Below are 68719 nucleotides of genomic sequence, written 5' to 3' on the forward strand. Positions count from 1 at the left end.
AGTGGACCAACACCAGCCGATGACATGGCTCCCCAAACCAACACAGACTGTGGAAACTTCACACTGGACTTCAAGCATCTTGGATTGTGTGCCTCTCCATTCTTCCTCTAGACTCTGGGACCTTGGTTTCCAAATGAGATGCAAAATTTGCTCTCATCGGAAAAGAGGACTTTGGTCCACTGTGCTTTATTAAATCCAACGCAGCCGTCTACCAAGACATTTTCAGAGCACTTCATGCTTCCTTCATTTTCCAGCAGGATTTGCACCTGCCCACACTGCCAAAATAACCAAAACCTGGTTCAATGACCATGGTATCACTGTGTAATTACTGTGTGATTTCATGTAATATTCTAATTTTTTTAAATCCTGTTTTCGTGGGTTTTATGAGCTTGAAGCCCAAATTATGTACAAATAAACAACTAAATACTTGAAATCGTTCAAGTTGTGGGCCCTGAATCTATAATCTATGGAAGTTTAACGTTTTGAATGGAATTATGGAAATAAATAAACTTTTCCATGATATTCAATTTTTTTGGAAAGGGTCTGTGTATATTAAAGGTGCATTGCGCAAGTCTCTGAGTTTTTGCAGAACTATGCCCCCTTCTGGCGACACGCGAAACTGCAACCAGAGTTGTGCACGCGGTTACGTGGAGTTTGCGTTGGGATTTGGGATGAACTAGAAGCCGGTCTCTTTGAATCCATCTTCTACTTTTGCAAAAGTCGCTTGAGTTGTCTTCGCTGATGCGGATAATGGCGGCGAATACACAAACCTGCCAGACATAGCCAGGTAAGCGTGAACGCGCATGACGTCACGCCCAGTCGATTCCGTCCCGAATCCCTCTTATTTATTTTACTGTACAGGATTATAGAGGCAATCGCAGTGATCATAGAAGGGCTCATTCAGCCCATCAGGCAATTGTTTAAGCATGTATGGGTTAGAAAAACGGGTATTTTTAACATGAAAAGTTGCTTAATGCACCTTTAATGAACTAAATTAATACCTTTTTACAACAAAATGAACCATCACCGAACTTACTTAAGCTGGACTATGACGTTATTTTCTTCTACAGTAGATCTTCTGTACAGCAGAAACAAACTCTGTTGCATTACTTTCCTATACTGTAAAGTTGCTTTGAAACAATCTGCATTGTAAAAAGCGCTGTATAAATAAAGGTGACTTAACAGACATTGAAAAAATGTGCAAGTCTTGCAGTACCTGTGTAGAACATCAAGATGCACAACCAAAAATAACCTCTCATTCCACAAAACCATGGCAGTTCCTAGCATCTGATCTATTTGAGATTCATGGACATCAGAACCTACATACAGTGGACAGGTATTCTACCCATTGGTTGATAAAATGCCCATTCCAGTAAGCGGCCACTCAGTTGCACAAAAACATGCAGAGTTTCATGTCTTTATTTGGTCGACCAGATGAAAAAATGACAGATAACAGACCATAGTACACGGGACAACCATTCAGGAAATTCATTAACGCTTGAGTCATGGTTGCACAACGTCTAAACACCCTCTGGCTCCGCCTGTTACAGTTGCCACACCTCAAACTCTCACTATAGGTTGAGCTGGAAACAGATTGATGGATTTGAGTGGACCACTGTCACGGGAACACACACGGGAAACAGTAGATCCAAATGCAGTGGGTTTTATTAAGGATAATCCAAATCGTAGTCATCCAGGCAAGTAGTGATGTGACATTTGAACCGAGGCGTCGGAGCTTGTGTCGAGAAAAAATGGGCGTGCCAGATGAAGCCGCGATTCGTGGCTTGTGTCGTTAACGTGAAAATCACGTGACTAATGACAAACGAGGCCTCGGTTTGTGTGGATACGTCATCGGTTCGGTCCGAGTGTCGCTTCCGGATAAAAGGTGATTCGAAACTCGTGCCACCTTGTGGGTGAAAAAGATCCTTTCACAGGAACAGAGGATGCAGGGGAACATAAAAATGCCAGTGCCAGCAAGAAAGAGGGAATCCACCCCTGTCTGGGCTCAACAGAAGCATCAGTGTCCTCATTTATACCAGCTGGCACTGGCATTTTTATGTTCCACTGCATCCTCTGTTCCTGTGAAAGGATCTTTTCCAAGGCTGGAGAGATTTTGTCCGAGAAGAGACATCGTCGAAACCCCAACACACTTGAAATAATTCTGTTTCTCAATAAAAATCTATTGTAATCTTTCCTTCCAGACTATTCTGTTGCAGTTTACTTTATTACACTCCCTCCAACATAAGCACTGCACTCAACACAGTGTCACTGCTGTTGTTCATACTGTCACTATCCAAAAAATGTATGAATAATTAACTGTGTGTGTGACTCTGCACAAGTAAATTCAGACAGAGAAAGATACATATTTTATATTATACACAGGTAATGGAAAAATGTTTGCTCATTTCTTTTTATTATTGCAAATGAAAGGTTACAGACATTAACACTGAGTACAAAATAAACAAATATTTTTATTTATAAATGGTTCAGAGTGAATTAATTTGTCTGATATTTCTTTGCACAGTAGCTAGGTGTCACTAGTGAGCAATGCTGAATGAAGCTTCGAGTAATGAACCTTTGGTTGAAGCAATGGGCTGCGAGGTCTCAGTGGTTCAGGAAGCCTCATTTTGCCATCACTAGTAAAAGTCCATATAATCAATCCAAAATACAAAACGACAATAAACAAAACAATAAACAGACTAGAAAGACAGACCTCAGAAGTGTGGTGACAACATGTGACGACTCCGTGATAAGGACTAAAACAGACAGGGTATTTATACACAGAAACTAAACAATGTAATGAGAAACAGCTGCGTGCAATGATGAGTGATGAGAACAGACAAAGGATCGTGGGAAATGCAGTTCCAGAATGAATAGTGACAGTAAGGGAGAGAGACCTCTAGTGGACACCCGGGGAAACACAAACCAGACACTGTGACATAACCCCCCCTCTACGGAGCGGCTACCAGACGCTCCACGACACGAAACAAAACCCAACAAAAGTCCAGGAGGGAGGTGGAACGGTGGAGGATCGGGGGAGGGATGGAGGGGCAGGACCATGGAGGGGAACAGAGACAGGGGGTGCTGGATTAGCCGGTGGGCAGGGCGAAGTAGACAGTCCATCTGGCGGCCAGGGCGGAGATGACCCTTCAGGCGGCCAGGGCGAAGCAGACAGTCCATCTGGCGTCCAGGGCGGAGATGACCCTTCAGGCAGCTAGGGCGGAGACCTTCCCTCAGGCGGCCAGGGACAAGCAGACAGTCCATCTGGCGTCCAGGGCGGAGATGACCCTTCAGGCAGCTAGGGCGGAGACCTTCCCTCAGGCGGCCAGGGACAAGCAGACAGTCCATCTGGCGTCCAGGGCGGAGACGACCCTTCAGGCAGCCAGGGCGGAGACCTTCCCTCAGGCGGCCAGGGACAAGCAGACAGTCCATCTGGCATCCAGGGCGGAGACGACCCTTCAGGCAGCTAGGGCGGAGACCTTCCCTCAGGCGGCCAGGGAGAAGCAGACAGTCCATCTGGCGTCCAGGGCGGAGACGACCCTTCAGGCAGCCAGGGCGGAGACCTTCCCTCAGGCGGCCAGGGACAAGCAGACAGTCCATCTGGCATCCAGGGCGGAGACGACCCTTCAGGCAGCTAGGGCGGAGACCTTCCCTCAGGCGGCCAGGGAGAAGCAGACAGTCCATCTGGCGGCCAGGGTGGAGACCTTCCCTCAGGCGGCCAGGGCGGAGCAGACAGTCCACCAGGGACATTTGAGTTGTGCAGTGTTGTTTCTCTTTTAATTTTTTAGTCAGAAGGCACTGCAAAGCAAATTACATCTCTAACTTCTACCGTCACTGTAATGTACATGGTCATGCTGGAGACATTTGGCAACTGCTAAATAAAAAAATAAAATAAAAATAAGCCACTGCTGACTGTTCTGGTCCAGTTAAAATATTCTTTGAACTTAAAATGTAATTATAGGACAAATTTATTTTTCCACCTATTTGCCAATAGTTTTAATTTCCCCTTTCCATAATATACAAATATTTTGCGACACTAACTAAAAATAATTTAAAAGCAAGCTGATGTCCACACTTTTTCATCTTTAACTTTTTGCAGTACGATCAGAGGTTTTTGCATCATACTGAAACCGCACACCCAACCAGGAACACCACAGATGTCTCCTTTATTAACATGTTCTCTTATTCTCCTGTCTTCTTCCATAGTCTACTTGTGAGTGATCCTTTAATACAACACAGCCAAACTCAAAGAGGAGAAATATATCGTTGTGCTGTCACTGAAGGAAACTGCATTCCACTGCCCATTACCGGTACTTTGTTTGTAAATTATGCTTTCATGTATGTAATAAAATATACTTGTTTTATTATCCATGATATTATTTCTATTCTATAAAAACTTTTTATTCAACAGTCACCAATGAGGCTGTCAACATGTCCCTTGGACTTTCAATGTCTTTACTTGACTTCCTGCTCAGCTACTGTTCGGACGCTCTTGCTTACTGCTCCGCGCTTTGCTCTATCGCTTTTACATTTTATCTCCTATATTTTTATATTTTATTTCCTTTTATCACCTAATTTTAACTTCAGCAAACAGCACAGTGCTCAGACAACAAAGTTTGGATTACTACAAAAACGCAGAATTCTTTTACCCGACCAGCTTACATTCCGGGAAAGGAAAACACAACTGCCTACATTCATACGGATAAGAGAAAATGCCTCTTCAGGTTCAAGAATCTACTTGCTGCACTAACTGCCACAGACTTTTACAAAGGATTGCAGTTCTCGAAACAAAGTTACTTACGGGACCATCAAACCAGACGGAGCACACAACAGAGCTTCGTCATGAACACCCTCAGCATACCGGTGAGTCCCATGAAACTAGTGCTCCTCGACAGGTAGAGAAACAAGCCGATCGACTTACTAATCGATGGCACAAACAGGGAGCGAGACCCAAAGGCACTCGAGACATCAGATTGTCACGAGCATCACATATTGCCGCAGTAGCATCCTCTACCCCAGATACAGCTCTGACAAGGATTGCAAACACCGGTCTTCTACCACCGCCTATACATCTTGAGAACAGATTTGAAGTACTAATGAATGTAAATGAGGAATCCCCAAATGTGATGAATGTGATCGAACACAGACTGAATGGGCCAGTAGCTAACACTGATGCTAACTGGCGCTCAAGATCAAGCAGACAGCGGCACTCAGCTCAGAGCGCAGCCGAGCCCAGGACTCTGATAGTGGGGGACTCGATAATCAGAAACATTAGCGGCAGGGATACAACTATGTGCTGCCTTCCACAAGCAACAACTTCTGATATAAACAGGGAACTTCAGAACATTCTGATGAAACATAAGACTGCAAATCGACTCATCATTCATGTGGGGAAGAATGATATTCATAAAGAGCAGTCAGAACTCCTTAAGAAGGATTTCAATGAACTTTTTGAAACACTTAAAAGACTGAAAGTTCAAACATTCATCAGTGGACCTCTCCCAGCAAGAGGAACAAACAGGTTTTCACGGTTGCTTGGGCTAAATACATGGCTGCAAAAAACCTGCAATATAAAAGGAGTAAACTTCATTGACAATTTCAATCTTTTCTGGAGTCAGAGACAACTTTTTCATCGGGATGGCCATCACCCAAACAAACTTGGTTCAAGAGTGTTAAAGGACAATTTCTACTTCTCCCTCAATCATCCTTCTGCAGTGTGTGCCAATCCACTCAATCTGAACGGCACACACACACCTGGACACAGTATGAATGACCACAGGACTTCACTTCAGCAGCAAAATGGACATGCGGTTGACATATCACACAAGGACAATGATAACACCACTCCGCCACAACAACCTCTGCTCACGGACACAATCTCAGCTGAGCCCTGCCCACAGAGAGACTTATCAGAACTGCTTGAAGATTCAGCACCCAAGGACGACTTCCTGGAAAACAGCCAGGGAAGCCAGGACAGCATATCACAACCTCCTATAACACCAGAGCAACAGCCCCTTTCACCAGATACGCTATCCCTCTCTCCAGCATCGCCACTTCTGTGTTTCTCACAGAAAATGGAAGAACTGGTGTATGCTGGAACCAAACTATCCCACTCTTTTGCTGCAAGCCCCCAGATACCAACCAAAAAACGGCAGGCACCATTACCACCCGCACCAAAGCCTGCAGGCCCAGCTCGCCCTCCCCCTCCTGTGAGAGCTCTTCGGCCTCTGCCACAACGCCAGGGCCCACACCCTCCTCCATCTGCTCGAGGTGAACCAAAAACAACTGATACCAGCTCTCAGTGATGTGTTTTGGGTCCCCGCTCTGATAACAGTAACTTTCTCAAATGTTTACAGAACAAGCGGGAACCCAGTGTGCCGGTATCTTTCTCTATTGCTGTTTTATTACAAGATAGAAAATCTAAGGCCTTCAATAGCCGTACAGCAAACCTAACTAATCTGGTGCCTATTACACGTCAAAGTAAGATTGATGTGGGGACAAAAAGTAAGACTGTTAAGTTAGCACTTTTAAACATTCGTTCACTTAAAAATAAATCACTTCTAGTCAACGACTTAATAACCACAAACAACCTGGATTTTATGCTTCTAAATGAAACCTGGCTAGAAGACAGCTTTAGTGCAACAATCCTCAATGAAGCAGCCCCTCCTAACTTTACTTTTATGAGTGTCTGCAGAGCTGTTAAGAGAGGTGGGGGTCTAGCTGCTCTTTTTAATGATATCTATCAATGTAAGCAAATATCATTTGGGAATTACCCTTCTTTTGAATATCTGGGTATTGTGTTAAAAGGTGCTCCACGCATTTTACTTATCATTATTTACAGGCCTCCAAAATTCTCTCTAGCCTTTGCTGAGGACTTTACAGAACTGTTATCAGCAATTACCTCAGAGTTTGACTGTTTTGCCATTGCTGGAGATTTTAACATCCACATAGATAGTGCAGAGAACAACATGGCTAAAGAAATCAAAACTGTTTTAAAAACTTTTGATCTGACTCAGCATGTACACGGACCCACACACAATCATGGACACACTCTAGATTTACTTATCAGTAAGGGTCTAAACATTTCATCGATTGTTATTAAGGATGTAGCACTGTCTGATCATTTCTGTATTTTCTTTGATATATTGATCTCTCCTGCCACTGAAGCTAGATCTGTGTCTGTCAAGAAGAGATGCTTAAATGAGAACACTAGTGTACTATTTATGAAGGCTATATCCTTAACACCAAGCATATCTGCTGACTCTGTTGATTTTCTCCTTGATTCTTTTAACTCAAAAGTTAAAAGTGTGATTGATGATATTGCTCCTGTTAAAGTCAGGAAGAAGAGTGGCAGACAAAAAGCACCTTGGAGAAACTCAACAGCAGTGCAAAATATGAAAAGACAATGCAGAAAAGCAGAGCGCATGTGGCGGAAGACAAAACTTGTAGTCCATTATAACATCTACAAAGACAGCCTTCATGCTTTCAATATGGAACTAGGCAAAGCTAGACAGACTTTCTTCTCAAATATTATAAACAGTAATTTAAACAACACACGCACTCTTTTTGCTACTGTAGAGAGACTGACAAACCCCCCAAGCCAGATTCCCAGTGAAATGATCTCAGACAACAAGTGCAGTGAGTTTGCTTCTTTCTTCTCTGAGAAAATCAGTAATATCAGAAAGGTGATCAGCACATCCTTGAGTTGCACTGAGGTCAGACAGATCAAACCACCTGAGAAAGTAGTTACTATGTCTGACTTCAAAGAAATTGATGGCAAAATTTTGGAAGAAACCGTACGACACCTTAAAACATCAACCTGTGCTCTTGACACACTTCCCACATCTTTTTTCAAAAGTGTGTTAAACAGTTTAGAAGCAGATCTTCTAGAAGTGGTAAATGTCTCACTTCTCTCTGGGAGTTTTCCAAACTCCCTGAAAACTGCAGTTGTCAAGCCCCTCCTGAAAAAGAGCAATCTGGATAAGACCATATTAAGCAACTATAGGCCGATCTCAAATCTTCCTTTCATAGGCAAGATCATTGAAAAAGTTGTCTTCAATCAGCTGAACAAATTCTTAAGCTCGAATGGATCCTTTGACAATTTTCAATCTGGTTTCCGACCGCACCACAGCACAGAGACAGCGCTCATAAAGATAATAAACGATATTCGCTTAAATACTGATTCAGGCAAACTATCAGTGCTGGTGCTACTCGACCTCAGTGCTGCATTTGACACTGTCGATCATAACATACTTATTGACAGGCTGGAAAACTGGGTGGGGCTTTCTGGGATAGTCCTAAAATGGTTCAGGTCATACTTAGATGGGAGAGGTTATTATGTGAGTATAGGAGACCATAAGTCTGAGTGGACATCCATGACATGCGGAGTCCCTCAAGGCTCAATTCTTGCGCCACTCCTGTTCAACCTGTATATGCTCCCAATGAGCCAAATAATGAGAAAGAACCAAATTGCTTACCACAGCTATGCAGACGACACACAGCTCTACTTAGCCCTATCGTCTAACGATTACAGCCCCATTGACTCCCTGTGCCAATGCATTGATGAAGTCAAAAGTTGGATGTGTCAAAACTTTCTTCAGTTAAACATAGACAAAACTGAAGTCATTGCATTTGGAAACAAAGATGAAGTTCTCAAGGTGAATGCATACCTTCACTCTAGGGGTCAAACAACTAAAAATCAAGTCAGGAATCTTGGTGTGACACTAGAGTCAGACCTTAGTTTCAGTAGTCATGTCAAAGCAATAACAAAATCAGCATACTATCATCTGAAAAATATTGCAAGAATTAGATGCTTTGTTTCCAGACAAGACTTAGAGAAACTTGTGCATGCTTTCATCACCAGCAGGGTGGATTATTGTAATGGACTCCTCACTGGCCTTCCCAAAAAGACCATAAGACAGTTGCAGCTCATACAGAACGCTGCCGCCAGGATTCTGAGCAGAACTAGAAAATATGAACATATCACACCAGTCCTCAGGTCTTTACACTGGCTCCCAGTTAAATTTAGGATTGATTTTAAAGTATTATTACTGGTATATAAATCATTCAATGGCCTAGGACCTCAATACATTGCAGATATGCTCACTGAATATAAACCCAACAGATCACTCAGATCACTAGGATCATATCAGCTAGAAATACCAAGGGTTCACTCTAAGCATGGCGAGTCTGCTTTTAGCTATTATGCCAGCCGCAGCTGGAACCAGCTTCCAGAGGAGATCAGACGTGCTCCTACAGTAGTCACTTTCAAATCTAGACTCAAAACACATCTGTTTAGCTATGCATTTACTGAATGAGCACTGTGCCAATGTTCGTCCGACTGTTTGTACTGTACTGTATTTTATTTTTTTTATTTTTCTTAACTGTTTTAATTAGTCTTATCTCTTTTTATTATTTTAATTTCTTTTATGTAAAGCACTTTGAATTGCCATTGTGTATGAAATGTGCTATATAAATAAACTTGCCTTGCCTTGCCTTGCCTTTAGATCCTCAGTCTTCAAGAGCAGTGGTAAGTGTCATATTTTAAAGGGGTCATGAACTTTTTATTATTATTTGATGTTTCCTGAGGTGCACTTATAGTTATAGGGCCCTATCTTGCACCCAGCGCAATTGACTTAGTACACCGACGCATGTATCATTCCTATTTTGCACCCGCGCAAAGCGCGTTTTTTCCTCCACAGAAGCACGTCGCTAAACTAGGGAATGAACTTGCGCTCCCTGGGCGGTTCAGCGCAAAAAAGGAGGCGTGTTCCAGCGCAAACGTTCCTTCATGCTATTTTGCAGGTTTAGAAAACAGTTGCGCCACTAACCAGGAAAAAATGGTTTAAAGTCAGTGGCGCGTTGCGCATGTTATTCATATGCTATTTTAAGGGCGTATGCTTGGCCATAATCAATGTATCGTGTGCACAACGCGCATACACTTTGATTCTCTCATCTACACAGAAGCAGCAGTTTTCATTTTTGCAAATCATACATTATTACGATAGATAGATAGATAGATAGATAGATAGATAGACAATTTATTATAAAAGCATACATCTAGCTTACACAGTTACCCAAATTATCATACGCCTTTTTAACCGAATGGGTGGGTTTCTCCATCCCCAACGTCCCTGACGAGAGCGTTGCTCTCCTCGGCTGTGAACCGCTCCTCGCGTGCGTCTGGCAAATCCGCCGTTATAATAGGAATCCGCTTTAGAACAAGCGCGCCTGCTCTTAAAGGGAATGTGAGATGACGCTCTGATTGGTTTATTTCACGTTACGCCCAAACCACACCTATGAATAATGAAGCTACTTCTGACCAACCCATTTTAGATTTGCGCCTGGCGCAAGAGTCATTTATCCCGCCGGGAAAATAGCAACAGCGCCAAGACCCGCCCACAAAGTTACTTGCGCTTTGCGCGTTGACACTTGCGTTTCAGATCGTTAAAATAGGGCCCATAATGTTGGTATGATTTTTGCATAAAAAATTGACATAATTTAGAAATAAAAGGCCATTCTCTACCCTGATTTTACCTCTGATTTAAAACACTCTGTTTTAAAGGGTGTGTCTGCCGTGAGACTTATGATTGTTATGATTGGCTAACATCTTTGCATATGAAATAAGTATTACATACGGAACTCTCTCAAAATCTTTTACTACGTTTTTACGATTATAGCTGTCGAGATTAACTAATAGTGAAAAGTGTTGATTATAGTATTATATTTAGATCTACTCCCGTCACATGAAAGGTTGCAGCGATAAACACTGTAGCCGATGACAGCCGATGTCTGTTGAGCACATGAATGCAGTGATCTCATCATTACAGCACGATTTTTGTGCTCTCACGAATTATTTCATTTTAACAGTGCAAACACAATAGATTTTTCATTGTGCAGTGTAGATGGTGTCATTGATTATAACGTGAGTTTAAGAGTCCAGAACTCGTGCTGTGTGATTGACAGCCCCAGTGATTAGAAAGGGAGTGTTCTTTGATCGCTTTCTGTGTATAATTTAATCACAATTAAAATAACAGATTATTTTCATGCTATTTAGAGAAACCATGTCAAGTTGATCGTTTAGACACTGACTCGATTTACTGACACATAAACAGCAATAACCGATTTTGAGACAAAGAACATCTGATTGTACATGAAGATCAAGGAAAATTAGATTTCTCAATTCATGACCCTGAAGGGGGTGGATTGGAATCCACTGCTGCTTCAATGTATATGTAATGAGTGATTATCATCAAGGTATTAATCAATATTTTTCCTTCTAAATATCACATGAGTTGGATGACTTCTCTGGAGATTTTACTTTGTTATAGAAGTTACCAGTGTGACTATTTGAATGTAGTAACATTGCTTGCCTATTTATCTCGGCTTCCAGAAATTAAATAAGGACTTGTTTTGTGTTTGAGAAAGGTCTTCAACATGTTAAAACACATAGGGGTCATTAAAGTCTATAGTTTAAGGGACCATTTCTCAGTTAAAGCCTATATTTTCCATTTAGACTAAAGTGTCCTATATCCTTGGGAAAAAGAACTTGTTATCTTGATGTTTTGAGACGAGACTCCTGTTTATAGTTAGAGCCTGGCCAAATCCAACCTTGGAAAAGATGTGTGTCGGTGTGTGTGTTAGTCTTCTTGCTTACCCACTGGCATTATAGGAGATTGACTGAATTGATGTTCGAGACATGCTGGCACCCAGCAACCCAAATCCCCGACCTGAAAGGTCACGACGTGCCTAACTTAAGGGTCCGAGTGTCAGCGGCATAATCTATGGAGATATGCTTCTGTCTATCTGTATATGTGTGGAAAATTACTATGTTTATCAATTTCTTAGCCAATCAGAATCATTCAACCTGTAAGCAATGACGTAGCTTAGGCCTTGGAAATGGTATAACTGCTGTGATCTTTGTAACTGTAAACGGGGCGGCCTACGAACTCCTGTGTGAGTCTTGAAGCTGACTTCTGCTGATGAAACTGCAAACTATCTTAAGTAAAACTTTTCTTCAATTTTTTTATAATTCTGACTCCGGGTCTTCCTTCAACATCTGGTCCTTGGGTCCTAAACTGTTAACCCCTAACAACCCCTTAAATCCCTATTTTTGTGAGAATAAAAAATCGTAGTGCTATTTTTCTACATTGTTTAATAATGCTTGGAGAAACTGTATTTTGATATCCTAAAAATGCTATCATATCCTAAAAATATTATACTAACAATTTGACTGCAGAAGCATGGAAGACAAATGCAAGATTTGGTGCATGTATATATTTGTATAATTTGAATCAATGTTACATTTGAACCTACAATTTGCAGTCAATCTAAAAGATGTCCAAAATAATTTATTAATATTAGATTTGACAAATTTTCATAGTGTAAAGCTTCAAATGTTACACTAAAGTCCAGAATAGAGTGTCATGTTGAAAATAAAATCTTAATTTCTCTCAGGTTTGCGGTCCAACCATACCTAAGACCTGTGATGGTTTAACCACTTACAACGGCATGTGCTTTAAAATCAGTCCAGATAATGTTGTGAGCAGATCTGTTCCAAAGACTCTGAGAGGTAAATGTATGGCATTCTACCAAATCCAAGCAAGTGTTCTTCATACTGTATATACTGTATTACATGATTATCCAGATTAAATGAATATATAATGCAATTATTCATTTCTCCATCTTCAGAATGCCCAACATCACAAATTGATATTGCTTTTTTAATGGATGGATCTGGAAGTGTAAATGATCTGGATTTTAAAAAGATGAAGGCTTTTGTTATAGAAATGATCAAAAGTTTTGTAAATCGTGATACACAGGTATGATAATCCATGCATTTATTATGATTTAGCTTGTCCATGATTTTTACCCACATTTTTCAGCACCTCAGGCACTAAATCTATCTATCTATCTATCTATCTATCTATCTATCTATCTATCTATCTATCTATCTATCTTACAGTTTGCCATTGCTCAGTTTTCTTCACAATGTTTCATTCATTACAAGTTTCAAGTCAAAGACGCCATAGCATGGGAAAATGCAGTGAATGGGATATCTCAACAGAAAGGATGGACTTACACCGCAACAGCTATAAAAAAACTTGTGTGAGACATGACTGCTGATATTTTATTGGAATTCTTTTATCTATGCCATTAAAAGTAATATTACTTCTGACTGAAAGACTTAAAGTGAAGATGAATTTAACAGGATATTTAGTGAGATGTGAGGAGCACATCATAATTTTAAAAATATAACCACCCACCCCAAAAAAAGAAAAACGGATAATACAAATGAAAAACTGATAGATGTCTGAGCAATCATTCAAAAAGCACATGATATTAAATGCAGGAATAAATGGATACACATACATTACTACTACAAGTCTTTTTCTTTTTATGAGTTTTGATAAGGTTTTACAGCACTTCATAATTTTAACATGAAGCAATGTAATGTAAGACAAGCAATGTAAACTTAATAAGAAACATGTCCTATACAGTTGCATAATTGTATTGTTGATTAAATATATTGTCATATTTTATTTTATTTTCAACAGGAATAAGCTTTTTGTAAGTAATGGAGGTGCAAGACCATCAGCCAGTAAAATTTTGGTTGTTATCACGGATGGTGAATCAACTGATTCAAAGTTGACTGAAGCTGTTGAACAAGCACAAGCTAAAAATATAACACGATATGCTATTGGGGTAAGATTTGATTTTGCCTCTGCTAAATTAAAAAAGACTTAACTATATTAGTTGTGCAAAAAGTGATTATACTGATTCAGATCTAGATGGCTAGGCAAAATCAACATGCATTCTTTGCTGATGTGATTTGTCTTGGAAAAGTTTTGTGGGATTTGAAATTTTCGGTGAACAAACACAAGATCCATCAAAAAAAGAGGGTTATTTAAATATTAAATATCAAAAACCGTTATTGAAATTATTACATTCATGAAGTGTTACAATTATCATTGAATTTTTCTTAGGTTGGCAATGCTTTTGCTATTGACAAAGCAATAATAGAGCTGGCAATCATTGCATCTTTACCCACCAATAACCATGTGTTCAAAGTAACCAATTTTGACGCGCTGGAAAGTATTCGTGAAAAACTCAAAGAGAACATTATTGCCATTGAAGGTATGTTTGCAGAGGGAATGAAAAATGAATGACAGAGAAAATGTTAAGATTTTACATTTATCAGCTGTCATGTTAGTACAGTCACTTTGTTCAATGGATTGATTTTAAATAATACATTTTTAGTTAACTGTGTTGTTGCTGCTTTTATTTGCTAGGAACCCAGACCTCTGGAGATTCATCTCGAATGGAGTTTGCACAGGACGGGTTTAGTGCAGCATTTACATCAAATGTAATTCTGTGTATTTCACTTATTTGACACCAAACTATTTCTATTTGGGTTAGAAATAGTTTTACTGAAATGATTTAGGAGCCGTTGAATTGCTCTTTTTACTGTTACTGTTTACTGTACTGTCTTTGCATGCTATCCATGCTTTTCACACTTTACTATAGTCATTTTAGATTTTTACATTGAAATGTATTTTCAGTTTTAGATTTAATTGAACAAAAATTAATTAAAGGGTTAATTCACCCAAAAATTTTAATATTGTCATTATTTACTCACCCTCAAGTTGTTCCAAAACTGTATTCTTTCTTCTGTTGAACACAAAAGAAGATATTCTGAAGAATGTCTGTAATCAAACAGTTAATGGGCCCCATTGACTTCCATGGTATTTTTTCCTACTTTGGAAGTCAATTTGATTACCGACTTTCTTCAAAATATCTTCTTTTGTGTTCAACAGAAGAAAGAAATTCATACAGTTTTGGGACAAATTTTTGGGTGAACTAACTAAACCTTTAATACAGTACAATGTTACATCAGGTCAAATGAACTGCTTGAGTTGTAAGGTGCTATTTGTAAAGCTGCTTTGAAACCATAAGTATTGTGCAAAGTGCTATAAAAGTAACCTGGAAGTTCACTTGCATCAGGGCAAATCTAGCTGTTTGCATTCATGAATCAAGTTATTATTATTTTTAAAGCATTTGTTGCAAGCATAGATATCCATGACGTTTGCTGTTTTGATGTTTAACTACTCTTCCACCTCAATGAAAAACACACTGTAGATTTTGCATGATTGTAAACTTATGTGGAATTAGATTATTTCTTAAATATTTCTGTTTATTCTTATAATGTTATCTGCATTCAGACAGATATGATAATGACCGCAGTGGGAGCTTTCCAGTGGAAGGGTGGATATACGCTGTACAAACCAAATGATAAATCAGATGTCTTTCAAGCTGGAAGTGAGCATGACAGTTATTTAGGTGAGATCTCTTTTTTGATTGTGTAAATCAAAAATAAATCAGTCAAAACATCAGAATAATTCTGCTTCTAAGTATACTTCTAAGAATACTTCTAAGTCAATTTTCTTCACAGGTTATTCCTTGGCAATAGCAACAATGCCCAGAGAAAAGTATGCAGTCATGGGAGCACCAAGACACAAGCATAAGGGACAAGTAACTGTTTCAAGAATTGATGGAAGTGATTTAAAACAACTGGATCCTCCTAAGGTTGTAACACTAAAATTTATGTAAACTATTAGCACATCAAAAATTAAAGTAAGCAAGTGAAAGTACATGAGCTCAGAATAGCTGTATGGTAACTATATTGCTTCTCTTCCTCTTTTCTCAGCCTCAGATTGGCTCATATTTTGGAGCCGAGGTGTGTGTGGTGGATTTGAACAGTGACTCCAATACAGACCTACTTTTGGTATCGGCACCAACGTACATAGAGTCCGACCGGGAGGGCTTAGTGTTTGTTTACACCTTCAAGTGTTGGGTCAGTGTTTTTATGGAGATTCCATTAAGACTAACATTTTTAAAGAGTTCATCAAGTAAGAGTGAATAAATGTACATTTGTGTCTGTTTAACCCTATTTCTCCTCTCCCTGTTATATCTCCATAGGCAAACTTAATTTCTTCGGATACACTGGTGGGCATGGCAGGTCAGAGGGGTCGGTTTGGCTCTTCTCTGGCCAGTCCAGCAGATCTGGATGGTGATGGTTTCATGGATGTGCTGGTTGGAGCTCCTTTAGAGGAGGATGGAGAGGGCAGCATCTACATATTCAATGGGATAGATGGAGGGATCACTTCCAAATACTCACAGGTGAATAAGAAGAGGGTTGGTTGCAGTTTAAAGGGATGGTTCACAAAAAAATGAATTCTGTCATCATTTATTCAGTCTTGCGGTTCACCTTTCTTGCATTACTTTCCCTTGACTCACTTCATTTTCTCTAATATTTTAATATTTTCATTATGTTTCATTCCCTCTTGAATGAAACAGAGGATTGCTGGATCATCTGTGCAACCAGGTTTGCGGTTCTTTGGGATTTCATTGAGTCAGTCTTCTCTAGACCAGACTCAAGACAACCTTCCTGACATTGCTGTTGGGTCCAAGGGAGCAGTTCTGCTTCTCAGGTCTTTTATAAAGAACTAAAATACTGTATATATACAAGTACAGTGTTTCAGCCATAATCATTCATATGTGTTATATTTGGCTCTTTCAGGTCTAGACCCATCATCCAATTGGAAACCAAAGTAACTTACAACCCAACCAAAATACCAACCAGTGAATCAGACCAGTCAGTGGAAAACACCATGCGAGTGTGTTTCACCATGCGTCCATACAGACACATCATAAGAGGTTTATCCAAATTTAGCAGTATTCCTTTATGTTGTAGTTAATGTTCAAGTGTTAAAGGAGCATTTCACCCATGGGAACATTAATCTTTATTGAAAGTGGGTCATATATGTAGTCGAAATGTAACATAAATTTTGAATTTGGTGCCTTCTTGACCGAGGAAAGACAAAAAGTAACTTTAGGGCGCATTTGTATTGAAGACAACAACTCCCACAATGCACCACATTGCCCAGATCCGCAAGCCAGTCCCACTAATCCAGAAACTAGGATGGTTCACAACACAAACGTCTGTGTCCTCGTCTGATTCAGAGATTTTGTCCAGGAGAAATTGGCATCGTTGAAATTCTTTGCAGCAGACGGACTCTATCTCTGTGTCTGTAGGCGCACAGTGAGAGCACAGGCACCACCAGTCCGCCCCAGCTTGAGCCAGTCCGGGCTCCTCGTCCGCGACAGGCAGGTCTTCTGCCTCGGCTCAGCCGCCTCCAGTTCCTCCATCAGCCTCGGCTGCTCTTCGCTATATTGCGGCTCGTAAAGGTAGCCACGGACATCTGATTCGAGCATCAGACTTTCGAAATCCTCTTCTTCCATATCATATTGAGTACCTTCCGCCATTGTCGTAACTTCACATCTGGCTTCACAGCGCCTGTTAGCTTAGCTTCCAAACAAGATGGCGGATATTGCTTTTAGTTTCTGCAAGTGAAGTCCCACCTCTGTAATCGGTCTGTAACGTGAGTGAGTCCCACCCCCTGGAAAAATGAGGACCGAGTGTTTGTAGTCTCAACCATAGATATCCATATAAGGCTAAATGTCTTACGGCAGAGTCTCGAACGGCATCACCGGCAGCCATCTTGTCACAGGCAGGCTTTCTGGCGGGCTCTGTGGTACCTGATGTAAGGTGAGTGATCAGCACGAACACAAATACTCTTATCTCGCTGAAATCTTGACGGATTTACAAACGGTTTGGTTTCTTACAAACGTTATTAACGTGGCTATAATTCTGAATGCTGGTTATAATTATTCATATGTATGCAGTGTCATAACTACATCTCTGACGTTTATAACAAACCAAACCGTTTGAAAATCGGTAGAAAATTGAGCAAGTTATGGTTATTTAAAAAGTACATGCATCATTAAAACACAATGTTACGAGTGAGTGAGCTGCTCACAAAATGACGATTTTTACATCATTATAAGCAGGAACTGCAACACTGAAATCCGTATTTCTCCCGTCTCTGGGGAAAATGAGGGAATGCACGACCATTAAAACATTTGACTGGGTTTCTAATGATACAAAGCTTAATGCAAATGGGTGAAGTGTTCCTTTAAAATTTTCCAATGTGTTTCTCCAATGCCTTCAAACTGCAGAGACAACTATAAATAAGGACACTTTCTTTGTCACTGTGGTGTTCTCAAAACCTTTCAAAACAAGCCCAACTCAGCAGCTTTGGCTCAACCAATGGTGTGAGTTTGGGGGTGGAATTATTTGTTGGACCAACCAATGGCAGCCAGGGGGAGTGTTCTGGAAACCAGTCTGAAAACAGCCTTATTTTTTTAAATTCCATTTGATGTTGCTGGTAGCACAAACTACAGCTTTAAAAGCTTTTTTTCTTCTTCTCTCAATTCATGTAAATTCATTTAAATGTGCTGTAAGGTTTTTTTTTTTATTCCACATAAAAAAAGTTTTCAACATTGATAATAATAGGAAATATTTATTGAGCAGCAAATCAGCATATTAGAATAATTTCTGAAGGATCATGTGACACTGAAGACTGGAGTAATGATGCTGAAAATTCAGCTCTGCGTCACATGAATAAATTACATTTTAAAATATATTTAAATACAAAACAATTATTTTAAATTGTAATAATATTTCACAATATTTACTGTATTTTTGATCAAATAAATGCAGTCTTGATGAGCATATGGAACTTCTTTCAAAAACTTTGAATACTAATGTATTTATATAAATAAGTTATACATATATAAATATGTATCTTTGATTTACATTATCTAAACGTTTGAACTGTAAAAAAATGCCTTACATGTATTAACTTTTATATATGTATATGTAAGACTGTTTTATGTTCATTATCTAGACCTATCCGCAAATATCAATTACACCATAATGCTGGATGCCAAGCGACAGAAATATCGAGCAAACTTCTCACCCAAAACCCGGTTCCTCAGTAATGTGTTGAACATTAGATTGGAAGCAGAAACTTGCAGAAGTCATCATTTCTTTATAGATGTAAGTCTGAAACATCACCACTTTTTGACAATTATTTTTTCCTATCTCACTCTTTTGAATAATACAGTAAATCAGTTATTCTGGCTGTAAGACATAACAATTATGAATGAAATTTAAATGGGAATAATTAATAAAAGTGGCAATACATACTGAAAATCCTGATTTTAGGGTAAATGAATGTCATTGATCTATTCTTGCCCACTCAGGCTTTCTCAGAAGACGCTCTGAATCCGTTGTCCAATCAGTTAACATTCACATTTGAGGGTCTGCCACTTGCCAGACTGCAAAACATAAAGCCAATACTCCTGCCAACGATAAAGACCACCACAGACCACAGTGTAAGAGATGGCAACCGTCCCGATGTTTGTTTTAAAGTATGAATCAGTCAGATGTAACAGGGAAAGCTCATCTAAAACTGAAACCTCTGTCATCATTTAGGCCTACTGCATGTCACTTGTATGCCTTTCTTTCTTCTGTTGAACACAAAAGTAGATTTTTTTTAATATGTCTTTGCTTGTCCATTCAGTAGTCAAAAAAAAACAAAAAAAAAAGTCAAAGAGGTTCAGTGTTGTTTTGGACCTCATTGACTTTAATAAGATTTAGGTGAGTAAATGATGACTTACAGAAAGTCATTTTGAATGACACAAGGGTGAGTAAATGATGACAGAATTCTCTTCTTATTTTTTGGAGGAACTATCCAACTCAACTTTTATTTTACTATTTACTAGGCTCTTTTTCACATGTCTAAAGATATGAATTGTTATGCACTTTTATATGATTTGAGAATGTAATGTATATGTAAATATCTCACCTCATTCCACAGCTGGATTTTGAGATAAACTGTGGACATGATGATATTTGTGTTGATGACCTCAGGATGGATTTCAATTTCTCTGGGTGAGCAAATATTTACAATTAGTTATTCTGTATTACATTAAAGATCAGCACATGAATATGTGTAAAGTAAGAATTGAGGTGCAGCAATGATAAGTTATGGAATCATCCTTGTTATACTGTGAGTTTCTCTCTGTGGTTTCTGTGATTCAGATCTACAAACATAGAGGTTGGGATAATGCAGGAGCTCAACGTGACAGTGTTTGTAGAGAACAGAGGAGAAAACTCATACAACCCTCTCTTCACCCTTAAATACCCCTTTGGACTTTCCTACAGGAGAATCACATCTAAACAGGTAAGACCAGGATGATTTTATTAAAGAGACTCACAATTCATCTATGAATCAAGTACAATTTTACTGAAAGGCAGTTTTTTTAGGCAAGTGGAATGTTTATTGCCATTGAATTTTATATGGGTTGGTTATTGAATGAATATTTACACATCATTTTCTGTATGAGCAGGGCAGAGTGGAGTGTGTGTCTCTGGATGCTGAGCGAGGAGTTCCACTGGGAGAAACCACCTGCCAGATCAGTAAACCCATCCTCAAGGGAAACACTCAGGTGAGCTCACTTTTTAAACCGTCCTGTGTGTTTTTATGTTCAAGCACTCATCATTTCCTCTGTGTCCACTTCTAGGCTGTGTTTCATATTGCATACAGCATCGATAAAGAAAGCACCTTTGATGAAAGTGTGACATTCACCGCTAAGATCAACAGGTATTATAGAATTTCTGGGGGTTGTTTGAGTGCACTCAAAGTGTACAAGAGCATCACTTAACCATGAGCTGTTTAAGTAGTTGCTCACATGAGAAACTGATAACGTCTCGGTTACGTATGTAACCCTCGTAGCCTGAAGGAGGGAACAGAGACGTAGTCGGATATACCATACTGATTGGGATCACGCTTAGGAAGCCTGTCATCTTCGAGTATTGATAAAACGAGCCAATGCATATTGGCGTGTGTGCGCGCTTTGCATCTCACGCTCCGCCCCACAGCGCGGGTATAAATACGGAAGTGGATGCACGCAGCATTTGTTTTTCTGCTGAGGAGCCGAGCGGAGCCCGGAGTCAGCGGTGGTCCAGCAATAGTGGCGATGGGACTACGTTTCCGTTCCCTCCTTCAGGGAACGAGGGTTACATACGTAACTGAAACGTTCCCTTTCAGTTCGGTCACGTTCACGTTTCCGAGGAAAGGAAGATGCTGCGGAAGCTACATCCTGCCCGAAGGGAGGTAACATGTAGAGGATACACATATGGACCGGCCGTTTTACCAGGACTACAACATATTGAATGTCACTGAGGTGGCTCCAGCCTATAACAGGGGGGAGACTCACCGGACAGCGACGGCAGAGCGGGCTCTGCCAAGGGAAAGACACGGGCTCGCCGCAGGAAGAATACACATATGGGATCGCTGTAGGGATCACAACATATGGACCCAGCCTAGCACAGGTTCCACCATACGAGTGATAGGCCTGGCATCGGATGCTCCACCACGTCCGTTGCCGAAGGGTGTGGAGGAACTCAACAGGGTTTGGCTAAAAAGGAACTCTACTGGAGCAAGAATGGCGTACCTATGCTCTGCCACGGCCACCTCGGAACTCGGCCGAGAAGCCAGTGCTGAAGTGGTCTCATATGGAACAAGCCGAGCGACATTACTGCAGCTATGGCTGCCATATGCCCAGGAGCCTCTGAAAAAAGTTTCAGTGGACCACTGTTCTGCTCTGTCAAGCAGTCAGCACCGACCGGACACGTTCTCTGTGAGTTGGTCGACTGTTGGACCGAGTCCAGCTCCATACCACTGATCTATAATGACTGGATAGCTCATGACGTTCTAAACTGCCACTAGGCAGTGAAGCCACCGGAAGTGTTCGAGCGGCCATCTTACGATTCCCTACCAGCAGAGGGCTCCAACGCCCATTATACAGAGATTGGTAGCTCCGACGGCACTTTTAAGATGACCCGCTGTGCAGCATACAAGTGTAAAACGACGTTCACAAAAGGATGTAGGAAAAACTGCCCACAGGTTGTAATTCAAGCCCTATTAGTAGTAATTTATATGCAAAATTGTTGCTATGCCCGTGTTGTTTTCTCCGAGGCAAGAGCTGCTGCTTCTTCAAAAAACAACGATAAAACAGTCAACAGTAGCCTATAAGAAACCTCAGAGCAGCAATAATCACAATTAAGTGTCCAATAGCGACACCATTTGACAGCTTCAAAAGAGCTTTGTGCAGACTCCGTTTACCGTTACATTAACCAATTTGTATTATGCATTTCCTGAACATGTACTTGCTAATCAAACACTTTATATGAACAAACTACTAATCTATAAAACACAATCGGTCTACCGGCCTTTTACTATTAGGTCAATTGATGTTGATATGCGCGAGGGAGAGAGAGCATACAGTGCTCGTGTTGTTTGAAGGCGGTGAGAGTGCGCGCGTGCGGCCTGGGGCTCTCTCTCTGCTTGTTCGCCCTGTCCACTGATCTAAATAATTCGTTGTTACGACGACTTGAACGACGAACTAATTCCCTCCCTCATTTTGATTGAACGAATTACAACGTGGCTACAATATAATAAAACGAGGGAACAAATTAGTATAACGTGCTGAGGTATTATTAATTCGTGGCTACGAAACAATATTCACCTGAATATTCACCAATTCACAAAAATATAGGTCTTTAGCATTCACTATTTAATTAATAGAATCAAACTGTTTTTCTTACCTGTGAAGATAGCTTTTCAGTGAAGGCCGACTAGTGTTCTCGTACAGCTTTTTATTCCTTTTGCAAAGAAATTGCCGTTTTTTAATAAGCAGGAAAAATTTCCGACTTTAAACAAATACCCATTTAAATGCTTAGGATGTTTGCGTTGTGAGAATGTACAGGGAGACTTTAGATTTAAAAACTGTGTCTCGTTAGGCAATGTTTTTTTCAGTCAAATCATAAAATTTCCTATTGATTCAATAGAACGCATGAGCTCACTAGGGAATACCAATATGGCGGCGCGGTGGCTTCACTGTTTATGACGTCATGAGCTATCCAGTCATTCTATATAGATCAGTGCTCCATACCCAGAAAAGAGATCCTCTGCACGGGGGCGAGTCTGCTCTTTTCCCAGTTGACCTGAAGAGCCAACTGGCTGTGGAGCAATAAGTCCCTGTGTTTGCAAAAACTGCTCTCGAGACTGTGCTAGTATCAGCCAGTCGAGATAGTTGAGAACATGAACATCATGCTCTCTCCTTGGAGCAATGGCCGCTTCCGTGAGCTCCGTAACGACGCGGGGCGACAGGGCCAGTCCGAAGGGTAGGACTTTGTACTAACACGTACGACCCTCGAACGCGAAGCACAGGCATGGCCTATGTAGCGAAGGATGGAGACATGAACGTACGTGTTCTTCAGGTCGATCGCTGCCAACCAATCTTGGGGACGGATGCACTCGAAAATGTGTCTCTGCGTTAGCAACTTGAACGGAAGCTTGTGAAGGGCCCGATTCAACACTTGCAGCTCCAAGATTGGCCATAACCCACATCCTTTCTCTTGGGTACAATGAAGTACGGGCTGTGAAGCCGGTCTTCATATCGGCTGGAAGGACCGGCTCTGTCGCATCCTTCGCCAGTAGGACCCCGATGTCCATACGCATGACAGGGATACATTCGCTTAACACCAAAGTGAGTGAACAGTGCTGAACTTGGCCGGACGCCGGCTGATTCTGAATGGTATAGCTGAGTCTAACGGTACGGAGGAGCCAGCTGGACCGGCTGGGAAGCACTCTCAGGCTTCTACGAACCGGGCCAGGGGGACCAGAGGCACCATAGATGTACCCGAGGTGGGGCAGCGAGGGGGAGGACTGTCACCGGCGGCAGAGTAGTGGCAGCAGCGGGCCGCCGGGGCAGGATGCACCTGGGCGGCAGAGAAATGTTGGGCGCAGATCTCCACCGCATCGCCGAACAGCCCAACCTGGGAAATGGGGGGGTCCAGGAACTGAACCTTGTCCGCAACCCTCATATCGGCCAGGTTGAGTCAGCGATGGTGCTCCTGGACCACTAAGATGGACATCACCAGACCGATCGCGCACGCCACAACGCTTGTGCCCCAAAGGGCAAGGTCGGTCGCGGTGCGGAGCTCAATACCGTCTCGATCTCAATACCGCGATGGGAACATGAACTATCCACAAAATCTGCATCAGCGTGCTGTAAGCCCAAACACGTGATACAACTATTGTGACCATCAGAGGGGGACAGGGAATGACTGCATCTAGAAACGCACGGGTGGAATGACATCTTGAAAAAGACGCAAACGCACCCGTGTTGCTCTTTCAGGAAGTTTGGACTCTCACCAGTGCCAGAGCACACAGGGGTATCATCGCGGCAACACTGACAGGAATGGTGCAGGCTGTACCAGTGAAGCGCTCACTTTCTTCGCCCTCAACCGACCGTCAGACAAACAAACACAAAAAGGAATGCTGTTAAAACAGCAGTTGAGAGCTCAGAAGATTCGCAACCACCGCTGCACTCGCGCTGTAGAAACACCAGCACTGGGAGAGATTTCCAGAAGAAGCACCGACACACTCGCTCGTTGAAAATATCAACACTCTTCAGAGACATCAGCGTGAAGACCGATCAGCTCTGAAGCAAAAGACAAATGGTTCGTACATCCACTTCCGTATTTATACCCGTGCTGCGGAGCGGAGCGTGAGATGTAAAGCTCGCACACCAATGTGCATTGGCTCATTTTATCAATACTTGAAGATGACAGGCTCCCTAAGCGTGATCCCAATCAGTACGGTATGTCCGACTACGTCAAACGTGACCGAACTGAAACGGAACTGAAAATGCTCCTACTTACCAAAACCCTCCATTATTTACAGTGGGAATGACGAACACTCTCAAACCAGTAAACTTTCCAGACAGAAAAGCATTGGTGTCAAATTTGCCATTTACATTGCCTTAATAAGGTTAGTGCGCTTGTTTTTTAAGTCATTCTCAACTGGGTTTGCTTCAGCACCCAGATTTGACAGTGGGCATAGTTTCCACTTGATGGCCAGTGTAAAATCTGTGGTTCTGAAGCAAAACATATATATAAATTGCAATTGCTTTTGCTTTAGAAAAATCATTGTAAATGTATGTAAATATGTATCTTCTGCTCACAAGGCTGCATTTATTTGATCAAAACAACAGTAAAACTGTAATATTGTGAAATATTATTACAACTTAAAATAACTTTTCTTTGTGTGAGTACATTTTAAAATGTAATTTAAAAATATAATTTATTCCTGTGATGCAAAGCTGATTTACTGCTCAAGAAACATTGATGATAATCAGAAATGTTGAAAACAGTTGTGCTGCTTCTGTTTGTACTCTTTGAAAAGAGAAGTGAAAGTAGTGTAAGTCAGCAACTTCACACAAAAGCTATGGGGCACCGTTTGTAAAGTGGCTCACGCTGAAAATAACAGCAACATTTTGTCACATTTAGCTTCAAACAGTGTTTAAAAAACTGGTATGAATTTTTGACGGTCACTTTTTAGCACATTTACAACAATATTTGTCAACTTAGAGATATTTTAAATAGTTAAATCTAAATATTAAATGTTACACCTAATTGTTAAATGGTAAATCTAAATGCTAAATCTAAATCTAAATGTTAAATCTAAATCTAAATGTTAAATCTAAATATTAAATCTAAATCTAAATGTTAAATCTAAATCTAAATGTTAAATCTAAATATTAAATCTAAATCTAAATCTAAATGTTGAATCTAAATGTTAAATCTAAATCTATATGTTGAATCTAAATGTTAAATCTAAATCTAAATCTAAATGTTGAATCTAAATGTTTCGGGTGAAACTAAATATTTAACTAATATGCAAATTCAAAATGCCGGGAACTGGAAGTGCCAAAATAAAAGCTCGAGGAGGTCAGTGTATTTATAGCATGGTTTATAGTGTCAAATAACGAATAAAAACCATCTCATCCGAGGAAATGGACTCTTGGACATGGATTATCGTGATAATAACTACCTAAAATAATAAACGTTTGGAGAAACTGTATTTGAAGAGTAGGCTAGTGTCACTTTTATGAAAAGTGCGGGACTTATGACCTGTAGCCATAATAGCCAGCCACGAGGGGGCTCACTTTGACTGTGTCATGTCATCACTCTGTCATCACTTTCATCACGAAACTCTACAGTTTCTCCAAATGTGTTTATTATTTTAGGTAGTTATTATCACGATAATCCATGTCCAATTTCCAGAGTCAGTTTCCTCGGATGAGATGGTTTTTATTCGTTATTTGACACTATAAACCATGCTATAAACACACACTGACCTCCTCGAGCTTTTATTTTAGCACTTCCGGTTACGGGCATTTTGAATTTGCATATTAGTTAAATATTTAGTTTCACCCGAAACATTTAGATTCAACATTTAGATTTAGATTTAACATTTAGATTTAGATTTAGATTTAACATTTAGATTTAGATTTAGCATTTAGATTTAACATTTAAAATTTAGGTGTAACATTTAATATTTAGATTTAACTATTTAAAATATCTCTAAGTTGACAAATATTGTTGTAAATGTGCTAAAAAAGTGACCGTCAAAAATTCATACCAGTTTTTTAAACATTGTTTAAAGCTAAATTTGACAAAATGTTGCTGTTATTTTCAGCGTGAGCCGCTTTACAAACGGCGCCCCATAAAAGCCAGACGACATGCAGTGTTGATGAGAAAACCGGAAATATTGTTCAAACAGATCAATCTTATTAGACAACTTAAAGGGGCTATATGCAACTTTTTCCCCAAAATAAACGTAACAATAGCCTTTTTATTTGACCATGTATGACTCAAACATCTCCTGATGAGCATACTGACACCTTGTCAGCTCACAGTGGGTGCACCTATAAGCCTGTATCCTATTTTTCCTATTTTCTGTCGGGTCGGATTTTTCGCGCGCTGTCTCCGGATGTGACGTCAAGCGCGTTCATGTTAAACGTTTCAGATCACTCTGCCACCACCGCTAGTCAGCAAACAAACTTAGTTTCTCAAACAATATATGTATTTGACTGTTCTTACCTCTGTAAACATAATGTTGACTTCTTTGCAGCGGATGACTTGTGAAGTGTGCACGTACGAGAGCGAGCAGAAAGGAAGAGCAGTTCCGTTTTTTGGCCACAGGTGTCAGTCGCGAGTTTAAATTTCAGAAAAAAGCATATAGCCCCTTTAAGGAATGAATGGCTGTCCCATAGTAAAGAGGTCCAAAATGTTTTTATTTGTTTTATTTGCATCTCTATAAATCTTCTTTTAATTATATAAATTTAGCATTTATATAAATAACTTTCAGTTCTGAGAACTAAAAACATCATAAAATATTTCATAATATTACTCTTTCTTGATAAAATAAATGCAGCCTTGACCATAAGAGACTTCTTTCAAAAACATTACAAAATCTTAATGATTTCAAACTTTTGACCAGTAGTGTACACACACACATGCACACACACACACACACACACATGCACACACACACACACACACACACACACACACACACACACACACACAAGATTTAAATTGCTGTCTGACACATTTTCCCTTTATTTTAATAAGACATGAAGATTCAAGCCTTCACATTAATTTTACTGCACAGAAACCTGATCTTGAAAGACCAGTCAAACAGATACTGAAGGTACTGTAATGACATTCACACACTTCCATGAACATAAAAATTAATTAAATAAACATTATCTGACCAATTTCTTATTCTCTATATCAATGTCTTTTCATGGCAAAAATAGAATTTTAATATCCTTCTCTCTTTCAGGTTGAAAATGACTTTAGAGAATTAAATTTCACAGTTTTCATCAGAGTACCAGTGCTTTTGGGAGATAAAATCATCTGGACTGACAAAAACCTACAGGCATGTATATATGAATGTGCTGAAAAATACTACTGTAGATTGATTCACATTTATCATATTACAAAACAACCAAACACTTGTGTATGTGCTTTTAGATTCCAGACTGTGTGAAACAGAGGGATGAACAGCCACTTTTAACCGATTTTGTGGAAGTAATTAAAAAGGATCGTGTGTTGGTGAGTGTTTGAGTTTTATTCCCTGATCGAACAAAAACAAATCCATGAAATATAATTTCATATTCTTTGTGCATTGACCCCATTGCTCCATCAGAACTGCTCTGTGGCGGTGTGTGCCGTGTTCAGCTGTGACGTCACTCTCACAAAGAATGAAAGGAAACTCTATAATATATTTGGCAATGTGAGCTCTGGATGGATTGAGCAGGTATCTGACTTTTAAAGCAAATTCATATCACAGAACAGACTATATTCATAACTGTTTGATCATTTATTGTCATGATCTGTGTCTCTCTCAGACTGGACTCAAGGCTGCAGTTTTTGAGTTGGTCAGTTCAGCGTCTCTGGATTATGACAAGAGCAAATACATTTTCTTTTCCTCTGATTCTCTACACACTGCACCGTCTGTCCAGGTGATTCAGTGATCGTTCATGTCAAGTCTAATGACTGTAAAAAGAGCTCTCAAAACAGTGCTCTGTTTGAGGGAATCTATAACGGCAGTCTACTGTTTATAGTTTATGATTAGTTGATTTATGATTTATTCTTTCTTTTTTTCAGACCACATACTTTTCTCTTTTTGCTTCTTGCAAATATATAGACAATTGCACTTACAACATTCTTTCACACAGATCTACTTCCTGTGCAAATACCACAGAGTCAAAAGTGCTAACACTACTGTTCAAAAGTCTGGGGTCTGAAAGAATATGTTTTTGAAAGTCTCTTCTGCTCACCAAGACTTCATTTAATTGACCAAATATACAGTAAACAGAGTAATATTTTGAAATATTATTACAATTTTAAAGAACAGTTTTCTATTTTATTATATTTTAAAATAAAATTCATTCCTGTGACGTCAAAGCTGAATTTTCAGCATCATTACTCCAGTCTTCAGTGTCACATGATCCTTCAGAAATCATTTTAATATGCTGATTTTCTGCTCAAGATTTCTTATTATTATCAGTGTTGAAAACATTTGTGCCACTGCATATGTTTTTTCAGAAATCTTTGATGAATAGAAAGTTTAAAAGAACAGCATTTATTTGAATTAGAAATATTTTATAATATTATAAATGTCTCTCCTGTCAGTTTTGATCAATTTAATGCATCCTTGCTGAATAAAAGTATTAATAACTTTAAAAAGATATCTTACTGACCCCAAACTTTTTAATGGTAGTGCATAGCATTTTAAAACGAATTACAACAGCACAAGAGACAGGGATGTGGATCATACACACACTAAAACCGATGCATTATAACAAAAGAATGTACATAGTAAACAACCATGTCGTCAAAGTATAATGTCTCTAGTGTCTGATGGAACATCTGTGTTGGAGGAAGGAGGAGGACTTCCTGTTACACTGAGATCACTTCTTACTGCATTTTAAAATTCACTTGTTCACATTTTTCCACTTTGCAGATTGACACTCAAGTGGAGGTGTACGAGGAGGTGAACCTGACCAAAGAGATCATTGGAGGAGTAATAGGAGGACTGCTGCTACTGGCTCTCATCACAGCGGCACTCTATAAAGTATATCACCATCATAACATCAGTTTCAATCGCTGGCACTTTCACCTGTCTACACAATCTATATGTTTAAATGCTTACAGCATGTACAGTTTATTACAGCATATTTTCTCCCTTTACAAGGCTGGGTTCTTCAAAAGCCAGTACAAGCAGATGCTGCAGGAGGCGCAGGGCGATGCAGGAGGAGAGCCTGACATGACACAATAATGTGCACTCAAACAGTTAGAAGATACAAGTACTGATGTGTTTTGTGGGCTTGAGAATGAAACGTGAATTTAACACCTCAGTGTAGCTAAATATGCCGGCTTAATTTAAAACATTTTATGAGAAATGAAGAGGACAAATTTTTCATCGTAATATATGACATTAATTCATATATAATTTTACTTCATATCTACTCATCATTATCTTATCAGTGAGCTCAACAATTACAGTATTTATAGAATTTCAAATATTGAACTTCCTTCTTTGTTATGAAAACTGATAATGACAAGCAATTTTTTTTGATGTTTTATCACATTTAATCATATTCTCATAATAGAGATTAGCACTGGGTATATTTTGCAAATGTTTTATTGCTTTCTGCTTAATATAAAATATATAGTTGATTTTTTGCAAAACTTGCTTTTTATTTGCAGATTATTTCCATAATTTTAATTAAAGAAAAAAGCCAATTAATGTTGGTAAGATCCATTACACTTATTTTTGTGTCTTTATTTATATGCCCTTCATTTGTGTGTGCAATAAAAACATTTGGGTTTGAATATATATATATATATATATATATATATATATATATATATATATATATATATATATATATATATATATAAGTCTAGGTAACGACTGTAGCCCTGGTTCCCTGAGGTGGGGAAAGAGACGCTATGTGGAACGGCATCAGTCTGTTTTGTCTGAAGGAGACTCGCAGGAAAGCAAGAGGTATGGCAACAAGACGCAGGGAACCAGGGTTACAGTCATAACCTTTGGATATCAAAACGAGACATTTTTGGAGCTTTGATTAAATAAATGCTTTGCTAAGTTATAATGAGTATGTTTTAAAGTTCGGTATTTTACACTTAAAGCCCTGTTTACAGATCGTTTCTGGTGAAATAGAACGGTTAAGATTAAAATTTGGACAAATGCTGCTGTCCCGAGAATTTTAGGTTTCTTTCGCTTTCCCCAAAACCTCCAGAATGGGTGTATAGGTGCACTGGAACAGTCCTTCCTAAAAACGCATTAAACTTTTGTTTACAAAGAAGTGAAACTCACCGAGTGGTCAGGGTTGTTCACTGATATGCTCACACAAAAATCGCTGCAAAAGATGCTTTCCAACAGGTGTTTTACCATTCGTTGTAAAACTGTGGACCTATTTTTCCAAACGTCTCATAGCCGTACATTCTTCCGTTGAGAGCTTGGATAATAGACACTCCAACCCAGTTGGTGGCGATAATGCACCTTTGCAAGCAAACCACTGGCATTTGTTTGCGATCCGCCCACTGATCTATATAGAATGACATATATAGCCATATATGTCATTATAGAGCTGGTAAGTCCCGCCCCCTCCGCTAACCCCGCTGGACCTCTAGGTTGAAAAATCGTCAATGCAAGTGAATGGGAGAAAATAATTATTTTCTGGTCCCGTTTGAATTGTGCCATGAATGTGAACATATGTTGTCTGTGAATTTTTTATATAATCTTTCGTGTGAAGGATACTACAATTTAGCGGGTAGAAGTTTGATACGGTTAGACTTTGTGTGAGAGCACTTTGTGGACTACAACTCTTCGCTGCTTTCGACGCGTTTGAAACGCCACCACCACTCGCACACGGACACTAGCTCACGGATCCCGCTAACATGGCTGTGTCTTTGGTGCACTTCACCGCCTTCTTTCAGGGAGAGGACAAAATCATTGAGGTTGGCGAAAACCACAGGTAAGTCAACTTTATGGGGTGACGTCACATAGGCGACATGTAGTCTTTCTCGTTATGTCTTTTCCACAACTGCTAGCCGAAGAATCATACCATATACTGTCAAACTCGTAACATGAAAAATTATATAAAAAGTTCACAGACAACATATGTTCACATTCATGGCACAATTCAAACGGGACCAGAAAATAATTATTTTCTCCCATTCACTTGCATTGACGATTTTTCAACCTAGAGGTCCACTAGGGGTTTTACGGATAGGCGGGACTTACCAGCTCTATATAGATCAGTGGATCCGCCGTAAAATAAAACACAAGAAGAAGAAAACAACCCCATTTCAGTTTCCGCGCGGAGTAATACCATACCTCACATCACATCCAATACAAGTCAATGGAGTTGGACAAAAACTACGATAAAACCTGTTGGAAAGCATATTTTGCAGCGATTTTTGTGTGATCATATCAGTGAACACCCCTGACCACTCGGTGAGTTTCACGTCTTTGTAAACGAAAGTTTAATGCGTTTTAGGAAGGACTGTTCCAGTGCACCTATACACCCATTCTGGAGGTTTTGGGGAAAGCGAAAGAAACCTAAAATTCTCGGGACAGCAACATCTGTCCAAATTTTAATCTTAACAGTTCTATTTCATCAGAAACGATCTGTAAACAGGGCTTTAAGTGTAAAATACCGAACTTGTCCTTTAAGCTTTGAAACTTGCAGGACGTTTTAATGTTCCAAAGACCTCTTGTATGGCAAAAGATCATGGCAAATTTGATTTATTATGTTATAACCCCTTTAAAATGTTTCTACAGTACCTTAATTCTGCTCAGGTGTACCGTTGCTGTCACTGAACATTTGGGTCAAAGAGTCTCAAGTCTTATAGAAGTGTATAGTTATAGGCTATACATAAATGCTCTCTCAATAAAGTTGCTGGCTTCACTTTTTAAGTACAATCAACTTAAATGTTAAAAAAGTGGAAAATTACTTAAGACGAATTAAAGCAATATAAAAACATGTTGTCATAACTTATTGATCATAGACATTTTAAAATACATAAATCACTTACAACTTTGAAAATCTGTACTGGGGAAAAAAACAGTTCCTTAGGACAAAATGTTTTATGAAAAACAAAAAAAATGGATCATGTATGGCTCATATTTCCTTGTAACTAAGATGGGGAAGCTTCAGTAAACTTTGTGCTGCTCCTGGCAGTGGAAACTTCAGAAGAACTTGAACAAGATATCAACATTAGCGAAGAAGTGGCCAAAGTGTGTTTTAACAAAGTGCCTATCATGCTAGTTACTGCAACTGTTACAATATGACAGAGTAACCAGTTTCACCCTAGTGTGTCATCTGCAGATGACTGGGATATTTATGGCTTAGGGTGTTTGAGAGTGTGCTAACTTTGGTCTGTTATAGAGATATTTTTATACAGGCTTCTGTATTCTTAGTGGTTGTTGGAATGATTCAGAATCAGACTCTTGGTCAAACATACGGTTGAAGTTGACTGGTTGCTATTATTCACCAGGGAGTTGTCAAAACATTTCTATATTCCACTAGGGAGTTTTTTTTTTTTTTTTTTTTTGCCAAAACAAACATAACAGTGGGTGTTTACTGACAACTTAGAATTAGAAACAAAACCAAGCTTTTCAATCTGATGATCAGGGACAGGGGTAAATGTTTTTATTATTATTGAATGTTTCAAAATTATGACCTCAATTAAAATAATAAAGTAAAAAAGTGTTTTATATTTTCTAGGGATGCACCGATCCCCAGCTAATATTGGTTTCGGGCCGATACTGGGCTCATACTCGTACACATTATAGTACATTTACAATACAGTCATTGTGTCCAAAAAAAACACAGATAACAGAACGGTAAAAGTAAATGTATCTGATTAATAGAATATTAGGCATAAATTCAATGTTTATGCCTGTATTGCTGCTGTGCACAAGCACACTCAAAACACATGCGTCTTTGGATTAAAACTAAAAAATTTATTATAATCTTAGTAAAAACGTATTATATAATAAATATAATATATATACAAAAAATATTTCGAGGTAAAGGAATTTTAAACCATCTCAAACTAAATGTGTTTTTGCCACAAAATAGCATTTCTGATATGCAGAAAATGATTTGTCATTCATTTTTAATCATAGCAATGTTTTTAAAAAGAGATGAGGAAAAAAAGGTTTTGTTGGTAAAATCTTGTTTCCTCTAGTGTAGTCTCAGCCTCAGACTTCACACCCACAGACCGCTGGCTGAATGTCTGCATAAGCCACACAAAATGGGAAACACTTCAGAAGTTTCAAAGTTGTCATCTGACAGGATTTCCGGGATATGTGTGTGTGTGTAATGTTCTCTGTTATGACCCCCAATCGATCCCATTGGCTCAAATTACTTTTATAGCAATCATGTTATGATAAATGCTGCTTGAACTATGTTATAATGACCATTAATGTCTTTATTAGTTAGCTTAGGCTATATACCAGCATAGCATACAGACACCCGATTAGCCTGAAAGCAATGCATTTGCACTTGTCCTGCATGTATTCATCTGTAATGTAATTACGTGTCAAATTAAGTGTTAAATGTCCACATATATCAGTTATAAAAAGAATGTAATGATGTTCAACTATTTACTTAATAGGCTATTATTAGTTAATTAATTAATTAACAGTTTATCAAGTGAAAGAAACATTCAGTTTGTTTTATTATGCATTATATAGTAACCTATACATTTTAAATTAACATAGTTCGTATGTACTTTGTATAATCATTAACTGATAGTTCATAGAGACTCGATTTTGCGGGTGGACCCGATTTGTCATGGCACTGGTCTGTTGTTGTAGGGACATCAACGTTATATTTTCACACAGCCCAATATCTTCTAAAACATATTGGCATTCTAAATTTGACTGCATTGACTGGAAATATGCATGGTTGCAGCCCAAAAAATATTGCATAACAAATAAGGAAGTACATTTTTAAAATACTTCTATTTTATAAAATCTGTTAAAACTCTTTTTCTTAGGTTTCGTACTGATGTAGATTAAATGTGATTTCTGTGGGACAGAAAGACAATGCGTCCACTTATTTTTTAATTGCTTTTATAGCTAAATGATTTGGATAGATTTGGAATGCAAATCTTTTGGAAAGATTTTTATTTTTATTTTAATAGACAAAGATTACCACCAAATGTGGCCTTTATTGTTAATCTTTGTTTGATTATGGGGAAATACTACATACATAAACAAAAATGGGCTAAAGGAAACCCCAACTTTTTGTTATTTCAGATATGAAAAATTATATTGAGTTAGGCTACTACTTGGGTTGAAAAATAGTAAAGCAAAATGCATTAGGTCTCTATGTAAAGCTTTTATGCTATTTATATGATTATCTCTAGGGTTGGGTACCGAAACCCGGTTCCGACGTAAACGGTAGTAACCAGACCGAATAAGAACGAAACTTTCGGTGCCTGATTTCGGTGCCTGACGTTTTTTTTACCGCCCCCTATAAAACATCTCGCGGCACGAATGATCCAATAATAAAACATCTCCAGTTAACCAGCAAAGCATTCATTTAGTTCGTTTGTTAAATAAGAGACGATCTAGCGCTGAAATGTGTTTTTTTAAATCAAGTGATCAAAGTGCTCGTTGCCGCTGCGATCAGTGGCGCGGATACAGTGTTTTCTCGTGGCTCGCGCACACCGCACTTTTCTTCACTCGGACGCGCGCTTCAATACGTTGCGGAGATCGATCTATTTATGAGGCGCCGTCTATACATGGATTTCTCAGCGACGTCATCACTGCTTGCGCACGCATCCAGGAGGCAGAAAGACCCGCGGTCTTCGTACTGGAGTAAAGGGTTTAGGCTAGTAGCATACAGTAGTGGTGGTGTTGTCTCTAAGTCAAAATACCAAGGAGTTGTTGCGTAATTTATTTACATGCAGGCCTATCTGTTGTGTTTTATCTGCTCATTTAAATTATACATGTTGCAAGTAGTTCCAAATCTAGGCAAATGGAAGAGTGGGACAGAAGGAGGAAGTTGTATGTTATATTCTTTCTATTCATAATTTGACGAGCTGCACATGACCACATAGCACGTAGTTGTAGGCATCAAGGGATTTGTACGCTTTAATAATTTCTCTTGTATACACACTTGCTTGAATAAGATAATTATGGCTATATATAAGGCCATACAATTGCTGGCCACTTCTTGTCATCCACAATCCAAAGATCGTCATGTATTGCGTAGGGATCCGGCAAGATCTCACCATTGCTGAGAGAGTAAGTTTTATTTATTCTTTTTGCGGCGTAGTTTTTCACCTATATTTAACAGCGCTTCGTCAGAAGTATAAATACAACAGCCGTTTTTTAAATCCTATCCAATGGTTAAAAGGAAAGGAGTAAACACGGTCACTAGTAGGTTGTGACGGCTGTCAATCAAAATGTGGAGCGGTGTATTCGTTCCATGTGTTTCCTGATAATTTGGTAAATTTAAATTTAACAGAATTTATCAACTTGTTGCCTACTGTGGTTGTTTTAATTCACATCCTTTCTAAAAAAATTAATATATTCTTAATATATAAGACTGTCAATGATCTAATTTCATGTTTTATATTTTGTTCATTGTTTATTTTGTTGGGTTTTAGTTGGAGTTGGTCAGAACTGTTTTAAAAAAAAAAATATATATATATATATATATATATATGCGCATGATGCCTGCTGCCTTTGGACTTAGTGATGTTGAATTTAAATGACATGTAAAATAAAGACATGTTATGTTACATAGTGATGTAATGGTGTTTTCTGGAAGGAAAGGAACTAAAGAACAAAGAATTTTTATCAGCTGAAAGGCAGAATACAAATGTTTTTAGTAAACTAGATAAACATTATATAACAGTTTCAGGTTATGTTTTGGTGTTGGTGTCCCACATTGTCCCACACAAACTTATAATCGTCCCACATTTGGTTTGTTTGATGGTGGTCACCCTAATTACATTACTAACTTAGTCTAACATGATAATTCATACATACATCACAGTATGTCCGGATTTTGATTCGTAAACAGTTGGACGTTTTACATAATGTTATATTAATATGAAACACAAACAAACAGATCCAACTCTGAAATTGCAGTTTATTATTGAGTGAACAAGAAATTACAAACAATGCGAAATCTACGTTAATTACAATGTTCTTTTACAGAACTCGGCATAACAGCTAGCGGTTTTCTGCCTCCTGGATGCGCGCGCATCCGGTATTGTTTGTATACAAGAAACCCGTGTATATGATTATGTGCGCGGAGAGTTTGTGTGTGTGTGCTCGCGTCTCAGATGAGTATGTGCGCGGAGAGTTTGTGTGAGTGTGTGTGTGCGTGTGTGTGTGTGTGCTCGCGTCTCAGATATGAGTAGCCTATGTGCGCGGAGAGTTCCGCGCGTCTAGTGTTGTGTAGAGTTTGCGTGTGTGTGCGTGAGCGACTTTAGAAGTTGTGCATTTCATATTAGTTTGAGCATTCAGCAGTATACATGTATGTGCGACTACCTAGTATACGTGTATGCAAGGGTTTCATATGTGCGTGAATGAAGTTTGATTTAAGCCCTAGATGGCGCCTCATATCTATTCGTTCTGGTGAAATCTCAAAATATAATGGACACAAAGTGTCCCTGCTTGATATACAACCACTGATGAGCATAATCGGTTTAAAAAAAAAAAAAAAACTACAAATGCGGATTAGAACCCAAAACCTCTGACACGCTTGACTAAAGTTCAAGTTCAGCTGCCAGTGTTCCTCTTCGGGTAAGTCTAGTATTTTAATGCCAACTGCAAATCTTGCATATCAAGTATGAAGTATATCAATATCAAGTATATTTATATGAGGCTATACTGTGTGTGTTAAATATTTCTGCTCAGTGTCAGATATTTCTCTGTTCTGTAAAAGTTATAATATGAGAAGACAAAATTTTGATCTTAACTCAAGTGTTTTGTGCTACATCAGTAGCCTTTTAAAGGGCACAATTTTTCATTTAATCAGAAAATCTTTTTCAGAAAATCACACACACACACACACACACACACACACACACACACACACACACACACAGACACAGACACAGACACAGAGGTATTATTTTTTTGATAAAGTGTGTGCAGTTTAGTTTTCTTAAGTACCGTTTCAAGAACCGTTTAAGCACCGGAACCGTTTGAAAAATACCGAGTAGGTACTGGTATCGGATAAAACCCAACCAATACCCAACCCTAATTATCTCATACCTGTTCCTTTTTCTTTCTTTTTACTTGTATTATTATTTTATATAGGCTATTATACTGTATATTTTCTTTTCCTATTTGTTGTAGTCTATTTTTGTTCAATATTTTATTGTCATGTTTATTATTTACAATGTGACTAGCATTTAATAAAAAATAAAAACAAAATAAAATAAACCACTTTATTTTTCACGCCCCTAAACCATAGCCCTAAACATGATTCTGACCAAAACAAACTGTGACTGGTTGCTTTACATGTTAGTCAGACGTCCTCTTGCGGCAGTACCTGGTCATAGCAGCGATGGAGTCCTGACCTTCTGTCATCAGTCTGATGTGAGATTATCACTAGTGTGGCAGTTCCTCTTTAGTCACATGCATCAATCTATTTCCATTCGATTTATTTCTCATTCCCACCAAAGACTCTTCGTTCAATCAAGTGACTCCACAAGTAGCGGTTCCTGTTGTTCACTGTTTGTATGCAGAAATGGACTGGAATTTTCGATTCCTCTTATGTTTGTTTTGTGGTAAGATCAAGTTTTTTCTGTAATTAAACATGAGGAATAAGCTATACTGAAATGACTTTGCCTAAGGATAGAATAATTATACGAGAGACAAAAACTCCTCAATTAAAAACAACATACTTGCTGTAAACTTTGGATTATATGTGGTCTTTTGCTTGATTAAACTTGATAACGTCAAATATAGGCATTATTACAAATAATTTTGTCTGATCTGTTGATCAATGCTGTAAATCTATTTAACTCTAAAAACCCTACTGTATCATATTTGATACACACATTTCTATGGACTCTAAATGATCAAAACTTTGCTGAAAAACTGCCATCTGAATGGTCTGTAGTTCATACTTTTTCAGTAAGTGAAAGGCCTTTTATTATATTTGTAAAAATCTCCACCTTCAGGTTGTTGCACATGTGTCTCTTCACTGATTTTTAGAAAGTAAAAGCAATAATGAATTTTATATTGTTAGTACTATTTCTATTTTATATTTAAAGATGAACATTTACTGGACTGAAGCAACTTAGGTTTACTTGATTGTCCAGACACACTGAAATGCATGCATCAAATATGATCCATCTGAGGAACATTTATTTTTTTATCTCAATCATCAGTGTATTTCATTGCATTATACATTTCTACTAGCATTTAAAGACATATTATTGGTTGATACAGAGTGTTAAGTGATATTTATAGCATGTTATGTAGGTAGTCTGTTATAAAGATCTTATTGTTTTACATTACAAGCTATCAGAATTCCATCTTACGTTTTGACCATATAAATAATACCTGTACCAAATTGCATATTTTTGCCTCTGAATAAGATAAAATAAAATCCATATTTTTACTAGGCCACATCATGCTATATGAGCCATAAAAGCCTGATGTATCAAGTATAATAAACAAACAAAAAACAAGTTGGTGTTAGTTACAACGTTACGAGTGTTAGTTGTTTAGATTTTGTCCAAAGTTTCAATAAACTGTTCCATTTCACAATTTGTTTGACTATTATTTCATATCTTAGGCTTTACAGGGTTAAGAGTGATGCATTGCTAACTGTTTTTAATCACGCTCAAGATTGCGAGGCATTTAAAGGCATGTCATTTTCCTTTCTTTTACATGTTAGTATGTCAGTCATTAATGGCCTTCAACATTGATCCTGTGACCTGGAAGTACTTTACAAACAATGCAAACAGCGGCTTTGGCTATAAAGTGATACAGAAAGCCTCAAGGTAAGCTCACCAGTGTTACTACAGACACTACAGAGGCTGTTGAAAACAAGCACTTTAATGATTACTTTGAATATTTGAATGACAGATATGGATATTAACTAAATAAAAGCCTTAATAGCTGTAACATTATTCAAAATGTTTAATGTTGAAGTTGCAGTTTAGTACAGTACATTTAAAATGTATCAACTTTAAAAGTGATTTTAACTACATTAGTTACTGTAATGTACAGTAGGTCATGCTGTAGACATTTGACAACTTCTAAATTTAAACATTTTTGAGAGCCACTGCTGACGGTTCTAGTCCAGTTAAAAATATTTTTTAATTTTAATTTTTTTAAATAAGTTTTTGAAATCCACCTAATGCTTTGCCAGTAATTCTAATTTCCCCTTTCTATGATATTCTGTAATGTAAAAATATTTTGCAACACTTAACACAAAAATAACTATGCTGATGTCCATATTTTTTATTTTTTTTATTTTATACGATCAGAGGTTTTTGCATCATACTGAAACCGCACACCCAACCAGGAACACTACAGATTTCTCCTTTTTTAACATGTTCTCTTATTCTCCTGTCTTCTTCCATAGTCTACTTGTGAGTGATCCTTTAATACAACACAGCCAAACTCAAAGAGGACGAATATATCGTTGTGCTGTCACTGAAGGAAACTGCATTCCACTGCCCATTACCGGTACTTTGTTTGTAAATTATGCTTTCATGTATGTAAAAAAATTAGAGGTGGGCATAGATAATTTTTTTTAATATAGATTAATCTAGATTAATTTTTAAATTAATCTAGATTAATCTAGATTAAAATGGCTCATTTGAATTCTGCCGAAGGCATTCAGAATATGTGTGCTACCCAAATAATGACTATAAAAGTAAGTCTTTGAGAACGGGTTTCTCAAGCCAGGTGGCGCATTAGACCAGGGGCTCATCTCCTGTTTCCAAAATGCATCACAAACTGCTTGAGAAAGCTGTTCTACTCATAGACTGTAAAAGGTTACTGTACTGTTACCGTCCGTAGGCAACATTAGGTAGGCCTATGTTATTATCAACTACTATAGGCTATCAATTAGGGATGGGCGATATAGCCTAAAATCCATATTGTGATATACATTGCAGCCTCTTGCGATAACGATATATATTATAATAAAACCGCTTCAGAACAGGTTACACAGACCCTGCTAAACAACTGCTAAATGTTTTTTTTTTTTAAGGGTGTATGTAGTTTTGAGAACATATTGTGCAAAACTGTAAGTATACAACAATTTTGCAGATAAATAAAAATTAAGTACACTAGCTGCAGAGACTTAAGTAGGTCTAATGTTTATTATGGCTTGGAGCTTATGAAACCCCAAATTTAAAATTAGAATATTGTCTAACTGATGTCTTTTCAGTTAAAAAGAAACACAACAACGATTCTTAAAATCGGGCGCAGACAGAGATTATGTGCTACACCACTAAGATATATTGGGAATAATACGCAAGCGTGCGCTGGTATTCAGTGATATGTTTCGTTTTGAATTTGAGGTGGTATATGAATTTGATTAGTCGTGTGTTAACTTACCGAACTGTTACACCACACAGTCTATAAAGTTTGCTGCTGCTCGTCGGACGGCTTAAATCCGAACCAAGTCCAAATAATGGATGTTGCACGGATCTTTTTCACCAGCTTTCACTTTCAGCCGTGTTTACTTAAGATGTTGACGAATATGATGCGTTGCAGCCGGGTGTTCCTCGCGGCCGCGGGTAGATTGCGTCATCATAGCTTGTGTAGTATAGTATTCTTATACTGTCTATGGTAGTATAGACCCAGCTCCCAACCCAACTTGGAGAATAGATTAACGGCGATATTTTTTTTATCGCCCGATAAGAGTCTCGCGTTAACGCAGCACGTTAACGCCGATAACGGCCCACCACTAAAAAAAATATACTTGTTTTATTTTCCGTGATAGTATTTCTTTTTTTTTAAAAAACACTTTTTATTCAACAGTCACCAATGAGGCTGTCAACATGTCCCTTGGACTTTCAATGTCTCTAGATCCTCAGTCTTCAAGAGCAGTGGTAAGTGTCATATTTTAAGTTATTTTAAAGGGGTCATGAACTTTTTTTATTTATTTTATGTATCCTGAGGTGCACTTTTAGTTATAATATTGGTATGATTTTTACATCAAAAATTGTCATAATTTAGAAATAAAAGGCCATTCTCTACACTGATTTTACCTCTGATTTGAACGCTCTGTTTTAAGGGGCGTGTCTGCCGTGAGACTTCAGTGTAAACGCCCACTGTTATGATTGGCTAACATCTTTGCATATGAATAAGTATTACATATTGAACTCTCTCAAAATCTTTTACTACGTTTTTACCATTACAGCTGTCGAGATTAACTAATAGTGAAAAGTGTTGATTATAGTATTATATTTAGATCTACTCCCGTCACATGAAAGGTTGCAGCGATAAACACTGTAGCCGATGACAGCCGATGTCTGTTGAGCACATGAATGCAGTGATCTCGTCATTACAGCACGATTTTTGTGCTCTCACGAATGATTTCATTATAACTAACAGTGCAAACACAATAGATTTTTCATTGTGCAGTGTAGATGGTGTCATTGATTATAACGTGAGTTTAAGAGTCCAGAACTCGTGCTGTGTGATTGACAGCCCCAGCGATTAGAAAGGAAGTGTTCTTTGATCGCTTTCTGTGTATAATTTAATCACAATTAAAATAACAGATTATTTTCATGCTACTTAGAGAAACCATGTCAAGATGATCGTTTAGACACTGGCTTGATTTACTGACACTTAAACAGCAATAAACGATTTTGAGACAAAGAACATCTGACTGTACATGAAGATCAAGGAAAATTTGATTTCTCAATTCATGACCCCTTAAATCCGTATTTTTGTGAGAATAAAAAATCTTAGTGCTTTTTTTCTACATTGTTTAATAATGCTTGGAGAAACTATATTTTGATATCCTAAAAATGCTATCATATCCTAAAAATATTATACTAACAATTTGACTGCAGAAGCATGGAAGACAAATGCAAGATTTGGTGCATGTATATATTTGTATAATTTGAATTAATGTTACATTTGAACCTACAATTTGCATTCAATCTAAAAGATGTCCAGAATAATTGATTAATATTAGATTTGACAAATTTTCATAGTGTAAAGCTTCAAATGTTACACTAAAGTCCAGAATAGAGTGTCATGTTGAAAATAAAATCTTAATTTCTCTCAGGTTTGTGGTCCAACCATACCTAAGACCTGTGATGGTTTAACCACTTACAACGGCATGTGCTTTAAAATCAGTCCAGATAATGTTGTGAGCAGATCTGTTCCAAAGACTCTGAGAGGTAAATGTATGGCATTCTACCAAATCCAAGCAAGTCTTCTTCATACTGTATATACTGTATTACATGATTATTCAGATTAAATGAATATATGATGCAATTATTAATTTCTCCAACTTCAGAATGCCCAACATCACAAATTGATATTGCTTTTTTAATGGATGGATCTGGAAGTGTAAATTATCTGGATTTTATTAAGATGAAGGCTTTTGTTATAGAAATGATCAAAAGTTTTGTAGATCGTGATACACAGGTATGATAATCCATGCATTTATTATGATTTAGCTTGTCCATGATTTTTACCCCCATTTTTCAGCACATCAGGCACTAAATCTATCTATCTATCTATCTTACAGTTTGCCATTGCACAGTTTTCTTCACAATGTGTCATTCATTACAAGTTTCAACAAGTCAAAGACGCCATAGCATGGGAAAATGCAGTGAATGGGATATCTCAACAGAAAGGATGGACTAACACTGCAACAGCTATAAGAAAACTTGTGTGAGACATGACTGCTGATATTTCATTGGAATTCTTTTATCCATGCAATTAAAAGTAGTATAACTTCTGACTGAAAGACTTAAAGTGAAGATGAATTTAACAGGATATTTAGTGAGATGTGAGGAGCACATCCTAATTTTTAAAATATAACCACCCACCCCAAAAAAAGAAAAACGGATAATACAAATGAAAAACTGATAGATGTCTGAGCAATCATTCAAAAAGCACATGATATTAAATGCAGGAATAAATGGATACACATACTACTACAAGACTACATACAAGACTACTACAAGTCTTTTGCTTTTTATGAGTTTTAATAAGGTTTTACAGCACTTCATAATTTTAACAAGGCTCCAAAGACTTAATAAGAAAAATGTCCTATACAGTTGCATAATTGTATTGTTGATTAAATATATTGTAATATTTTATTTTATTTTCAATAGGAATGAGCTTTATGGAAGTAATGGAGGTGCAAGACCATCAGCCAGTAAAGTTTTGGTTGTTATCACGGATGGTGAATCAACTGATTCAATGTTGACTGAAGCTGTTGAACAAGCACAAGCTAAAAATATAACACGATATGCTATTGGGGTAAGATTTGATTTTGCTTCTGCTAAATTAAAAAAAGACTTAACTATATTAGTTGTGCAAGAAGTGATTATACTGATTCAGATCTAGATGGCTAGGCAAAATCAACATGCATTCTTTGCTGATGTGATTTGTCTTGGAAAAGTTTTGTGGGATTTGAAATTTTCGGTGAACAAACACAAGATCTGATCTGGCCATTGTAATTATCCACTTTTTTAAATAAAAATCATCCATCAAAAAAAGAGGGTTATTAAAATATTAAAAATCAAAAACCGTTATTGAAATTATTACATTCATGAAGTGTTACAATCATCATTGAATTTTTCTTAGGTTGGCAATGCTTTTGCTATTGACAAAGCAATAAGGGAGCTGGCAATCATTGCATCTTTACCCACCAATAACCATGTGTTCAAAGTAACCAATTTTGACGCGCTGGAGAGTATTCGTGAAAAACTCAAAGAGAACATTATTGCCATTGAAGGTATGTTTGCAGAGGGAATGAAAAATGAATAACAGAGAGAATGTTAAGATTTTACATTTATCAGCTGTCATGTTAGTACAGTTACTTTGTTCAATGGATTGATTTAAAATAATACATTTTTAGTTAACTGTGTTGTCGCTGCTTTTATTTGCTAGGAACCCAGACCTCTGGAGATTCATCTCGAATGGAGTTTGCACAGGACGGGTTTAGTGCAGCATTTACATCAATTGTAATTCTGTGTATTTCACTTATTTGACACCAAACTAATGAAAAAGATTAAATACATGGGTTAGAAATAGTTTTACTGAAACGTTTGCTGTTTTGATGTTTAACTACTCTTCCACCTCAATGAAAAACACACTGTAGATTTTGCATGCTTGTAAACTTGTTTATAAAGATTATTTCTTTAATATTTCTGTTTATTCTTATAATGTTATCTGCATTCAGACAGATTTGCTAATGACCGCAGTGGGAGCTTTCCAGTGGAAGGGTGGATATACGCTGTACAAACCAAATGATAAGTCAGATGTCTTTCAAGCTGGAAGTGAGCATGACAGTTATTTAGGTGAGATCTCTTTTTCGATTGTGTAAATCAAAAATAAATCAGTCAAAACATCAGAATACTTCTGCTTCTAAGTATACTTCTAAGAAGTCAATTTTCTTTACAGGTTATTCCTTGGCAATAGCAACAACGTTCAGAGCAAAGTATGCAGTCATGGGAGCACCAAGACACAAGCATAAGGGACAAGTAACTGTTTCAAGAATTGTTGGAAGTGATTTAAAACAACTGGATCCTCCTAAGGTTGTAACACTAAAATTTATGTAAAATATTAGCACATCACAAATTAATGTAAGCAAGTGAAAGTACATGAGCTCAGAATAGCTGTATGGTAACTATATTGCTTCTCTTCCTCTTTTCTCAGCCTCAGATTGGCTCATATTTTGGAGCCGAGGTGTGTGTAGTGGATTTGAACAGTGACTCCAATGCAGACCTACTTTTGGTATCGGCACCAACGTACATAGAGTCCGACCGGGAGGGCTTAGTGTTTGTTTACATCTTCACGCGTCGGGTCAGTGTTTTTTTGAAGATTCAATTAAGACTACAATTTTTAAAGAAAGTTAATCAAGTAAGAGTGAATAAATGTACATTTGTGCCTGTTTAACCCTGTTTCTCCTCTCTCTGTTATATCTCCATAGGCAAACTTCATTTTTTCGGATACACTGGTGGGCATGGCAGGTCAGAGGGGTCGGTTTGGCTCTTCTCTGGCCAGTCCAGCAGATCTGAATGGTGATGGTTTCATGGATGTGCTGGTTGGAGCTCCTTTAGAGGAGGATGGACAGGGCAGCATCTACATATTCAATGGGATAGATGGAGGGATCATTTCAAAATACTCACAGGTGAAAAAGACGAGGGTTGGTGGCAGTTTAAAGTGATAGTTCACATAAAAATGAATTCTATCATCATTTATTCAGCCTCGTGGTTCACCTTTCTTGCATTACTTTTCCTTGACACACTTTCATTGACTCTAATATATTTGTTATCTGTTTTATTCCCTCTTGAATGAAACAGAGGATTGCTGGATCATCTGTGCAACCAGGTTTGCGGTTCTTTGGGATTTCATTGAGTCAGTCTTCTCTAGACCAGACTCGAGACAACCTTCCTGACATTGCTGTTGGGTCCAAGGGAGCAGTTCTGCTTCTCAGGTCTTTATAAAGAACTAAAATACTGTATATATACAAGTACAGTGTTTCAGCCATAATCATTCATATGTGTTATATTTGGCTCTTTCAGGTCTAGACCCATCATCCAATTGGAAACCAAAGTAACTTACAACCCAACCAAAATACCAACCAGTGAATCAGACCAGTCAGTGGAAAACACCATGCGAGTGTGTTTCACCATGCGTCCATACAGACACATCATAAGAGGTTTATCCAAATTTAGCAGTATTCCTTTATGTTGTAGTTAATGCTGAAGTGTTAAAGGAGCATTCCACCCGTGGGAACATTAATCTTTATTGAAAGTGTGTCATATATGTAGTCGAAATGTAACATAAAGTTTGAATTTGGTGCCTTCTTGACCGAGGAAAGACAAAAAGTAACTTTAGGGGCGCATTTGTATGGAAGACAACAACTCCCACAATGCACCACATTACCCAGCTCCGCAAGCCAGTCCCACTAATCCAGAAACTAGGATGGTTCACAACACAAACGTCTGTGTCCTCGTCTGATTCAGAGATATTGTCCAGGAGAAATTGGCATCGTTGAAATTCTTTGCAGCAGACGGACTCTATCTCTGTGTCTGTAGGCGCACAGTGAGAGCACAGGCACCACCAGTCCGCCCCAGCTCGATCCAGTCCGGGCTCCTCGTCCGCGACAGGCAGGTCTTCTGCCTCGGCTCAGTCGCCTCCTGTTCCTCCATCAGCCTCAGCTGCTCTTCACTATATTGCGGCTCGTAAAGGTAGTCACGGACATCTGATTGGAGCATCAGACTTTTGAAATCCTCTTCTTCCATATCATATTGAGTACCTTACGCCATTGTCGTATCTTCACATCTGGCTTCACAGCGCCTGTTAGCTTAGCTTCCAAACAAGATGGCGGATATTGCTTTTAGTTTCTGCAAGTGAAGTCCCACCCACTGATCTGTAATAGGTCTGTAGTGTGAGTGGGTCCTACCCCCTGGAAAAATGAGGAACGAGTGTTTGTAGTCTCAACCCCTCTACAAAGATATGGGACTTCCTGCTTAGAATGACGAAAAATGACGATTTTTACATCATTATAAGTAGGAACTGCAACACTGAAATCCGTATTTCTCCCATCTCTGGGGAAAATGAGGGAATAATGCACGACCATTAAAAAATATGACTGGGTTTCTAATGATAGAAAGCTTAATGCAAATGGGTGAAGTGTTCCTTTAAAATTTTATTGCCTTCAAACTGCCTTCAAACTGCAGAGACAACTATAAATAAGGACACTTTCTTTGTCACTGTGGTGTTCTCAAAACCTTTCTCTAAGAATCAAAACTAGCCCAACTCAGCAGCTTTGGCTCAACCAATGGCGTGAGTTTGGGGGTGGAATTATTTGTTGGACTAATCAATGGCAGCCAGGGGGAGTGTTCTGGAAACCACTCTGATAACTGCCTTATTTTTTTAAATTCCATTTGATGTTGCTGGTAACTATAGCTTTAAAAGCTTTTTTTTCTCTCTCTCTGAGAGAGAATTAATTTGAATTCAGTTAAATGTGCTTTAAGTTTTTTTTTTTTTTATTCCACATAGAAAAAGTTTTCAACATTGATAATAATAGGAAATATTTCTTGAGCAGCAAATCAGCATATTAGAATAATTTCTGAAGGATCATGTGACAATGAAGACTGGAGTAATGATGATGAAAATTCAGCTCTGCGTCACAGGAATAAATTACATTTGAACATATATTTAAATACAAAACAATTATTTTAAATTGTAATAATATTTCACAATATTTACTGTATTTTTGAAAATCTTGAATTGAATCTTAAATCTTGAAAATCTTACCACTATCAAACATTTGAACGCTAATGTATTTATATAAATATGTTAGACATTTATAAATATTCTATCTTTGATTTACAGAATCTAAACGTTTGAACTGCAAAAGAATTTCTTCCATGTATTCATTTTTATATATGTATATGTATATATGTAATGTTTTATGTTCATTATCTAGACCTATCCGCAAATATCAATTACACCATAATGCTGGATGCCAAGCGACAGAAATATCGAGCAAACTTCTCACCCAAAACCCGGTTCCTCAGTAATGTGTTGAACATTAGATTGGAAGCAGAAACTTGTAGAAGTCATCCTTTCTTTATAGATGTAAGTCTGAAACATCACCACTTTTTGACAATTAATTTTTCCTATCTCACTCTTTTGAATATCTACAGTAAATCAGTTATTCTGGCTGTAAGACATAACAATTATGAATGAAATTTAAATGGGAATAATTCAATCTCAACAATGTGGCAATACATACTGAAAATCCTGATTTTAGGGTAAATGAATGTCATTTATCTATTCTTGCCCACTCAGGCTTTCTCAGAAGACGCTCTGAATCCGTTGTCCAATCAGTTAACATTCACATTTGAGGGTCTGCCACTTGCCAGACTGCAAAACATAAAGCCAATACTTCTGCCAACGATAAAGACCACCACAGACCACAGTGTAAGATGTTTTGTTTTAAAGTATGGATCATTCAGATGTAACAGGGAAAGCTCATCTAAAACTGAAACCTCTGTCATCATTTAGGCCTACTGCATGTCACTTGAATGACTTTCTTTCTTCTGTTGAACACAAAAGTAGATATTTAGAAAAATGTCTTTGCTTGTCCATTCAATGAAAGTCAAAGAGGTTCAGTGTTGTTTTGGGCCTTATTGACTTTAATAAGACAAGTTCAAACATTCTTCAAAATATCTTCTTTTAGGTGAGTAAATGACTTACAGAAAGTCATTTTGAATGACACAAGGGTGAGTAAATGATGACAGAATTCTCTTTTTTGTTGTTTTTTTGGAAGAACTATCCAACTCATAGAATTATTTTTAATTTACTAGGTTCTTTTTCACGTGTCTAAAGATATTAATTGCTAGTGCAATACAGTGATGCAGTTTTATATGATTTGAGAATGTACTGTATATGCAAATATCTCACCTCCTTCCACAGCTGGATTTTGAGATAAACTGTGGACATGATGATATTTGTGTTGATGACCTCAGGATGGATTTCAATTTTTCTGGGTGAGCAAATATTTACAATTAGTTTTTCTGTATTAGATTAAAGATCAGCACATGAATATGTGGAAATAGAGTACAAACTGAGGTACAATAATGATAAGTTATGGAATCATCCTTGTTAAACTGTGAGTTTCTCTCTTTGGTTTCTGTGATTCAGATCTACAAACATAGAGGTTGGGATAATGCAGGAGCTCAACGTGACAGTGTTTGTAGAGAACAGAGGAGAAAACTCATACAACACTCTCTTCACCCTCAAATACCCCTTTGGACTTTCCTACAGGAGAATCACATCTAAACAGGTAAGACCAGGATGATTTTATTGAAGAGACTCACAATTCATCTACGAATCAAGTACAATTTTACTGAAAGGCAGTTTTTTTAGGCAAGTGGAATGTTTATTGCCATTGAATTTTCTATGGGTTGGTTATTGAATGATTATTTACACATCATTTTCTGTATGAGCAGGGCAGAGTGGAGTGTGTGTCTCTGGATGCTGAGCGAGGAGTTCAACTGGGAGAAACCACATGCCAGATCAGTAAACCCATCCTCAAGGGAAACGCTCAGGTGAGCTCACTTTTTAAATCATCCTGTGTGTTTTTATTTTCAAGCACTCATCATTTCCTCTGTGTCCACTTCTAGGCTGTGTTTCATATTGCATACAGCATCGATAAAGAAAGCACCTTTGATCAAAGTGTGACATTCACCGCTAAGATCAACAGGTATTATATAATTTCTGGGGGTTGTTTGAGTGCACTCAAAGTGTACAAGAGCATCACTTAACCATTAGCTGTTAAGTAGTTGCTCACATGAGAAACTGATAACTGAAAATGCTCCTACTTACCAAAACCCTCCATTATTTACAGTGGGAATGACCAACACTCTCAAACCAGTGAACTTTCCAGACAGAAAAGCATTGGTGTCAAATTTGCCATTTACATTGCCTTAATAAGGTTAGTGCGCTTGTTTTTTTAAAGTCATTCTCAACTGGGTTTGCTTCAGCACCCAGATTTGACAGTGGACATAGTTTGCACTTGATGGCCAGTGTAAAATCTGTGGTTCTGAAGCAAAACATATATATAAATTGCAATTGCTTTTGCTTTAGAAAATTCATTAAGTTTTTGTAATGTTTTTTAAATATGTGTCTTCTGCTCACAAGGCTGCATTTATTTGATCAAAACAACAGTAAAACAGGAATATTGTGAAATATTATTACAACTTAAAATAACTTTTCTTTATGTGAATACATTTTAAAATGTAATTTAAAATGTAATTTATTCCTGTGATGCAAAGCTGATTTACTTCTCAAGAAACATTGATGATAATCAGAAATGTTGAAAACAGTTGTGCTGCTTCTGTTTGTACTCTTTAAAAAAAAGAGAAGTGAAAGCAGTGTAAGTCAGCAACTTCACACAAAAGCCAGATGACATGCAGTGTTGATGAGAAAATATTGTTCAAACAGATCAATCTTATTAGACAACTTAAGGAATTAAAGGGATACTCCTCTTTTTTTGGAAATATTTATTTTACAACTATATGTAATGATATGACGCAGCGCCTGAAAATAGTCCCCAGCTCGGTAACTTCCAACATGACTGGGACTAAGTTTGGGATATTTAATTGAATTAATCAATCAACAATACTATTGATCAGCATTACCAAACGTGGACGTTTTCCACTAGAAACAAACATTGATGTATTATTTTAATTTACTGTGAAGCTGCTTTGATACAATCTGTATTGTGAAAAGCGCTATATAAATAAACTTGACTTGACTTGACTTGACTTAAGTTTGTCTAACCTAGACCTATTTTCAGGCGCTGCGTCATATCATTACGCCTGCTGGACCCATGGTACGGCAGCAAAGTTTGATTATTACGCAGGAATGAGAGTATAGTTCCTAGCCATATCAGCCTAGAAAATCGCAACTTTACATTTTCCGTCGGTCTTAGTACATGATGTAACTACAGAAGAGTCAAGTTTTAAATAGGAAAAATATCAAAACTCTTTGGTCATTTTTTTGAGAGAGATGCTATTGGTCTTGTCCGATTCAATGATCTATGCTAAGCTATGCTAAAAGTGGTACCGCCAGACCCGGAGATCGGCTGAATGGATTCGAAAACGGTAAAACTCAACTGTTTAACTCTGGGGGAGTTGTAAAATGAGCCTATTTCCAAAAAAAAAGTGGAGTATCCCTTTAATGGCTGTCCCATAGTAAAGAGATCCAAAATGTCTTTATTTGCATTTTATTTGCATGTCCATAAATCTTTTTCTTTTAATTATATAAATTTAGCATTTATATAAATAACTTTCAGTTCTGAGACCTAAAAACATCATAAAATATTTCATAATATTACTCTTTCACAGCACAGAGACAGCGCTCATTAAGATAATAAACGATATTCGCTTAAATACGGATTCAGGCAAATTATCAGTGCTGGTTCTACTCGACCTCAGTGCTGCTTTTGACACTGTCGATCACAAAATACTTCTAGACAGGCTGGAAAACTGGGTGGGGTTTTCTGGGACAGTTCTAAAATGGTTCAGGTCATACTTAGATGGGAGAGGTTATTATGTGAGTATAGGTGACCATAAGTCTGAGTGGACATCCATGACATGCGGAGTCCCTCAAGGCTCAATTCTTGCGCCACTCCTGTTCAACCTGTACATGCTCCCAATGAGCCAAATAATGAGAAAGAACCAAATCTCTTACCACAGCTATGCAGACGACACACAGCTCTACTTAGCCCTATCGCCTAACGATTACAGCCCCATTGACTCTCTGCTTCAATGCATTGATGAAGTCAACAGCTGGATGTGCCAAAACTTTCTACAGTTAAACAAAGACAAAACTGAAATCATTGTGTTTGGAAACAAAGATGAAGTTCTCAAGGTGAACGCATACCTTCACTCTAAAGGTCAAACAACTAAAAATCAGGTCAAGAATCTTGGTGTGTCTTTGGAGTCAGACCTTAGTTTCAATGGTCATGTCAAAGCAATAACTAAATCAGCATACTATCATCTGAAAAATATTGCAAGAATTAGATGCTTTGTTTCCAGTCAAGACTTAGAAAAACTAGTGCATGCTTTCATCACCAGCAGGGTGGATTATTGTAATGGACTCCTCACTGGTCTTCCCAAAAAGACCATAAGACATTTGCAGCCCATACAGAACGCTGCCGCCAGGATTCTTAGCAGAACCAGAAAATATGATCATATCACACCAGTACTCAGGTCATTACACTGGCTGCCAGTTACTTATAGGATTGATTTTAAAGTATTATTACTAGTATATAAATCATTTAATGGCCTAGGACCTCAATACATTGCAGATATGCTCACGGAATACAAACCCAACAGATTACTCAGATCACTAGGATCACATCAGCTAGAAGTTCCAAGAGTTCACTCTAAGCAAGGCGAGTCTGCTTTTAGCTATTATGCCAGCCGCAGCTGGAACCAGCTTCCAGAGGAGATCAGATGTGCTCCTACAGTAGTCACATTCAAATCCAGACTCAAAACACATCTGTTTAACTTTGCATTTAATGAATGAGCACTGTCACTGTTTGTCCGACTGTTTATCCTGTGTCTTATTTTAGTCTTTATTCTAAACTGTTTTAATTAATTTTAGTTCTTTCTTGTTTCTTTATTTTAAACTGTTCTTTATTCTAAACTGTTTTAATTATTTTTAGTTCTTTCTCGTTTCTTTATTTTAAACTGTTTTGTATATTCTTATTTCTTCTGATTATTTTTAATAGTATGTAAAGCACTTTGAATTACCATTGTGTATGAAATGTGCTATATAAATAAACTTGCCTTGCCTTGCCTTGCCTTTCTTGATCAAATAAATGCAGCCTTGAGCATAAGAGACTTCTTTCAAAAACATTACAAAATCTTAATGATTTCAAACTTTTGACCAGTAGTGTACACACACACATGCACACACGCACACACACACACACACACACACACACACACACACACACAATATTTAAATTGCTGTCTGACACATTTTCCCTTTATTTTAATTAGACATGAAGATTCAAGCCTCCACATTAATTTTACTGCACAGAAACCTGATCTTGAAAGACCAGTCAAACAGATACTGAAGGTACTGTAATGACATTCACACACTTCCATGAACATAAAAATTAATTAAATAAACATTATCTGACCAATTTCTTATTCTCTAGGCAAGTTTATTTTTTATTTTTTTTTATTTTATAAAAAATAAATAAATCTATATCAATGTCTTTTCATGGCAAAAATTGAATTTTAATATCCTTCTCTCTTTCAGGTTGAAAATGACTTTAGAGAATTACATTTCAAAGTTTTCATCAGAGTACCAGTGCTTTTGGGAGATAAAATCATCTGGACTGACAAAAACCTACAGGCATGTATATATGAATGTGCTGAAAAATACTACTGTAGATTGATTCACATTTATCATATTACAAAACAACCAAACACTTGTGTATGTGCTTTTAGATTCCAGACTGTGTGAAACAGGGGGATGAACAGCCACTTTTAACCGATTTTGTTAAAGTAATTAAAAAGGATCGTGTGTTGGTGAGTGTTTGAGTTTCATTTCCTGATCGAACAAAAACAAATCCATGAAATATAATTTCATATTCTTTGTGCATTGACCCCATTGCTCCATCAGAACTGCTCTGTGGCGGTGTGTGCCGTGTTCAGCTGTGACGTCACTCTCACAAAGAATGAAAGGAAACTCTATAATATATTTGGCAATGTGAGCTCTGGATGGATTGAGCAGGTATCTGACTTTTAAAGCAATTAATATCACAGAACAGACCATATATATTCATAACTGTTTGATAATTTATTATTGTCATAATCTGTGTCTCTCTCAGACTGGACTCAAGGCTGCAGTTTTTGAGTTGGTCAGTTCAGCGTCTCTGGATTATGACAAGAGCAAATACATTTTCTTTTCCTCTGATTCTCTACACACTGCACCGTCTGTCCAGGTGATGCATTTTCTTCACAAATAAATCGAAAATAAAATATAACATTTTTTTTTTAAATAATATAGCAAAAATTAAACCAAAAACATAAAAAAAATAACCTTTTAACCTACAAGGTTGTAATATGTGCTGTACATTTACATATAGTATACTACAGTAGATCTTACGTTTTTCAGTCCATGCATATCTAGAAAACCTTGCATGTTTCAGGCCTTAATGATATTATGCTTATAAATATGTGAAGGTCGATTGTCAGAGGTAATATTGTATTCATCAATGTGTTTGTAGATTAACACTCAAGTGGAGGTGTATGAGGAGGTGAACCTGACCAAAGAGATCATTGGAGGAGTAATAGGAGGACTGCTGCTACTGGCTCTCATCACAGCGGCACTCTATAAGGTGTGTATATGTTCAACTTTGAACTTTTCTTTTTCCGCTGTCTAACTTGGGGTTACTTTTTCAAAGTTGTAATGCATATATATGCCTTAATTATCATTTCCTTTCAGGCTGGATTCTTTAAAAGCCAGTACAAGCAGTTGCTAGAAAACGCAGAACAAAGTGCTGAAGATGGGCCAACCACTGAAAAATTAGGTTAACAATAATAACCAACCACTCTAGATCAACCACAATAGTGGTGTATTAATGTTCACAGACCAAATAGTTTACGTTTGAAAGAAAAAAGTCTCTACATTTCACTTTGCTGCCAACATATTTTTTTCATACTGTATGAAAGTAAAAGTTTATGAAAGTAAAATGAATATATTTTGTTTGAAAACATTTCAAAGTAATATTGATGTTTTAGTGTTTCGTTAGAAAAAGAATATGTAGGTTTCATACATTTAGACTGTTTTGAGCAGTCATGAGTTGTTTCAAATGAATTTAATTAAATCCATTGAAGTCAATGGAGTTCATACTGGTAATTCTCATCATATGTTCTTATAGATTTCATCTAATGATATATTCAAATAAAATTTCTCATGAATATTGATAGAAATATATATTTTCTTGCATCACTGGTTTTTGCTGATGTTCTTGAAAAATTTGAAATCTCAAAGAATCTCATTAATTAATAAAAGTGGGTAAATGAAGTAATAGCATGGTAAAAACATGGTAACAATCAAAACGTTTGTGCATTCGCTCATTAATGAGAAGTTACTGATTAGATACTAAATGGTTTTAGTTACGTTTACAAAACTTACGTTTGTAAGGCTGGAAGCTTACTGCTATTTTGAACCAATAATCGGAAACAAAAGGCAGTTGAAGGATGACGTGTATAATTCAAATATTTATGACTCCATGAAAGTTGTTGTTATTCTTTAAAGGTAAAGGTCTTTCCTAGAACTGATAGGAAAACGTAGGATTTAACCTGAAAGTTTAGGTAACTAAAGCTCCCTTTTGTGGTCACTACGAGTTACGTTGTGACGACGAATGGGGTTTCGCTTAGAAAGCCTCTCACCTTCGAGAATTAGAAAACGAGCCAATGGCAATGAAATGCCTTGGGTCTGCGGAATTTGTATAGCGTAACTACACCCCACCTTGTGGGTATATAAGGAAGTACGCTGGCAACATGCAGTTATGTTTTCGCTTCGGAGCCAAGAGTATTCTTCACTCCACAAGCCATTCTGAGTTTATCTACTCATCATCTCTTCACTCTTCGAGTCGAGCGACTCTCCAGGTGTTGGTGTGACGGCGATCTCCAGCGAGTTCACAATGCCTGCTGATCTGTGCAGTGATCTGCCAGTAAGTGTGTTTCTCCCTGGTCGCTTCAGCATCTGCAGAGTTTTTTCCTCTCACAAAAAGAGCTTGCACGCGGCACGTCTTTTTAAAGATGTCTCGCCCGTGCACTTCTGGTTGCGGTCGGACTGTATCTGATTCTGATGGGTACAATCACTGCTTTGTGTGTTTGGGCATTGATCACGCTAAAGCAGCGTTTGTGGATGACCATCGCAACACTATGGTCGAGACTCAATGACCTCGTCAGAGGGCGAGTCCCCTCATCCACACCCCGATCTACCACCTCCACGAGAGGTTGTACTTCGGCTGGTGGCCAGGGTGACCTGAAGGTGACGATGTGAAACAAAGCGCCGACGATTACTCCTCGGCCCACACCCCCCTCCCCTGTGCTGCTACCCGCAGAGCGTTCAGACTGAAACCGCGGGACCGTCTTCGGGCGTTCCGCATGTTTCTTTCGCCACTCCAGATGATGATGTTATGTCTATCGCAGCATCACAAGGTGGGTAGGGGTCATCGGGAAGAGAAGATTCGGCTGTGCTGCTGCCTTCGGGTGTGCCAGCATTGTCCGAGTCTGATCCTGAATTGACGGCCATGCTTTCCCGGGCCGGCTGGATGATTGGTTTTTGGGTGCGGCCGCTGATCCCTGTCAGCATCCAACCCCATTACCATTCTTCCCGGAAGTGCATGAGGAGGTCACGAGGTCCTGGAAGGCACCCCTGTCTTCCCGTGATCGTTTTGGCGACCTTCGCCGCCTTTCCTCCCCTCGACGGGGCCGCTGCAAAAGGGTACACTGGGGTTCCCATGGTTGCAATGCAGCTGTGTCCACCGAGCGCTTCCTCTCATAATGACCCGAAGCACCCCTCCAAAGCCTGTAGGTTTTTCTCCACTCTCGTGGCGAAATCCTATAGAGCCACGGGGCAAGCAGCCGCCTCTCTGCAAGCCATGGCCATTCTGCAGGTCTACCAGGCCCAGATGCTAAGGGACATGCACGAGGGTAGGACTGACCCAGGGTTCTGTGATGAGCTGCGTGCCGCCACTGACCTCGCTCTCCGGGCAACGAAAGTGACCGCATGCTCCCTGGGCCAGGTGATGTCCCCCAATGTGGTCCAGGAGCGACACCTCTGGATAAACCTGGTCGATATGAGGGAAGCTGAGCGAACCCGTTTCCTCGACACCCCCATATCCCAGGCTGTCCTCTTCAGCGGTGCGGTCGAGGACTTCGCCCAACAGTTCTCGACCGCCCAGAAGCAGACTGAGGCTATTAAATACATTCTGCCCCGACGGCCCGCTGCTGCCTCCACCCAGCCGTCGGCACAGAACCCTCAGCCTGGTCGCCGTCGAGGGCGCCCTCCCGCAGCTCCCACCCCTCCCCCACGGCGGGCAGCACCCTAATGTGGTTAAAGAAAGAACTGACACACCCATCTCTGAGCACACAGAGTTCTCAGATGACAGTGTGTGCCGCTCACGAGCCTCGCCACTCTCGTCCCCCTCTGTCGCCAGACCCCTGGCAGAGCAGGCCCCGTGGAACTCTGGTTCTTCCCTGGTCTCCTCTGTCAGGATGCGGCAAATGACCGTGCCCCCTCACCGGGTCGCTACGTCACCCACGTCCGGGCCGGTCATTCCGCTTCGCTGCCCCACCAAGGGTACATCTGTGGTTCCCATGACCCCGCTGGTTCAGTTCTTGGGATTCTGGCTAGAGCTTCCCAAACTGTCCCGTTGGGTCAGGAGAAGCATCAGGCTCGGCTTTGCGATTCAGTTTGCACAATCTCTTTCTCACTCCCGGGGAGTCAGTTACACTATGATGGGTGGCAATGCCCCTGTCATGCGTGCAGAGGTCGCTACCTTACTGACGAAAGGTGCGATCGAGATTGTCCCTCCAGCCGAAATGAAGTCCGGGTTCTACAGCCCCTACTTCATTGTACCGAAGAAGACCGGTGGGTTACGGCCAATCCTGGACCTGCACGATCCCTTCACAGGCTTCCGTTCAAGATGCTCAAGGCCAAACGCATTCTCGAATGTGTGCGGCCACAGGATTGGTTTGCAGCGATCGACCTGAAGGACGCCTATTGGCTGATCCTAGCTCACTCTCGAGACCAGGTTTGCGAACACAGGGACCTAGTGCTCCGGCACCTAGCCCGTCTGGGCCTTCGGGTCAACTGAGAGAAGAGCAAACTTTGCCCCGTGCAGAGGATCTCTTTTTTCGGCATAGAAATCGACTCGGTCGCCATGTGAGCGCAGCTTACGAGCAAGCGCGCGCAGTCACTGCTGACTTGCCTGAGACAGTTCAAGGGCAAGAGTGCGGTTCCACTGAAGTTATTTCAGAGGCTCCTGGGGCATATGGCATCCGCAGCCGCAGTAACGCCGCTCAGACTGCTTCATATGAGACCGCTTCAGCTCTGGCTTCGCGTTCGAGTCCCGAGGTGGGCATGGCAATACAGCAAGCTCCGAGTACCAATTACTCCGACCTGCCGTCAGACCTTCACCCCGTGGTCGAATCTCAGCTTTCTACGGGCTGGAGTGCCCTTAGAACGAGTTTCCAGGCATGTTGTTGTCTCAACAGATGCCTCCACCACGGGCTGGGGTGCCATGTGCAATGGTCATGCTGCCACGGGCTCCAGGACCAGTCCTTCATCCGTGCTTGTCTCACGACAGGGAGCTCAGACTTAAGCAGGGCACTGGAAGACAGCCGAGGTGGCGTGATTAGACTAGGAACCCCATTCGTCGTCACTGACATAACTTGTAGTGACTACAAAAGGGAACATCTCGGTTACGTATGTAACCCTATTCAGGGAACGGAGACGTTACGTCTCCCTGACACTTCCGCTGTACCGCTGGAAATGCCTGAGTTCAGTCTCGGCTCCTCAGCGAGAAAACATAACTGCATGTTGCCAGCGTACTTCCTTATATACCCACGAGGTGGGGCGGAGTTACGCTATACAAATTCCGCAGAACCAGAAGACGTTATAATCACTTTAGCTTTCAACATCATCAGTGATAAAAGGAAAGATTCTCAAAGCCTTTAAAGCAGGCAAAGTTATTTATTTAGTTACATGTTTAAATATTCAGACAGTAGAATGGAACAACATACTGTATAGAAAACTTAGTTATAACAAATAATGCATTGTTGTGCATTTGAGGCCGTAAAAGCCTTTCTCATAGTATGAGGTTATGCACCGGTGTGCTGGAGTATAGCAGGTTTAAAGCCACAACAGTTACCTTTCCTTCTTATACCCTGAGCAAAGCATTGTTAAACATGAGTGGAATGCTAACACCAAACCCAACGACAGGAAACCAAAAGATGAGGCAAATGGGTAGTGATCAAGAGGGAGAGAAGAACAGTAACATATTCTCCTCAATGCATGTTTAAGCAATAGTACCTAGATTGTACATTAGGATACTTTAATATCTCTATTAAGTTCACCCCCGTTCAGTTAAATTCATAGGCTGTCAGATGAGACCAAACATGGCATAGTTACATATTAGAACACACTAGTAAATAAACAGTATGTAGTTGCCTGTGAAGCAAATGGTACAGATGTGTCATTGAGGTGCAAACGACTCTGTCTCTCCAGACAGAACCATCCTGTGCCTGGAGTGTCCCAACGGTTCTCAATCAGCTTATTGATGAAATCCCTTGCACTAGATCGGCATTAGCATACTGTGATGATGAAGGCCATTGTGCCACAATTAATTCACATGTACACCTTTAAAAGGATTTCTGAAGTATTAGGGCAGTAAAGAGTTCTGCCCATATTCGATCAGCCCTACACGTTCCATCGGGTCCAAACAGACCCTTGAGTACAAAAGGTGTATACAGTTCTTTAATGCATTAGGAGGATCAACAACCTATTGCAATCAGGTCCGCCTTGACCCGGAAAAGATACGTAAAATGTAAGAGATGTAACCATTTAAACTAAATTGTTACACCTTTTGCTTTATAGGGTCAGCTTTGACCTGAAAATGAAGAGTGGCTTTACAAATGACATTACTTTTCTCTTCAGAATCACTTGATAATTACAAATAGTTGTCTTGGATCAGGGTTAATATTCACTTAATCTTCAACAATATTATTGATTTGACTTCACTGTCACTAATGGATGAAAACTCAACTTAGCCGGACGATGACATCACTGTTTTCCTCAGAGCTGCCATATAGCTGAACTGAATTCATTTCATAATTGATGAACTTCACACAGTTATTGAACTGAAATTAATCAACACTGAACTGATTTCAACTGAATAATAACTGCTTATTATTATCTTTTTAGAGCTGGTTTATAGCAGAGTTGAGAGTTCTGTATTGTATAAAGTGCTATATAAATAAAGGTGAAATGACTTGAGGTTTGGATCTGAACTCTGCAGGTAGGTCTCAGGAACAAGATTGGGCACCCCTATTGTATGTGTATGCATGCAAATATTATTGATATTCTTGGACGATGATCATACGTTTTCTATTAACAAACTGTATCTTTAGAATCTTTAGAGTCGGCTGTGGGTGGGTTTTTGCTTTACGGGTTTAGAAGAAAATCACATATATGGGCTCCACTTTTCAGTAGTCTTTTACCTATTACTGGAACATCAACATCCCAGGAAGTGTGAGGGGAACTATTTGAAATGAGAAGTGAAAGCAGAGCAAGTCAGCAACTTCACTCAAAAGCCAGACGGCATGCATTGTGTTAAGGAAGAGACTGAAATATAGCTCAAACAGATCAATCTCTTTAGACAACTTGTTAAATTAATGGCTATCCCACAGTAAAGGAATCCAACATTTCTTTTGCATTTAGTTATTTTTTGGCAATTATAATATGAATATAAACATTTAGAAACTTCTGAGATTTTCCTCATGATCTTAGTGTTAGAAAGTTTTTTCAAAAAGGAAATAATGCCCGTTATAGGCAGTATACCACCATAACCACAATGAAGTTATTATTTCTAAAATGTATTACACATATTTATTGTACACACCCTTTTTAAAAAAAAAATTACCCAGTGACAGGATACAGAAGGAAGTCAGTTTGACATTACAGCACTTCCTTAAAAAAATATACAAAAAACACTTAATCAACTGAAATGACATTGATCCTACTGTCCATATGGAAAGTTGACTATTTTGACTATTTCCTTTGGAAAAAAAAAAAAAAAATGAAAGGTTGTAAAGATATAATAAACATAAACAGAATAAGAAAATGGATTGGGAAAAGTGAGGTAGGGTTAGGGTTAGAGTTAGGTTAAGTTGCTACATCAATATCCAGTAAAACATATATTTTTGTGTTTTGTGAAACACAACTTGCATCCATTTACATTTCTTAAAATTATGTAAGAATGATCGAGAAAACAACAAAATATTGTAAAATCAGAACTCTTTACATCAGTGTAATTGACTGTCAGTGAGCACAAACCCCATTTACATTATCATCACTCACTCTAAAAAACGCTTTTTTGGCTGAACAACCATTACTTATAAAAGTAATTCGATTAAACACAAAAAAAGTAGTATTCATAACTTTTCAACCTCTACTTAACATATATAGTGTGTGTAACACAAAAATATAAGTTACCAGGTGAACTTAAATGTATGAATAAATAAAATGAAACAACACATGTCAAATCAACTACTATAACAATTGCGTCAAAATTAAGTAAATCTAGCATAACATTTTAAGTAATTATATGAGCCACGTGATATGCAATTTCCCGTGATGCCTTTCCAGCCAAAACATTTTAGCCATTTTGTGAAGCACACGAAGATGGTGAAAAGGTAAGCTTAACTTTCTATAAACTTATAGTAAAATATTAGATTTTGACGTTTTAACATTAATAAACACTTGTTTATTGTGTTAGTGGGTGAAGATTTTCTGAAACGCAATGTGATGAAGACACTGAAAAGAGGTAGGCTAAGCTTAACTTTTGTAACTTAAGGTACACTCGTTTATTGCATTTTTGGTCAATAAATTAACTTTTAAACTGAATTTTCAACAATTAGAAACATGTTACTTACGAATACGTATGAAAACGTTTGTAGACCACATATTAGTTGATGTAGCCTATGAAATGAGTGACTGTGCGCGAGTATTCAAAAACATACAGGCCTATATCCTCCTGGGACCCAAGAATAGACTTTTGTCCACTGTAGTGGACATTATATTTTAGTGAATTTCTCTGACGTCATACATGTCACATGACACAACCTGGGTGTCCTGTAAAGAGCACATTCAGGACTTTTCAGAGATACCACATGTTTGGAGGTTTCACCATGAAAACAACTTCTCCTTGGTCTTTAAAAATGTCTGACATTAATTTAGTGATCAAATGTAGCATTCTTATGGAAATATGATAATATATTGTAATTATAATTTAAATTGGACTACTTTTCAAATTGTATTTCATAAAACAACATCTCAGGAAAATGTTAAGGGGTTTCAAATAAAAAAAATATTTTCTGTTCCAGAACAGGGCATTGATTTCAAACGTGTCCACTGACACCAGGACTTAAATCATGTTTATCAGGCATTTTGTGAGACACAACAAGTGAATATGGAAATAAATTATACATCAATATTCCTATGAAATATTAGATATTATTATTAAAATGTTGCCAATTACTCCTCCAATTATTACACTTCTTTTTTCATTAAATGTTGCTCCAAGAACACATTAAGGTGCAAATTAGATACAGTTTATATATACATTGCATTGAATGGGAATATTAATTTATGGACATTTTACCCACATATTGCATAATGTAAAATGGTGTATCAATTCATTCCGTTATTTCTTTCATAACATAGTTGAGAATAATCTTTATACAAATTTTGGTTGAAAAAATCCTGAAACCCCCAAATTTATTGGTGATTGAAAAAAAAATCCCATTGTTTTTGCCTATACATATAATTTCATGTCATTTTATTTTTTAAACAACTTAGTCCTGGCGTCCACTACAACTTATGAATAAAATATTATTTTGCAAAAATGTTTTTTTACCATTTGTTTATTGTGATCTAAACAGTGTGATGACATGGAAAAAAACTAAATTCACAAAACTTTTTTTTCTGGGTCCCAGGAGGATATATATATTATATATATATATATATATATATATATATATATATATATATATATATATATATAATTTGAATTATTAAGCGAGTGAGCTTCCATCGAATGTAAGGTTAAGTGTTTATAGTAGCCTAGTCAGAGTATTTATTGTTTATTTCGTGGGATATGACCATACATCGCTTTGGGACGTATGCATTAAGATTGCATTAAGAGGACAATTCAGACGGCGCTGGAGGCTCGCTCGCTCTCACGCACAGAGAAATTCGAACTTTACATTAACGAGTTGTCACGTAGCTTATACTTGAGTATTCTTCTAAGTAAATGTAGTTGTCATCTTTTATATATGCATATAAGTTGTTCTTTGCATATTTACATATTCCCATATTCTTTATGGATCGCGGGAAATGAGGGAGGCCAGGTCTTGGGCGCGGGTTACATTTGGTAACATTAACGAAAAGCCTTTCGAAACACATTAACGAAAACACATTGGCTACAGCTCCATATGTGCACGATTTAACATTAAAAAATGGCGAGCTTGATTCAAGCACAATATTATTCCTAAATGACGGCGACGACTGTCTATTAAACCTTCGAAATTATTATCAAAATAAGTAAATGCCCTTTAAACAAAAGTTTAGCGTAGATCTATTGCACTGGCTATTCCAGTAGTGACTGTTAAAATGTTTTCAATGAGATTCTTCTAAACCTCTGGACAAAAGTCTTCATTAATTAACTATATAATTACTATATATAGTTATATTATATTGATATTGTATATATAGTATATTGATATTAATTTTATTTTAAAATATAAAAGGTACATTTCTTTCTAATTTTGTATTTTTCGCGACAATCTGAACAATAACAAGTGATGTTGCAAGTAAATGCAGATTCGCTGTTTTTTTTTTTTTTTAAGGATACTCATGGGAACGAAGAGGAACTGAAACAGCTCACATTGAGGATCATCATGAAAGGTGGCTCAACAGAAAATCTTAAGTGTTGCAAAGGGTGAAAAAGGGATGATGTGTGGTTTCAGGCTTTGCAGCCTGTGGCAAAAAATAAAGTGAAATGCTTTATTGTGTGTGATTTGCCTGTTTAATTTATTTTAAGACATTGAAAGCAGTGCAGTAAGCAGACCAATAGCTGAAGATCTAAAATAAGTTAAAAATGTTAAGTAAAAATGTTAATTAATTTAATTGTCTTATTTTTATTTATAAATTAGCTTAAATGTTAAGTTAACACAACTAAGATTTATTTTGATCTCACATGGCCTGTACTGTGTTGGATTTACTTAAAATGTATATGCACCATTTTTGCATCACACTTTTTAAGTAATCCCAACTTGGAATAATTTTACTTAAAATTAACAAAAAAACCTTTGTTATATGTACTTATATTTTTAAGTAAAGAATGTTGCGTGAACTCAAATATAACAATATAAGTACATATAACAAAGGTTTTCTTGTTAATTTTAAGTAAAATTATTCCAAGTTGGGATTACTTAAAAAGTGTGTTGCAAAAATGGTGCATATATATTTTAAGTAAATCCAACACATCATTTTGTCTATTTTTGTATATACACTACCGTTTAAAAGTTTGGGGTTGATATGATACAGTAATTTTGAGAAATATTATTAGAATTTAAAATAACTGCTTTCTATTTTTATGTCTTTTAAAATGTAATTTATTCCTGTGACGCAGAGCTGAATTTTCTGCATCATTACTTCAGTCTTCAGTGTCACATGATCCTTCAGAAATCATTCTAATATGTAGATTTTCTGCTCAAGAAACAGATTAATTGAACAGCATTTTTTAAAAATTATAAATGTCTTTACTATTACTTTTGATGCATTCTTGCTTAATAAAATGTAATTTCTCTCTACATATAAAACAAGAAGGGTATTGCTTTAAGCAACAGAAAATATGATAGCAAAGAATTTTGTGAAAGAGATGTTGCAGAAGATGGGATTTTAGATTCAGTTTCTATTGATAAGGAAAGAGGAAGAGGAGGAAGACCAGGGCAGGTGTAACTGTTGTCAGAATCTGTTCCAGCGGAGGTAAACTGCACAAAACCTGGAGGATCGCTGCACATAAAGGATGTGATCCATTCCTGATAGCGGGATACTCTGGTGTAAACACCAGGATATTCAGGTCGAGCACAGCCAATCCCAAAGCTAACGATACCGGACTGGACCCATACAGAGCTCTGCCTGCTCACCATCGGACCTCCTGAATCCCCCTGAAAATACAAATCAATGCAATCATTGTAGAAAGAGACATACACTGCTGGTCAAGAGTTTGGGGTCAATAAGTGATACATTTAAAGAAATGATTTCTATTTCAAATAAATTTGTTCTTTTGAACTTTCAATTCATCAAAGAATCTTTAAAAAATGTGTCATGTATCATGTAAAATGTATCAAATATATGGCAGACAGCTCTCTCATTTTTTCTGGTTTTGTCCAGAACTGTTTCATTTTTATTTATTTAATTTGAAATTGTATACTAAAATAAATAATATATGTATTTGCCAAGATGTAAGATGTAATAATAAAAAAATAAAAAAATCTCTAAATATAAAACTCTAAATATCTTTCAAAGATGGCATGAACATCACATTTTCAGAAAGCCTAGTTCCCCTTCAGTCGGTCACTCTGACGCCACGTCGGTGACCGATGAATTGGAATCTCACTAGAGAGGCCAATATATTTCAAGTGTAACTAAACGACCCAATGCACATTTGGCATGCGATAATTGTATCAGCTGCGCTGCATCGCAGCATGCGCATATAATGAGCGCAAGGTGCCGCTCAACACGACCACGTCGGCACGCCGGTCGACTCTTCTTTCTCCGGAAAGCTTGAGTCCCCTTCTGTTGTTGGCCAGCTGCTGTTTGTGTAAAAGCACAGCTGCAGGTCTACTCGACACTCTGGGAGACCGTGGAGATCAGCGAGAGTTTCCGCCGGGCAAAACCCGGACGGGTCTCTCGCTCTTTACCGTGTCGTGTGCCGTTGAGCTCCCGGGCTGCAGTGTGGGTTGTCACGGCAACCCAGAGCTCGCTCGGAGATCTAGGTGCATGGTCCCCTTGCCTATTCTCCGTTGTAGTGCCCTCCCTACTCTACTTCAGTCTTCTTCAGTAGAATAGTTTGGGTGATCTGAGAGCTGAGGGCTTCTCCTTCAGGGAACCAACCCCCTTGGGCCCCTCCCCCTCTAGCGCATCACAAGCTGTGCAGCTTCTGGATGGGATTGCTGGTCCTTCAAAAAAAAAAAAAAAATGGGGGAACTTAGCGTTTCATTCAATGCAGCTGAGGGCAGATGTCGATTACTGCATCGGAGAGAGAGGGGCTGTTTCGCTCTGGAAATGAGGATGATGCTAAGTTCCCACTGTAATGGTGTGTGTGCTTATGCTGAATCAGATTCAAGGCGGACAGCCATGCTTTCCCGGGTCTTTCTCGGATGTGCATGGAAAACTTAGCAGCATGGAACTATATTGGTGCCAAAATATGGAACGCCAAAAGTGCCAAATTCTGCATAAAAGTTTTCACCTCTCTCACTACCCTCGACGGTGGGGTGGCTGTGGCTCTGGCAGGCCACCTCCGCCCTGCATGCGAGGCCAAAGCACTCTTACTGCACGAGGGTAGTTCTGAGCCGGGGTTGAGCTGTGCATGTCGACTGACCATGATGAAGTCACAGCACAGGCCCTCGGTCAGACGATTTCCACCTTGTTGGTCCAGAAGCACCCCTGGCTGGCCTTGCAGAGGTGCGAGAGGTCGTTAAAGTACGCTTTCTCAATGCTCCCATCTCACAAGGTGGCCTTTTCGGCGACACTGTAATGGTGTGTGTGCTTATTAGAGGTCTGAACGGGCTTTAAACTGAAGCCCGAACCCGGCCCGTACCCGCGATCATTTAACCCGACCCGAACCGACCCGACAATTACATTTACATGTTAAGCCCGAAACCCGACCTGAACCCGAGGTCCACTCTATTTCTCACAGCAAATAAATACCATCAAATTCAAACTCGGTAGGCAGCTGACAGAATTCCTTTTCTTTGGCGTGCAGGTGAATCCCAAAATATTAGCGAGAAGAAACCGCTCTGGATGAAATGTGAATTTTAAAGATGAACTGAACTGAAAGAATCAACATTGATAACGTGTTGTTTATGACAATTAAAAGTAAATTACACAAAAAAAAAAAATATTAAAAATATCAATATAGCTTCTTTAAAAAGCAACACAAAAATTGCGTTTGTTAGTATAAGAACGCTGGCCATTCTGATGACGTCACTGGAATGGTAGGATCTGCGAAGGTATATAGGCAGCTGCAGCTGCAGGTCCTCCTATACACACGAAAATGAGTCATTTTGGTTACGCATTTGAGCCTGTGAGGGACAGGCCAGTAGTACCTGACTACCACCACAAGGAGGACGATCAGTTTCAGGCTCCACCTACAGTACAGGATCGTTTGGGGGGAAGTGACTTGTGTGGGTGCGGGCGCTGCCGGAGCATAGACACTGCACCGGAATCGATCTGTTGCAGAGAGGTCAACCTGGAATATTTATTTTTGAAATGGGATATGGAATTAGACCATATATCGCATATATCGATATAGTTCAAATTTGTGATCCTTGCTCCCCGCGCCCCCGCTCCTCCTTTTCCACTCTGTGTGCGTGTTTAGAGCATGTTATGTGGCGAATCATGACTACTTCAGAAAACCCAGCACAATAGGAACTACCAGGCAGCGACATAAGTGTACACTGAAATAAAGTCTTTCACCTCTTAAAAACGGACTTTCTTGTCCTGTCAGCCGTTATCCTGTTCTCGTAGCGCACACTCTTCAATTGCACGCGCAAATGCGGCGGCGCGCGCTGTATCGCCTCACTGATCCAAGTGAAAAAGAAACTACGAGCATGCAACGCTGTTACGTTGTAAATTACACGAAATAAAAGTAATGCAGGTATGATACAGATTGTATTTGCAATGTACATAGTCAGTTATTAATGGAGCAATAGTGGTTCATGCTGTTATAAGAGGGAAATGTGGTGGGAGGTTGGAGGGCTGTAGCCTGTCATGCACTCTCATTTATTGTATACAAGCACATTATGCATTTTAATAGAGACTGCTTGTATATGTCGTGTGCATTTAAGAGAAAAATACTAAAACATGGTTGAGGTACTGTGCGTTTTAGAAAATTGAGGCAGATAAATGGCAAATGTGATTGGACGAATTCATCCAATGGGATCACTTGTTAAGTTAGCTGCACGCAAAATGTTAAAATCAAAATACTGCACAGATACCTCTTACTATGGATCTAACAGCTAACGTTAGTTCTGCGAGTTGAACTCCCTGCATCAACAATGTTTCCAGACACGATGAACATCAGCTAGCTTCAGGGTGAGTAGAGGGACATTGGATTCTGTTTACAGACCTGCTGCGGTTTAGTTAGCTGCTAGTAAACGCATTATTATCGATCTGTGCTATCGTCGGAGTCATGATTTATTTATACAGTTTATATGGTCGGAGTGGTGGCTAGCTTGTGGAGTTTGACAAAAGTACTTCCAACGTGTTTAGCTTCTAGCTCTTTACCTTGGTTGGATCGTTTGGTATCTAGCTTGGTTTTGTTACTCAAGTTCAATTTCAGTGAATGCAGAGTGTGTCAGTCTCAATTTTGTTGAACGCTATAAAGCCTAATGTTACACGTTATATGTGCGTGTAAGTGAATATGTACATGTTGTGTGTATGTGACAACGTTACATCCAGCCCTTTGCTTAGTATACTTAATAGCATGATAACAGTTAACATACTTCTCTGTCCTCTGCCTGACGTGAGCGTTCCAG

The 68719-nt window shown here is 38.5% G+C and overlaps 2 protein-coding genes across 2 annotated transcripts in view; one reads left to right on the forward strand and one right to left on the reverse strand.

Moving 5' to 3' along the window:
- Window positions 1-12662: 12662 nt before the first annotated feature.
- LOC307147415 (integrin alpha-X-like) lies at window positions 12663-54807 on the forward strand (the record flags this gene model as incomplete). Its single annotated transcript, XM_079852148.1, has 55 exons — window positions 12663-12821; window positions 12965-13107; window positions 13557-13704; window positions 13986-14136; window positions 14292-14365; window positions 15222-15339; window positions 15452-15585; window positions 15707-15853; window positions 15979-16179; window positions 16357-16490; window positions 16580-16716; window positions 18810-18961; window positions 19168-19299; window positions 19785-19858; window positions 20009-20150; window positions 20317-20415; window positions 20491-20570; window positions 24720-24806; window positions 27455-27533; window positions 27669-27764; window positions 27860-27940; window positions 28035-28145; window positions 28237-28350; window positions 29355-29465; window positions 29586-29666; window positions 38011-38185; window positions 39304-39409; window positions 39997-40100; window positions 41406-41476; window positions 42664-42778; window positions 42898-43028; window positions 43132-43277; window positions 43724-43871; window positions 44199-44349; window positions 44505-44578; window positions 44797-44914; window positions 45018-45151; window positions 45273-45419; window positions 45547-45747; window positions 45920-46053; window positions 46142-46278; window positions 48055-48206; window positions 48420-48551; window positions 49047-49120; window positions 49275-49416; window positions 49583-49681; window positions 49757-49836; window positions 49981-50067; window positions 53147-53225; window positions 53412-53507; window positions 53603-53683; window positions 53778-53888; window positions 53986-54099; window positions 54385-54495; window positions 54603-54807. 55 exons carry the CDS (start codon window positions 12663-12665, stop codon window positions 54690-54692), a joined length of 6525 nt encoding a protein of 2174 aa, XP_079708274.1. The 3' UTR covers window positions 54693-54807.
- Window positions 54808-63799: 8992 nt separating this feature from the next.
- LOC307147416 (uncharacterized protein) overlaps window positions 63800-68719 on the reverse strand; it is a 21539-nt gene continuing 16619 nt past the window's right edge. The window contains exon 10 of the mRNA XM_079852149.1: window positions 63800-65125. Coding sequence (XP_079708275.1) covers window positions 64766-65125 — 360 coding nt within the window. The 3' untranslated portion in view covers window positions 63800-64765. The remainder of the gene's footprint in view (window positions 65126-68719) is intronic.

This window comes from Squalius cephalus, assembly GCF_949319135.1.
Source record: "Squalius cephalus genome assembly, chromosome: 19".
Taxonomy (NCBI): domain Eukaryota; kingdom Metazoa; phylum Chordata; class Actinopteri; order Cypriniformes; family Leuciscidae; genus Squalius; species Squalius cephalus.